The sequence below is a fragment of the Castor canadensis genome, chromosome 1 (genome assembly GCF_047511655.1).
Source record: "Castor canadensis chromosome 1, mCasCan1.hap1v2, whole genome shotgun sequence".
Taxonomy (NCBI): Eukaryota; Metazoa; Chordata; class Mammalia; order Rodentia; family Castoridae; genus Castor; species Castor canadensis.
The window spans coordinates 197,668,374-197,730,351 of NC_133386.1; the positions used below are offsets into that span (position 1 = coordinate 197,668,374).

General features: G+C 42.6%; 1 protein-coding gene and 1 pseudogene across 2 annotated transcripts; both read left to right on the forward strand.

Annotated features, from left to right (window-relative positions):
* Nucleotides 1-5,561: 5,561 nt before the first annotated feature.
* On the forward strand, nucleotides 5,562-7,400 carry LOC109694327 (pre-mRNA-splicing regulator WTAP-like; annotated as a pseudogene).
* Nucleotides 7,401-36,756: 29,356 nt separating this feature from the next.
* Ms4a18 (membrane spanning 4-domains A18) lies at nucleotides 36,757-56,160 on the forward strand. 2 transcript variants are annotated; one of them, XM_074069568.1, is made up of 7 exons: nucleotides 36,757-36,913; nucleotides 40,090-40,560; nucleotides 43,330-43,443; nucleotides 47,096-47,152; nucleotides 49,132-49,245; nucleotides 51,225-51,338; nucleotides 55,763-56,160. In XM_074069568.1, the coding sequence occupies exons 2-7, from the start codon at nucleotides 40,102-40,104 to the stop codon at nucleotides 55,955-55,957; spliced, it is 1,053 nt and encodes a 350-aa protein (XP_073925669.1). In that variant the 5' UTR covers nucleotides 36,757-36,913; nucleotides 40,090-40,101; the 3' UTR covers nucleotides 55,958-56,160. The 2 variants fall into 2 exon arrangements, with proteins under 2 accessions (XP_073925669.1, XP_073925673.1); XM_074069572.1 differs by having other exon boundaries at nucleotides 40,093-40,560.
* The last annotated feature ends 5,818 nt before the right edge of the window (nucleotides 56,161-61,978 follow it).

A 61,978-nucleotide genomic window follows, 5' to 3' on the forward strand; every position in this document is an offset into this window, starting at 1 on the left:
AGATATGTTCTTACTGAATCTATTGTGCATTCAAGAGAAGTGCAGGATCAGTGGTAGCAGCATGTAAAGGACTGACCATGTTCATGGATGTCTCAGTCTCTCCAGAGATCTTGCAAATGAATGGTTCCTCATTACAGTGAAACATCCCCTTCAAAAACCTTAAAGACTCTCTCAAATGTTGCTTCCTCAACTCTCCTTGTTCGCTGTTTTCTTCATACCTTGCTACATCACCACCAAAATAACTCATACCCATCACTGTTTCTCCTGCCCCTTCCCAAGACTGTCCTATGTTAAGTAAATTGTTCACTTGTCATTTCTCTTCTGAGCCCACAACTGCCTGTACACCAAGAAGTATGTCATGTCCCCTAATATTTTCACTTCCTTCACAAAGAGCCTTAAACATAGCAAATGTTCAATCCACATGTATTAAGTGAGTGAATGATTCAAAGAGTAAAAATGGGGTGAGTACACATTTGCTTCTCCAGCCCACGAGTTCGCTGGCATTAAAGTACATGGATGTGTGTGTGTGTCCTGGTTCATGCATGGATGCCCATACTACACCATGTACATCTTGGAGAACTTTTTTGTTAAAATACGCTTATATTCCTATCTATGAGGTGGAATAACAGCATTGTTTATTAGGGTAAACTGATGCAGGGTATAAGAAATGGTAGAGACATTTCCCTCAGTAGTCAGGTCATGTAAGACCAGAAAGAGGTCAACTCTAGGTCTCTGTGAAAGATGATTCTACACCTTGAGATCTGCTCATCTGCATAGTGGATTTCACTTTGCATCTAATTTGCTGTTTTTTGAATGATGTCTGTTCTCATGTTGAGTCTTCTGGGAGGAACTATTTGCAATGGAAAGCAGAGGTACACATGAGGAGCACAAACAAGGGTGAGAGAAGGGTGGGCACACATGGAGGCCTTACGCACTGGGAAAGGACAAGAAAGAGGAAGACCTCTTAAGACTCAGCCCTCTTGGGGAATATATCCACCCACTGGCAGCCCCAGGACTCGCTTCAATCTTGAAATAGTTTTATTTGTTGTGGTTGTTGTTTTTGTTCTTGTAGTGTTTATTGGATGACAATTATGAGGAGTTTGGGTCACATACATGTATAATACAAGCAGACATAGGGACCAGCCCCCCAAAAAACAATCATGAGAGTGATCTGAAAGAAAAAATTGAGAGGACATGAGCACAGACCTGGTGGTCAGTTTGCCTGAGCTTGAATTGTGGTTCCGGGGTCGTCCATCTCCATGATTTCATGAAAGTCCCCATCCTCTCTCATTCACATGGGAAAAATGTGTCCCTGGGTCTTTGAGAGATTCAAGCATGCAGGGAAAAGTTTTGTTATTTTGACTACTCACTGCCAGTGTGCCTCAAAGAAGAACATAGTCATTGTTTAGGCAAGCACCTTGGGAGGGTGGTTCATGCAGAGAGGGGGAGCCCACCATGCGTGGTTGGATAAGACAGTGAAACAGTGAACCAGGGATTTGAAGGCGTGGAAAGCCACGGAATGAACTGTACAGAGAAGAAAGACGGCACTGAGCTCTATTGAGTGAGGTGAGGCCTGCAGAAAGAGGCATGAGAGAGAAATGAAGACGACGGTAATGAGTGGTTATCTGACACTGATGAAAGCCTCCACCATCATTGTGAACATTTAGTGAAAAATCAGTTCCTGGAGAAACTTCTGAGCTTGGGACGGGGGCTTTTTGTGGAGGTAAAGAATTGGAGTTATTTCTTTGGTTTGAGAAAAGGCATCAAGACATGATCCCCAATGGAACTATGTCAGCAGCAGGTGGAAGCCAGGGTCACTTGTTCATGCTCAGCTTGTTTCTTCCCAGGAAACCCAGGACTGTGGGGGCTCCCACAGCATCTGGGATGCCTCCCAAAGGAATTCTATGAATTGCCATGTGGGTATAGCACTTATGTGAAGTAATAAATATGAGAGCAAAATTACATATCATCTAGTAGGTACCAAAGAAATGTATCACAATATCAAGTTTATAAAATAACATTGATGAAAAATAGCTGCTCAGAGAATTCTCCCTTTTGGAGAGACTTCTCTTTAACAACTTTCCTTCTCTGTTGCACTTTCACAAGCATTTATAAACATTTGTGTGTTGCAATCTAATGAGTGATGCAGACAGAAATTTAGATTTTGGTAATTCACATACAAAGGGTAAGAGGAGAGAGAGAGGGAGAGAGAGAGAGAGAAGTGCTCTGGAAAAGGCAGGATGAAGATGTATAAGTCAAGAAAACACTGAACTACTTGGGTGATTAAGATGGGAGGATTGAAACTTGAGGACACCCTGGGCAGAAGGTAGTGAGACAATCTCAAAAAAAAAGTTGGAAGTGGTGGTTCACACCTCTAGTTCCTGCTACAGGTGTCAGGAGCCAGAGGTATGAGGATCATGGTGCCAGTATAGTATGGGAAAAAAAGTATCTATCTGAAAAATAGACAGGTACTATCTGAAAAATAATTAAAGCAAAACGGGATGAAGACTTGACTGAAATCATAGTGCACTTGATGAAACACCCTGAGTAAGATGTCAGAGAAGAACAGAATTTTTTTTTTCATTTTTCTTTTATTATTCATATGTACATACAAGGCTTGGTTCATTTCTCCCCCCTGACCCCACCCCCTCCCTTACCACCCACTCCGCACCCTCCCTCTCCACCCCCTCAATACCCAGCAGAAACTATTTTGCCCTTATTTCTAATTTTGTTGTAGAGAGAGTATAAGCAATAATAGGAAGGAACAAGGGTTTTTGCTGGTTGAGATAAGGATAGCTACACAGGGCATTGACTCACATTGATTTCCTGTGCGTGGGTGTCACCTTCTAGGTTAATTCTTTTTGATCTAACCTTTTCTCTAGTACCTGTTCCCCTTTTCCTAATGGCCTCAGTTGCTTTAAGGTATCTGCTTTAGTTTCTCTGCGTTAAGGGCAACAAATGCTAGCTAGTTTTTTAGGTGTCTTACCTATCCTCACCCCTCCCTTGTGTGCTCTCGCTTTTATCATGTGCCCAAAGTCCAATCCCATTGTTGTGTTTGCCCTTGATCTAATGTCCACATATGAGGGAGAACATACGATTTTTGGTTTTTTGAGCCAGGCTAACCTCACTCAGAATGATAAGAACAGAAATTTAGAGTGGAAGAGTCTTTGCTTACTGGTCCTTCTCAAATATTTCAACAAAATTCTTTTACATGTAAAATGGAATAGGGGTCCGTAAGCCACAAGGATGTCTATGATTTGATGGTAAATACTTCAAGTTTGTCATATCCTTGGAGCCCCTCATGACTCGATTCACTGTTCGCAGAACTCACTCAGCCCAGTCCTCCACATGGGAACACTGAGGGCTGGGGGAAGAGCCTGGAACAGTTTTCTTTCCAAAATAAGACATTGGCAAAACTGATATTAGAAACCAACTTTCATAACTCAAATATTACCATCCTCTCTCTTCTGGAGCAAGGAGTGTAGTGCTGGGATTTTTGTCTTTTTCTAAACTCTCCTCCATCTTCCTCTTCCCCAGCTCATCTCCCAGTATTTGTTTCTGTATTTTTTACACTGAACTGTGTTTGCTGGCTTAGTATGTTCTTCCATAGCGTGGAAGTCCTTAGTTCTTGACTCTTTCAATGGATGACAGTGGTTGAAGGTCATGGTGAGTGAGAGTTGAAGGGAGGAGAGCTGTGGAGCATAGTAGAAAGAGTGCCAGACTCCTGGGGAGCTGAAATGCCTAGCAGAGGAAATCAAACTTTAATCTTAGAGCAAGTGGGAGCCATCAAATATTTCTGGAATGTGGGGAACTCAAGGAACTTGATGAACAAAACAGACTTAGTTGATAGGTTTGCTGAGTGGGGCTTTTCTTAGAAATTTTGCCATGAGAAATCTCTCCAGGTGACCATCAGATTAAATAGGAATAGCAGCTACTAGACACACCATATCTGGCATATTCTGTGCAATACATGTGTGGCTTGATTCCAGGTTTGGAGGCCAGAATGGTGAATGAAACAGAAAACATGCCTGCCCTTTGGGAATTCAAGCATGAAATGTAGCAAGTAAGTCAACTGTAGAGGTTATGAGAAGTTGTTTCACTGTAGAAAGTAGAATAAAGGTGAAGAAAGCAGGATGCTATATGGTCAACTGGGACATTAGTACAATTTTTGGAGTCAGTGACCTTGATGAGAAGATGTATACCGACCAACAACGTGAAGGAGGTGAAGAAGGAAGGAAGGGATCCAAGGGGTACCTGAAGAAACACACGGAAAACCCACTAGTGTGTTTAAGAAAACTTTAGGAGGCAGCAGAAGAGCAAAGAGTGGGCTGTGGAGCCCAGGGTCAGATGGTACCAAATGTCAGTGTGTAGAGGCCACTATAAGACAGATGGCTTTTCCTTGGAGTCAAAAACACAGAATGGAGGTGTTGATCAGAGAAGTGCTGTGATTCTGCAGGTCATATGGACTAGTCTGGATGCTGGGATAAGGACAACTGCAAGGAAGCCTGTGTGTGAACAGGGAGACCAGTGAGAGATGACAGACTCAGTGGCTCAGAAAGTACAGAGAAATGGTTGGATTCTGGATGCATTTTGAGAGAAGAACCAACAGAATTCCCTGAAGAACTTGTTGTGGGTGTGAGTGAAGGAAAGGGGTTGTGATTGATTTCTACATCTTTTTTTCTCCAGCAACTGAAGTATGCAACTGTGGTCAATTGGAAAAACGAAATATATTAGTAGAGAAGGCTGAGGTAATGAGTTCTGAGGGGAGCTCAAGTAGATGGGAAAAGATGTGGTCACCTGTGCAGGTAGATGATGGCAATACAGGGGACATAAGGGGACCCTGTACGTTTACAACTTCTAGAATAATGACCCAACTCCCTTCATGTGTCATCACAGTGCCTTCCCATCCCTGCTCCAACACCTATAAACAAGGCCTGTGGATTCTCCAGAAGATCTCAATTTCTCTCTTGGAAAACTCACTTCTCCATAATAGCATAGTTTACTGTTCTTCTTGAGATCAGTAAATTGGACTGAGTCCTCCAAGAGACAGTCATCCATGAAGATTTTCCCTATAAATCAAATCTCTTGCAATTGTTTTAAGTGGGGCAGGGGGCAGGTTTGAGGGAGAGAGATGATGAGGGTGACATAACTAATGTACAATATAAGTCCAATTGGAAATATCACCATGAATTCCCCCCTGTATAATGAATAGATCTTAATAAAATAAAATAAATAAATACTTGATGTATCAAAAGGCAACTCTAATAAAGTATAATTCACACCACTCAAAAGAAAATTTCCCCTTATAAATCAAAAGGCACTTACCAGAACCATCCTGAAGCCAATGTTGTGTGCAGATTTCCTGTTTTCCCTTTAGTATTCTGAAAAAACACATCAGTATTAAAATCATATATTTCTCAAGTGAAAATAAGATTCAAAAGGTTCACCTGAAGAAGAACACCCTCAGGAACTGGGGAACATCAAACTACAAGAAGTAGAATGCTCCTGTAACAAATGACCCTGGGCAAGTACTTATAGAGGATAAGTCAAAGCAAAATAAAGAAGCAAGTTGATTGGTTGCTATTTTCATCTACCAAACCAGGCCTTGGAATGTTCCTAGTAAATATTTTGCTTGCCAGCTGTGATTTGTTACAGTTGTTTTTTTTTTTTTTTTAACAACAGAAGTTTTACAGGAAATGGCCAAGATCTGCTTTTCCTGCATTTCAAATATATGCAATCAAGGACTCCTGTCTAAATGTTCCATTTTCTCCAATCTTTTCAGGCCCAATCTACTTAATTTTGTCTTACTACTATGGTGTTTTAAGAAAACCATTGCCAGTTTCCTTCAGCATTGTAGTCAGGGTCAGAAATCAGTAAGTGGCCACTGAGCAGTCAAAGACTCAGAACTGGATCACAGTGGGCTTGGGTAAGAAGCACCAAGTAAGCAATTTTTCTAACCTAGGACAGCATGGGGGAGAGGCAGAAAAACAGTGATGGGTGTGGGTTATTCTGGTGGTGATATAGCAAGGGATGAAGAAAGCAGAAAACAAGGAGACTTGAGGAAGTAACATTTGAATGGGTCATTAAAGGTTGGGGAGGTGGCAGCGAGACACGCAAATAAAGGGGAGGGCTGGGGTTGCAGCTGGAGAAGAATGGCGGGACCAGCCGGAGCCTATGTGACTGGAGGCATCTGCGAGACCTCGGTCAGCAGAGGGCTCAAGATAACCAATGAAGAACCTCTTCCCAAAAAGGTCTGTGTGAGTGAAACACACTTCAAAGTGATGGCAGGAGATGAGCTAATTCTAAGATGGGAACAATATGGAGCATATGTCCAGGCTTCGGAGGGAAAGTACACAGATCTTAACTCAAATGATGTAACTGGCTTAAGGGAGTCTGAAGAAAAACTAAAGCAACAACAGCAGGAGTCTGCACACAGGGAAAACATCCTTGCAATGAGACTAGCAACCAAGTAACAAGAGATGCAGAGTGTACTACTCAAATCCAGTACCTCAAGCAAGACCAGCAGCAGAGTGTTGCCCAACTGAGATGAGCAATGGTAGATCCAGCGATCAACTTGTTTTTCCTAAAAATGGAAGGTAAACTGGAACAGACTAAAGACAAACTGGAAGAAGCCCAGAATTAACTGAGGGCCTGGAAGTTTACGCCTAATGGGTAAACAAATCATACTCCCCAGTCAAGACTTCCCTGACAGTCCCACTACGAGAAAGCTGTGGTGGAACAGCCAAGTACTCGTTTCCACACCAAGACTCAGACTTTTTGAGCCAAAAAAGCAATATTCTTACACTGTACATCTTGTAATGGCTAATGTAAAACTTACCAAATGAGCCTTGTGTTTCAGCTTTTTCTTCTCTTCCCCTTCCCCTTGCTTCAGAGACCTGATGCTGTCAGACTGTTCTGAAGAAGAGGCCACTTCTGAAAAATTCCCCTTCTAGAACACGTAGACACTTGAAAAAAATGTTTGAAGAAAATAGAGGGACAAACAGAAGACTTAAGTCTGTGGCATACTGTGTCTCCAGACAGCTTGGAGGACTGAAAACCCAGAGATTTTTAATCATGAATAGAACGTGTAAAATTCCAGTGAAAGGTAAACCCAGAATTGCATCGCACTTAACCTTGAGCATAGTGATTTAGAGACACTGTCTATCGGTTTTGCCAATAAGACCGTGGACCTCACAGTTTTGACTGGGTCAAAACTCAAATGAGGTGAATTTGCCTTTAAAGAATTTCCTTGCCAAGAACCAACACATCAGAGAATCAAATAGTAAATGTCAGTACAAGTACTGCATATATTTAACCAATTAGCTTAGGGCTCTCTATTATTTGATGGAGCTTTAAATTAATGTGGTTTAGATCAATGGTTTGGTCTTTGAATGGTTTTGAAACATGTAGATAATCTTAACTTTTAAGAGGAATGTGCAAACGTAAAGGTGTGGGATCAAGTTTTGGGTTTAAACTGTTGGAAGCATTATAAACACTCATTTCACAACTAGAATGTGTAAGGACATTGGCTGTGACGAGATTCACTGCATTATTTTTTCAGTAGTGAACTTTTATGGAACCCTCATCCCACACAACAGGCACATGTTAAAGCAGCATTGTTGGTGTCAGTGGGGAAGTGTGTTCTTTCACTGTATTTGAGTCTTTTGTATTACACTCTTGATATTAAATTATATGTGTCTTAAAAAAAAAGGTTGGGGAGGGGATATTTCACTGTGTTGAGGAACCACTCATTTGGAAGACCTCTGGAGAGACTGAGGCATCCTTGAACATGGTCAGTGCTTCACATACTATTGCCACTGATGCTGCAGTCTTCGTGAATGCACAACGGCTTCAGTAAGAGAATATCCAGAATCCTGAGACTACTACATTGTTACTCATAAAAAGATAAGACTAATTCCAAACAAAAATGGCGATGTCTGTCACTAGAGAATGGTGGGTAGCAGAAGAGTGGGATTATCAGCTGACCCCCTCAGTGACTTCTTTGGACCTGAGCTTATTTCATTTTGGGTTTGTTTGTTTGTTTGCTTGCTTGCTTGCTTTGATAGCCCTGTAGATTGATCTCAGGGCTTCACCCTTGCGAAGGAGGTACCATACCACTTGAACCACACCCGCACTCCACATCAATGTTTTTGATAATCACACTCTTAGTAAGTTTACTACTAGAACAGAATTTCACACTGGTAACTTATAAACAGCAGAAATTTATTTCTCATAGTTCAGTAGGCATAACCAAAAATCAAAATGTCAGTAGATTTGGGATCTGGTGAGGACAGGCTTCCTAGTTCATAGATGACCATCTTTTTGGTATCTTCACTTGATAGAAGGACCTGGAAAGCTACCTTGATGCTCATTGATGAAAACATGAATCCTGGTTGGAGGGTTCCACCCTCATCACTTAATAACCTCCCAAAAGATCTACCTCCAACCATCATCACATTGGGATTTAGAAATCAACATATGAATTTTAAGGTAACACAAACATTCGGTCTATAATACAGAGTTGTGTGAACTTCATTGATGTGGTATTTGATTCCACAATGCAAATAACCTGTAAGAAAACCACATTTGAGCTGTGGTCATTCAACAGTTCTCAAGAAATGGAAAAGCTGTTTCCACAGCTGAGCTATTGTGAATAGTGCTGCAGTAATTATGTGTGTGCAGGTGCTTTTATTGTAAAATGACTCACATCCCTTCGGGTAGATCCTTAGGAGTGGTATTGCTGGATTATATGGCAGTTCGATTTTTATTTTTTTAAGGAGCCTCCAAACTGTTTTCCATAGTGATTATGCTAATTTACATTCCCACCAACATAAGCATTCCTTTTTCCCCACATCCTTATGAACATTTGTTGTTCTTCGTGTTCTTAACAATCGCCAGTGGAACTGGAGGACATCATCTTAAGTGAAGTTAGCCAGGTTCGGAAAGCCAAAGTCTGCATGTTTTCTCTCAGATATGGAATACAGACATAATACAAATACAAGCAGTGTTATGAAAAACAGGTCACATTAATGGAAGGTCACGTACGACAAGGAAGGGTAAAAGAATAAAGTAAAGAATGTGAATATGATGGGTATACTCCCTATACAAGAATGGATATAGATGTAAGAAATTTTGTAAATGCAACAATCTACCCCTCCAGCACAACAATTAAAAAAAGCATGAAAATAGAGGTCTTAAATCTGTCGAAATCAACATAATAGGGGACAAATGTAGAAAGGAGAAAATGCAGGATATGAACCAATTCAGGTTATAATACATATGTCCATGGAAATGTCACAAGGAAACTTCATATACAGCTATCTTAAATAAAGAAAAATGTCATTTCTTTCTTTTACAAAATTGGAGAACAGAAGGGCAGAACAAGTCTTGTCTGGAAGGTAGATCCCAGTGGAAAGGGGGAGGATGCAGAGAAAGGGCATAGGAAGGTGAATATGGTGCAAATACTCTGAGCACATACATGCAAATGGGAAAATGAAACCTGTTGAAATTATTTCAGGACTGGGAGGAGGGGGTATAAAGATCAAGGATGCAGGGGCTGAATTCAACTACGATATGCTTGATATATTGTATGAACTTTTGTAAATGCCTGGATATACCACCAGCATAGCAGTAAAAGGCAGAAAGCTTTAAAAAATATATCAAAGAGTTTCATGCAAAGTGCAGGCAGGTCAATGATTTTTGATGCAACAGAGGGTCTTAGTCTATTTATCTACTATGACAGAATTTCACACTGGTAGCTTGTAAACAATAAAAATTTATTTCTTACAGTTCAGGAGGCTGGGAAGTTCAAGATCAAAATGCCAACAGATTTTGTGTCGTGCAAGGGCAGGCATAACTAGTTCATAGAGGCCATGTTTTCTTTCATTCTCACATCAAATACAGCCAAGGGAGCTGCCTGAATGCTCTTTTATGATGACACTTTCATTCAGGAGGATTCCAGTCTCATGATAAAATCACCTCCCCAAAACCTACCTCCAGCCATCATCACGTAGGGATTTAGGATTCAACATGTGAATTTTGAGGTTATATAATATTCAGTCTATAACAAGAGTTATATGAAGTTCGTTGATACAGTTTTGGATTCCACAATGCAAGTAAGCTATAAGAAACCTACACTTGAGCTGTGGCCATTCAGTAGTTCTCAAGAAAGGTAAAGAGAGACTGACGGTGTGGCTCAAGTGGCAAAGTACTTGCCTAGCAAGAGTGAGGGCCCTTAGTTCAAGCCCCAGAAAAATCAAAAAAAAAAAAAAGATCAAAGGTAATGGGGTGGATCTTTTTACCAGGGGACTTTAGGTAATGTTGAAACACATTTCATCAGATCCAGAAAACTACCCATACTGTAGTCTTCATTTCTGCTGGATGCCTCTGTCTGCAGGCTCCACCTTCCCCCAAGTAGCTCAGCACCATCTTTCTTCTCTAATCAGCTCATTTTGTGGCTTGTCCACATCCTCAAATCCTGCACACTTTCTACTCAGAACAGTCTCCGTTTCACTGTTTAATCCAGACCACACCCTCTCTACCTGAAGCTACCTCCCAGGTATTTGCCTAAAGAATAACTCTGATCTTCTGAGAGGGGCACCCGGCAGTGAGTGATAAAAGTGACAACTCTTTTCAATGCACAATTGAGCCTCTTGAAGACATTTTCCCCATGAGACTGAGAGAGGAAGTAGGCTTCCATAAAGCCTTAGGGATGGTCCATTGCAGAGCCACAATTCAAGCTCAAACAACCCGAGCCCCAAACCAGTGCTCTTGTCCTGTCACATCTTTCTTCTTTCAATTTGCTCAAATGATTTTATGGGGGAACCTGCTCATCATCAGTATATGTATTATGAAAAAAATCCTCATGGCCATCACCCAGTAATTACTACCAGAACAACAGATACTACAGCAACTGCTATGCAAGCCCTAGGTCTCTTCAATGGGTAGAAAAGTGCCCCAAGTGGATGGAGTCTAGAGACTTCTTCCTGTTTCTTGATCACTACCAAGTGTCTAAGACCTCCATGTATACCTGTTCTTCTCTCTTACTAGTGCTCCTAATATGTACTTCTATTTTCCAGTGCAAGTATTCCTTCCCAGAAGAATCTAATGGAGACCAGAATCATCAAAAAAGCAGCAAATTAGATGCAAAGTGAAATCCACTACACAGATGAGAAAATCTGAAATTGTGGAATCATTGTTCACTAAAACCTAGAGAAGTCTTCTTTCTTCTGATCTTCCACATCCTGACTACAGAAGGAAATGTCCCTACCATTGTGGCACCCTGCTTCACTTCACCCTAATAAACGATGCTGTTATTCTACTAAATAGATAGGAATTTAAAATGCATTTTAGCCAAAAGGTCCTCTCAGGACAGGACACATGCATCTGTAGTGTGGGTATCCACTGATGGGCCTGGGTACCACACATCTATTTGCTTCCCTGCCTGTGAGCTTGTGGACGGGAGGAGTAAATATCTACTCACTTCATTTGCACTGTTTCCATCATTCACTCACATAACAAACATGAATTGAGCATTTGCCGTTTAAGGCTCTGTTTAAAGAAGGAGGATGAATATTGGGGAACATGACATAGTTTGTGGTGTCCACGAATTGTGCGCTCATAAAAGAGATGCCATGTGAGCAATTTTCCTTAAGCAGGATGGCAAGGGGAAGGGGCAGGGAGAAAAAGTGACATGTGTGAGTTATTCTGGTGGTGATGCAGCAAGGGATGAGGAAAGCAGAGAACGAGGAGAATTGAAGAAGTAACGGTTGAGTGGGCCATTAAAGGTCTGAGAGGGGATATTTCACTGCAATGAAGAACCACTCATTTGTTAGATCTCTGGAGAGACTGAGGCATCCATGAACATGGTCAGTCCTTTACACTGTTATCACTGATGCTGCAGTCCTTGTGAATACACAGTGATTTCAGGTAAGAAAATAACCAGATCCTGAGATTGTTACATTGTTTACTCATAAACAATTGGGGACTAATTCCAATGAGAAATGGCTGTGTCTGTCACCAGAGAAGGGTGGGGCAACAGCAGACCAGGTAGGAAAGGGGATAATCATCTCCTAATGATCCCTTTGGACCTGTGCTTGTTTCTTTTTCTTCCTGGTTTTTTTCTTTTTTTTTTTTTTTGGTGGCCCTGGAGTTTGAACTCGGGGCTTCATGATTGCAAAGCAGGTGCTTTACCACTTGAGCCACACCTCCAGTCCAAATCAATGTTTTTTGCCATAAATCATATTGGTATGTTTGGACTACTATAACAGAATTTCACACCAGCAGCTATAAACAACAGAAATTTATTTCCCACTCAGTGGGCTGAGAAGCTCAAGATCAAAGTCCAGCAGATTTGGTGTCTGGTGAGGGCAGGCTTCCTGGTTTCTAAATGGCTACCTTTACTCTGTATCCTCACATGGAAAAAGGACCAAGGGAGCTGCTTGGATGCTCTTTATGAAGACACTGATCCCATTCAGCTGGGCTCCACCTTCATCGCCTAATCACTTCCCAAAAGGAAGTTGGAAAAGGGAGTATTTAAACAGCCTTTGTTTCTCAAACTCAGCCCCATTGTTATTTTGGGCTAGATAATTCTTTGTGGTGGGGGATGACTTTTTCCAACTATGTATCTGTGTGAAGCCAGACCTTCATCATATACTTGTACTGTGATAATATATAAAACAAATGTAATACAGAAATACACATGAGAATCTAGCAGTCATCTATCAAGACAGACATAAAAGATGTGCATTAATCTATAAAATAATGCCATTCACCTATTTTTTTTCACAGAAAGACGTGGTTAATTTCTACTAAAATATTTATATTAACATTTATTGGGTGTTTTTAATCTCAAAACAGATTAATAAACATTTTTAAACATCTCCATTTTAGTTTCTAATATGGTAAATATTAACAAATGGAATCCAAGTAAACCAATGTTCTTTGGAGCCCTCAATCATTTTTACAATGTATAAAGGAGTCCTTAAAAGACACTCACAGATTCATCACCCCAACTCGGCCCTCATGCACACACAGTGTTCCCTCCCTGGGTTCATGTCCGTTTCTGTGTCCAAACACCCCCTTTTATAGGATATCAGTCCTATTGGAGTAGGGTTTGCCCTAATAACTTCATTTAAACTTGAGTCCCTTTGTATTGACCACGTCTCCAAGTTCAGTCACATCCTGCAGTCTCATCTCCTCTTAGTTTTGTGTCACTGGAACACCCTGACTAATACAATAGAGTTACAGCACCCAAGGTGTTCCATGCATAAAGCCTGTACATTGACACCAATTTATCCCCACCTGGACCCCACGTCTGTGCTGACTCCAGTGGTTGCAATGCGTGTGGTCGCTCTTCAATATCCCCACCAACATTTTCTGCGTTCAATATGTGGATGACTGTGGAAAGAGTACAGATGACTATGGATTATTTCCCACTTCCCTCCACAAAGCACACCCCCCCCATCCCCTGCAGTAAAGGATTGTATCTTACATCATTCTAGTGTGACTCATCCATACTCCTCATTGACTTTGGGCTCCATCATGGGATCTGCTTTGGAGAACGGAAGAAAATGAGCACACATGTCATTTACTAAACCTAAGCAGGAATTTCAGATGGAACTTTAAGATCAGATTCAGCTTCTTTAGCTCCTATGCCCTTTATCATATGAAGGCCAGGTCCCATGTCTGGGTTACTCTTTTAACTTGGGGCCCAGAGTGCAAACAAGGATGGGTTCCATCCTGAACTTGATGCTCAAAATCCAAACTCTACTGAGCCCAGAAGATCATCCACTAACCCCAACCCTCATGCTATGTGAACAAGAAATAAATGCTTCTTGTAAGTTGTTGAGATCAGGTTTGCTTGTTACCAAAGCAAAGCTGACTCAATAGCCAGAGAAACAACCAGAAACACTGCACTGACCTCACAGCAGCCCTTCCCCATGAGAGGAAGCACAATTCCTCAATTGCTTTTTCCTCAGGTAAACTTTTTAAATCTTATTTTAACCTCATAAATATATCAGTTTAATACTAACATATTTTTACAATATAAAAGATCAGACAGGAAATCAGCATACAACCCTGACATCAGACTGTGCCATTTATATGGGTAAATCTTCCATGGGCTGACTGCCACTTGGAGGACTCAGGCCAATGTGATGGTCTCAAAAGGTCCAATTCCCAGCTTCCATTTTGAAAGCTTGTATAAAATTCTGCCATTATGGAAAAGTGAGTATTCCAAGAGACACATAGCTTTTTGCAGCGGGTCTGCAGGTGGTGATTACAGGTGTGCAGTGTAGGGAGGGGAAGGCATGTGATGACACCTGAAGGGAGCTGGGTCCTTATTGTAGGAGCTGTGCCTGTACATGATCTCTCTGCCCCCTGTATCGCCTTAATCCACCTGCACAGAGGACCACATCCTGTCCTACCTGCTCCAGCTCCCCTCCCTCTCCCTCCCTCATCTCTCTTCTGCGGGATCAATTTCTTTCACTGGAGCTTTTCCATCAGCAAGGAAACATGCAACTGTTCTTCCACCTCAAAAAGCAAACAAACAAATCCTTCCTTTATGCTGTGTCCCTGTCACTTACCATTCTATTTTTAGTCCTCTTTGCAGAAAAAAATCCTCAAAAGAATTGTCTGCACTCATCATCTCCAATTCTCTCCTCTCCTGTTTTCTCTTGAACATTCTCTACTCAGATGCTCAGCCTCACATCATAGCTCTGTTCTGCTCAGTGTCCCCAGTCAGCCCTGAATGAAGACGTCCCTTGGCTTCCAAGTCTCTGGCCAAATGCTCTCTTCTCTGACTCCTTTGCTGGCTCTTCTCTTTTCCCAGTCTCTCGGTCTGTATTGCTGCTTTCTCTCTCTTCTCATTTCCTTGTCAATCTTTCCCAGTCCAGGGTCCCTAAACACATTCCCTGTGACAAAGACTCTCAAATGCTCAGCTCCAACCAGATCCCCTCTCACCACTGCAACGTTGATCATCCACATACACTCAGAAAGTCTAAATTTCAACCTCCAAATATTTTCTCCAAACTTCACTTCCTCAGCCAGATCTCTATTCGGTTTTCCTTGTTCCAGCTGATGGTAACTCCATCCTTCAGTTGCTGGGGATGGAACCTTGGAGTAAACATAACCCCTCTTCTTCCCTCACATACAGCAGCCACTTCCTCAAAGAATCCTATTGGTTCTTCTTTCAAAAATGCATCCACAATCCAACAATGTGTCCCTGCTTTCTTATTGTTACTGTGCCTGGCCACTGGGCCTCTCATCTCTGTCACTGAGGCAGCCTCTCACCGTTCTCCCTGCTCACACCCTGGCCTCCTCCCTGCTATCCTGGGCCCTGAAGCCAGACTGGTACATTTTATCTCCAAGATCACAGCACTTCTTGGCTCAAAACCTTCCATTGAGAATATTTTTTACTCAAAAGAAAAGTCAGCTATCTTACAGTGGTCTAAATGTGCAGGCCCTCTGGTTCCATCTAATTCTGTGCTCCACCACCCACCCTTAAGCCTTCTGCTGCACTGACCTCCTTGATATTTTCTCAAACACAGATGGGTTTTTTCCATTGCTTCCCTCTAGTATCACATGGCTCCCTTCTTTTTTCCTCACCTCCTTCAGGTTGTGCTCAGTAATCACCTTCTTAGCAAGATCACTGAACAACCCAGTAACTGTACTAAAGTCCCTATTTTGTCTACCCTGCATCCTGTTTCCTTCTCCTCTATTCTGTTTTCCCCAGAGCTGTAAGCATCTTCTTGTACCTTCATATTTGACTTACTTGCTGCATTTCTACTTGTTGCCTATTTCCTTTTGGTAGGATTGAAACTCTCAAAGATCAGGCAGGATTTCTGTTTCATTTGCCGTCCTGGCCCCCATATTCAAAACCAAGCCTGGGAAGTATTGGACATTTCATAAATTTTCTTTTTCAAATGCAAACATGAATGCCCCTACTCTGGTGTGCCCATAATTCTTATTCCTGTTTAATCAAAAGGTTACCTGAAGAGATACTCCTACAAAAATTCCTAAAAATAACCCATACCCAGTGGACCTATCAACCATTCTGGTTATTTAACAAGTACTTGAGTTCCTCCCATTCCAGAAATATTTGGTGGCTCCAACTTGCTTTAGGATTAAAGTCTAACTTCCTTCACCAGGCTTTTCTTGCTCTCCAGAAGTCTGGCTGTCTACACTGCACCCTCAACTCATCTTCCTTTAAATCTCTCACTCATTCTGTGATTGCTAAAAATTTTGTTAAAACAACATTTGAGGAGGACAAGCAAAACTTAACAAAGGCTCATCCACTCTAAACATCTGTACTGCTGTGTTTTCTTATTCAGGACCTCATACTCATGCACTCTACCACTTAAGCCATGTCTCCAGCCAATTTTGCTTAGGTTATTTTTTAAATAGGGTCTCACAGTTTTTCCCAGGCTGAGCTCATATCATGATCCTCCTACCTCTGTCTCCTGAGGAACTTGAATTACAGGGGCACACAACCACTCCAAGCTTGTTTTCTGAGACAGAATCTCAGTAACTTTTTGCCCAGACTGACCTCACGATCACCCATCTCTGCCAACCATGTAGTTCTGTGATTTATTTAAGTCATCTTCACCCTGCCTTTCCCAGTGCACTGAGGTCTCCTCCTCTCTCTTCTTTCTCTCTCTCTCTCTCTCTCTCTCTCTCTCTCTCTCTCTCTCTCTCTGTCCACTTGAAGCTCTTACCCTTCAAGTGGAAATTACAACAATCTACATCTCTGTCTGTTTCCCTCACTATATTGTACCAAACACTTATTTATAAGTGTTTGCTAAAAGGAGAGAGAAGAAGGAAAGGTGCTAGAGAGAGGCCTCTCCAAAAGGGAGACTTCACTGAGCAGCTCATTTTCAGCAATGCCATTTTATAAAAGTATAATTGAGAAACATTTGGTACCTACCATGTGCCATGTAATTTTTCTGTCATATTTATTACTTCACATAAGTGCACCCCAAATGGAAATTGATGGAATTCCTTCAGGGAGGCAAAACCAGATGCTGTGAGAGCCCCCATACTCCTGGTTTTCCTAGGGAAAAACAAGCACAGGACAAATATTTCCCCCTGACTTTCACCTGTTGCTGCCCCTGAATTAATTTAATTTGGGGATCACTTCACTGATTCTTTTTCTCAGTCCAAAGGGACAGCCCCAATTCCTTTTCCTCACAAAATGCCACAGTCTCAAGCCCAGAAGTTTCTTTCAGCAGCTGACTTCCTCTAAAGGTTCACAGCGATGGTGGAGATTTACATCAGATCCAGAAGACTAACCATTACTGTAATCTTCTTTTCTCTTTGGATGCCTCTTTCTTTAGGCTCCACCTTCCCCGTGTAGCTTAGCACCATCTTTCTTCTCTAACCAAATCACACTGTGGTTTGTCTACATTCTAAAATCCCTTTCTACTTCCTACACAAAACAGTCCCCGTTTTACTGCCTGACTTCACACTACACCCTCAGGGCTCCCCTTCTCTACCAGTAGCAACCTTCCAAGAATTCCCCTAAATAAGGACTCTGATGTTGTGCGTGTGGCACTGGCTGTGAGTGATGAAATAACTTTCTCCATGTGCATTTGAACCTCACAAAGACCCAGGGAGACTCTTTACCCATGAGGCTTGACAGAGGATGGGGACATCCGTGAAGCCAAAGGCATGGTCCATCATAGAGCAACAATTCAAGCTCAGATAATATGACCCCGGACTAGTACTCACATCCTCTCAATTCATTCTTCTTTCAGATCACAGAAATGATTGCTTGGGATAAAGGGGTGCTACTTGCCTGTGTTTATATTATCCACATGTCTTCTGGAACTAACTGATCCTCCAATGAGTATAGCATAGTGAGTCCTTGGGATCCTCACTGGGTGGAAAGATGCCCTAAGAAGGTGGAGTCTAGAGGAGTCTTCCTGTTTCTTGCTCCCTGCCCAGTGTCTAAGGCCTCCACATGTGCCTGTCCTATTCTCATTCGTAGTGCTTCTCATATGTGACTTTGTTTTCCAATAGAAATAATTCTTCTCATAAAATTCTACAAGAGACTAGAAGTCAACCAAAATGTAGCAAATTAGATGCAAAGTGAAATCAACCACACAGATAAGCAAATCTGAAATTGTAGAATCATCTTTCATTGAGACCTAGAGAAGTCCTCTTCCTTCTGGACTTCCATAACCTGACAAACTGAGAGAAATGTCTCTACCATTGCTTGTACCCTACTTCACTCCACCCTAATAAAGAATGCTACTACCTAATAGATAGGAATTTAAAGTGCATTTTAACAAACAAGCTCTCCTCAGGACACATCATCTGTGTGGTGTGGACATCCATGTGTGGGCCTGGGTGCACACACATCCATGTACTTACATGCCTGTGGGCTTGTAGCTGGAGAAGATATCTATTCACACCATTTTCACTCTTTCACGTTCACTCACATAATAAATATGGATTGAGCATTTGCTATGCTTAAGGCTGTGTTTATAGTGGAAGAGGTTGAATATAAGGAGAACATGACATAGTTCTTCACCCCCAGGAACTTGTGGGCTCACAAGAGAGATACCAAGTGAGGGATTTTCTTTAATACAGGATATAATGGGAGAGGGCCAAAAAGCACAGTGATGGGTGTGAGTTATTCTGGTAGTGATTCACCAAGAAATAAGAAAAGCAAAGAACAAGGACAATTGAGGAAGTAACTTTGAGTGAATCATTAAAGGTTGGGGAGAAGATGTTTCACTGTAATAAGGAGCCACTCATTAGAAAGACCTCTGGAGAGACTGAGGCATCCATGAACATGGTCGGTCCTTCACATCTGTCACCTCTGATGCTGCAGTTCTCATGAATGTGCAATGGGTTCAGTAAGAAAATACCCAGAATCTGAGGCTGTCACATTGTTGCTCATAAAAAGATAGGGACTAATTCTAAAGAGAAATGGCTGTGTCTGTCACCAGTGAAGAGTAGAAGGAACGGTATGCCAAGCAGAAGAGAAGGAATCTAGACTCAATACCACAGTGACTCCTTTGGATCTGAGGTCTCTGTGGTGGTGGTGGTGGTGGTGGTGGTGGTGGTGGTGTTAAGTTTGTTGGTGGTTCTGGGGTTTAAACTAAGGGCCTTACACTTGCTCTGCAAGTGCTATACCACTTGATCCAAGCCTCCTGTGCTTGTTTCTTCAGTTATTTTTCAGGTAGAGTCTTTCAGCCTTGCCTAGACCAGCCTCAGACCACAATCCTACCTTTGTCTTCTGTATAGGTAGGATAATAGAAATGCCTTACCACACCTGGCTTATTTTTTGAAATAGGATCTCTCTAACTTTTTTTTGCCCAGGCTAGACTCAAACCATGATCCTCCTGTCTCCACCTCCCAGGTGATTGGGTTTCAGGCATGTACCACCACACCCAGACTGAGATCCATGGTTCTTGAGTACAACGACAAAAAGAATTTCAAACAATTCAACAATGATACTTACAAGGTAAGAGGCCAGCACGGATTTATTACAAAGCAGAATCAAGCAGGGAGAAGAAAGAGGGGTAGAATAAAACACCCTATGGTATGCGGAGAGTGGGAGTTACACAGCTAAACAGTCCCCTTCCCAGGAATGTTTACACCATCTAAATTCAGCTTGAGGGTTCAGTTTAAACTTTCCCAGGCTTGGTCACCTGACCACCTTCAAGCATTTTGCTAAGTTCCTGTTTCAATGTTATTACCAAAGCACGGAAACAGTGGGTCTAGAGTAGCTTTACAGTCGAAGGGTCTTGTGACATAGATGTGTGCTTCTTGAAACCTTCAGCATTCCTTTCTGGTCAAAGAATTACTGAGCCAGGACCTTCTTTCCTCAGACCATCTAGAGAAATAATAACTTGTTTAAAATCCAAAAGAAAGGAGTAGGATGGTAGAAATCCATACCTTTATTTTCCTTAAAAAGATTATTTAACTTTTACTCCTCTAGAGATTTATTTTATTCTTAAATCCTGACTCCAGCTTATTTTCAGATGTTTTCTGATTTCTCTGTCACCTAGTCCTATCTATCCTGCATCATGCTTGTAAATTCTATACCTCCAGAAAATATTTAATGCTTTGTTATCCCTGAAGATTAATTGGCATCCAAATGGTCACATTCTGAAGGGTCAGGGAACCTGAGAATGTCCTGGGAGCTCTTATGAGAGTCAAATGTGCTGATCAGTACATGAAGCTGTGGCACATTGATCATATGAAGCAGACCCTGGGTCCCAGACCTGTCCAACCCCAATTGGAATCCTGTATAAAGAAGCTGGGCTATCCTGTATTATATGCCTATTATCAATAATCTGTCAATCAAGAATCTATGAAGTAAAGCTGAAAGTATGTTTCAAAGAGCTAAGAAAGGTCTTGAGTAAGAAGGAAAAAAACTACAATTTTTGCTGCAGGAAAATGTCAAAGTCCATGGGTCCATAACTGATTGGTCAACTTGAGTTCTGGCATAGGATGAGTGTAGCCCATTGCTTTAAGATGTTCATGGAGTAAGCAGACCTTGCCTAGCTCAAAAGTTCATACACCATCCCAAGTAAACACACACAAAAAGCCTCTCTCACACTGACTCCCTGGCCTCTCGCATACTATCAGTGAGCATGCAGATTGGTACAACCACTGTGGAAAACAGTGTAGAGGTTCTGCAAAAAAACTAGATATGAAATTACAATGTGATTCAGCAATCCCACTATTGGGTATTTAACCAAAAGAATTGGAATCAATATGGCAAAGAGGCATCTGAACCCACATATATATTATAGAACAAGTCACATTAACAGGATACAGAACCAACCAATGTGTCCATCAGCAGATGAATGGATTTTTTAAATGTGATATATACAACGTAATGTTATTCAACCATAAAAAAAGAATGAAATTCTGTGATTTGCAGGAACATGGATGGAACTTGAAGTTATTGTGGTAAGTGAAGTACATCAGGCACAGAAAGACAAATCTCACTTCTATGTAGATAACAAAAAGTTGATCTCAAAGAAATGGTGATTCGAATAGTGATTACCAGAGCCTGGGAAGGGTAGGAGAGAGAGAATGAAGGGAGGATGGTTATTGGGTACAGGGTGCCATTTGATAGGATAAATAACTGCTAATGTTCTATAACAGAGTAGGATAACTATGGTTGACAACAATTAATTGAATATTTCAAAATAGTTTTTTAAAAGCACTTCGAATATTCCCAACAAAAAGTGTATGCCAAAGGTAGTAGATATACAAATTATTCTCATCAGATCATTGCATATTAATACATGAATTGAAATGTCCCACTTTACCCAAAAAATGCACAATAGCTAAATACCAATTAAAGTATGAATGTGTTACCATTATCTGTATCTGCCCTACTGTACAATAGCACAACTGAACCTCTTACTTCCATTTAATAACTTAGTTCCCATTGATCAGTTTTTCCATACCCATCTCTTCCTCTTAATACAAAGAAAAGACAAATGCTTGAAAAGGTAAATATTGCTGGGTGCCAGTGGTTCACGCCTATAATCCTAGCTACTCAGGGGGCAGAGAGCATTAGGATCGCAGTTCAAAGCCAGCCCAGGCAAATAGTTCACGAGACCCGATCTCAAAAAAGCCCATCACAAAAAAGGACTGGTGGAGTGGCCCTGAGTTCAAACCCCCATACTGCAAAAAAAGAAAAGGTAATGTGTTTAATCTAATTTAAATATTATATAAACAATGCATGCATATTTTAAAATACCACAGTGTACCCCACACATATATATAATTTTTATGTTGTTATGTTATCAGTTAAGATCATTAATTTTAAAATTACAAACCAATAGAATAAGGGAGGGGGAGGGGGGAGGGGGAGAATGACCCAAATATTGTATGCGCATATGAATAAAAGAAAAACAAACAAATCAATAGAAATATATTTTTAAAATATAGAAAAAAAGAATGGCTCCCTGGCTCCATTTTAGATATTCTTGACTCATTGACTCCATTTTTTGAAGCTGGTTTCACATTCTCTAGTAAGGTGGGGGAAAATAGAATTTCTTTTCTTCATTGTCATAAGAGATTGTCCTTTCTAGACCCTGATAAAATTAGTACCAGGATGCTATTCAGAATTCATGCCTGTTTATCTGAATGTCACCAGAACCCAGCTCAGTTCAAACCTAGAGAGGACCCCAGAGAGAAAGAACCTCAGCCTGGGGGGCAAAGTTTGTGACATGGAGTGCCATATTCATGACACCAATGCCAACCAAGCTCATGACACTGGTACAGAGAAGAGTTTAAGGACAAACCTGGTCAGGTGAGAAGTTTGTAGAAGTTGTCCTTATGAAAACAGAAAAACCAAGCATGACCCTGCAGCTGAGCATGTGGGCACATGAGAAGCATGCCAACTACTTTGCGTAAGGCGTATCTGTAAGGCTCAGGTTGGCGTGAGCGTCCAGGGTCGTATCTCTGAGCACATTTCTTCATTTCAAGTGGCATGTTGACCACTTGCTGTGACAACCCTTCTTCAATTGCATCTTTTATCTTGGGACTGACAAATTAGGGATTCACAGAGGCCAAGTCCCCTTAATTGATATAGGTGATATCTGTTGCAGATTCTGCCAAGTGCTTTCTTTTGGAAGATACTTATTTAGGGCATTAAATTCCATCATTAGGAAATAGTCATTTTCCTAAATTCATATGTTAGTCCAGGGATGAGTTTTTCCAGATGTTCTGCTTAGTACATTGACTCAAAATATTCTTATCCCTGGGTCTGGGTAAATCATTAGTGCAAAGTTAAAAGCATGGCCAACTGCTGCACCCTAATATGGAGTGAGACACTTCAATTTACTGATTAATACAGTGTTTTCCATAGGGCCTTGGTCTTAGCTCACTTTGAAATTTCTATGCCCTTGATTTTATGTTCATGAAACCTGCCACTAAGCTAGCCTGCCTTGTGAACTAGTACTTTCTCAGACTCTCTAAAAGGCCACAAGACAGTCATTCACTTTTACAATCACCCAATGATTTGCATAACTTACAAGATAGCATGCATTTGTGCAATAAACTTTATCTTTAACATTCTTTAAGACTGCAACAATTCAGACAAGATGTTCTCTCCAGAAGACTGGCCCAGCACCAGCACCTCCACCAAACTGCCGAGGCAACTCCTGCCTTTTCTTAAGGAAAGCCTGTCCCCAGTGACCTAACCACCTGATATGTTTCACTTATCAAGTGCCCTGAGTTCCTCCCATCACAGAAATATTTTCTGGCTTTCCCCTGTCTTAGGATTAGGGTCTGACTTCTTCCACCAGGCATTTCTTGCTCCCCAAGAATCTGTCTGTGTGTGTGTGTGTGTGTGTGTACCCTGCAGCTCACATCCCTTTGAATCTCTCACACCCTACCCACTGGGAGAGAGAAGCACTAGAGACTTCCCTGCTGGAAAATAACTGACCTGGGCAGCAAACACAATGCACCATAAGAAGTAGGAAGCAAATGCTGGGTGTGGAGCTAGGCAAAAGGAGGATGGAGCAGGATTTAGAAAAGCCAAAACCTCAGCAGCATGGTCAGTGCCCCAGAAGGGAAAGTGAAGTCACATTCAAGTCAAAAAAGTTGGCTTCTAATTTCAGTTCATCCAATGTTCCAATCTTGGAAAGAAAACTGTCCCAAACTTCACTCTCAGACCTCAGTTTCCCCATCTGAACGTGGAGGACTGGGCTGCATGAGAGCTTTGCAAATTGTGACCAAAGGAATAAGGGCTCCAGGGATATGACAGCATGAATTATTTCCCACCAAATCACAGACATCCTGGTGGCTTGGGGGACCCCATTTCCATGGAAGATTTTATATGCAAAAGAATTTTGTTTAAACATTTGAGAAGGACCAGCAAACATACAAGGGCCCATCCACTCTAAACTACTTTACTTCTCTGAGTTCTTTCTTAGGGCCTTGCATCAAGAGCTCTACCACTTCAGCCACATTGCCAGCTTGTTCTTCTGTAGTTATTTCCAGATATGGTCTCACTCTTTTTTCCCAGGCTAGTCTTTGACCACAATTCCACTCCAAGCATCAAACCTCACATAATGGGAGCCTGGGAAAACAGCAATGAAACCTTAAATTTGCAGCACCTCAGACAACAGATACTGACAATGCAGAGAGCATATAACCAGGTCATTTCTCCTGCTGACTTGGCAAAAACTCTGTTAGATGAGCTGCAAGGTTTTAATCCATTCAGTGTCCTTAAATATTTCTTCTGGTACCTTACAGGAACAGGAGTCTTGTTACTAATCTGGTTTTGTACCTTTTCAGTCAGATGCCATGCAATCCAGAAACAGCTCTTTGGACTAAACACCAGTCCGCACTGAGAACATTTAAGAAATAAAAAGGGAGGAGATGTGGGAGACCAGAAACTAAATAGACTTGAGAAAAAATTTTGACATGAGCAAGGCCATGTCAAGGTCCTTTGTGTTGAGAAGGCAAGGCCCCAGCACGAAGGAAGTGAGCAAGGTTCAGCAAGGCTGCCTTGCAAGAGGGGAGACTGAGGCAGTGGAGATAGACCTTGGCATGAGCACAGCTATGTCAAGAGCCTCTTGGATGATAGGCCCAGAGCCAGCCAAAGGGAGGCAAGGTTCAGCAAGGCTGCCTTGCAAGGAAAACAGGACACACTGACCTAGTCAGGATAGTCTGTACTAAATAACAACATACCACAGCTGCTCTGTTCCTGCCGCCTATGCGACTGGATCCATGAGAACTCAACCTGCTTTTCACCCCACTTTCCATACTTGCTGTATAAATAAGTGCGCTTGAAGGTGGAGAGGGTTGCCAGCATCTCTCATCAGGAGTGCTGGACCCACCTCGCCCCAGCTTTTCTCTGTGTCTGTCTTTGTGTCTTTTTTCTCAATCCCCAGTTGCTCTCAGTCAGGTCAAGGGACCTGTTCATGCTGGTCATGAGAACAGTGCACTGAGATTTCTGATATATGTTCTCTCTCTCTCTCTCTCTCTCTCTCTCTCTCTCTCTCTCTCTCTCTTTCTCTCCCCCCCCATACCTTTTCTCTTTAGATGTGAATTACAATGATCTACATCTTGGTCTCTCTCGCTAGATTGTGCATCTCAGGATACTTGTCTTGGTGTAGTGGAGTGGCTCAAGTGGTAGAATACCTGTCTAGCAAGCAAGACACCCTGAGTTCAAACACCAGTACTATCAAAAAAAATGGATACTTGTATTAATCATAGATGTTTATAAATGCTTGCTAAATGGAGAAAGAGGAGAAGGAAAAGTGCTAAAGACAGGCCTCTTCAAATGGGAGATGTCTCTGAGCAGCTCATTTTCATCAATGACATTTTATAAAAGTATGATTGAGAAAGATTTCTTTGGTACCTATCATGTGCCATGTAATTTTTCTGTCATATTTATTACTTCATATAAGTGCAACCCAAATGGCAATTGGTAGAAATCCTTCAGGGGGCAGGGGGGATCTCAGATGCTGTGGGATCCCCTACACTCCTGGTTTTCCTGGGGAGAAACAAGCAGAGGACAAACATGTCAGCCCTGGCTTCCTCCTCCTGCTACTGAATCAGTCTAGTTTGCGGGTCACATAGCTGATTCTTTTTCTCAAGCCAAAGGACAGCCCCAATTCCTTTCCCCTACAAGATGCCACGAACCCAAGGTCAGAAGTTTCTCTCAGCAGCTGACTTTCTCTAAAGGTTCACAGCAATGGTAGAGGTTTACATCAGATCCAGAAGACCAACAATTACTGTAATCTTCTTTTCTCCCAAGATGCCTTTTTCTTCAGGCTCCACCCTCCCCATGTAGCTTAGCACCATCTTTCTTCTCTAACCAAACCACCCTGTGGCTTCCACACCCTCAAATCCTGTTCACTTCCTTGTTTCACTGACTGCAGACCACAACCTCCCAAGATGTTTTCCCAGTAATTCTGCTCTCCTGTGAGGGCCACTGGCAGTGAGTAGTAAAATAATAACTCTTTTCCTTTCACACTTGAGTCTGACAAACACATAGAGACAATTTCCCCATGAGGCTGAGAGGATGGGGGACTTCCATGAAGCCATAGAGATGGTCCATTGCAGAGCCACAATTCAAGTTCAGGCAACCCAACCTCCAGACCTGTGCCCACGTCCTCTCAATTTACTCATCTTTCAGATCACTGAAATAATTGGTTTTGGCGGACTGCTCCTCGCCTGTGTTTATGGCTTACGCATGTCTTCCTGAACCACCTCGTCCTCCAATAACAGTAACAACTACTACTACCAGCATCATGTGAGTCCTGGGGCTCCCGCATGAGTGGAAACATGTCCCAAGAGGGTAGAATCTAAAGGGATCCTCCTGTTTCTCACTTCCTGACTAGAGGCAGATGGAGTTGTGCGGTATCTAAGGCTTCCATGTGTGCCCATCCTTCTCTGACCCTTGTTAGCGTTCCTAATATGTGCTTCTGTTTTGCAGTTCTGTGAGTCTTTCTGAGATAACTCTACAGCCAAAAGATGCAAAATGATAACTACTGCACAGATGAGCAAATCTGAAATTGCAAAATCATCTTTTGCTGAGACCTAGAGAAGTCCTTCTTCTTCTGGGATTTTAGAGCCTGTAAAAATGAGGGAAATGTCTCTACCATTGCCTGCACCCTGCTTCAGTTCACCCTAAGAAATGATGCTAGTATCCTACCTAATAGATAGGATGGATGCACACACATCCATGTACTTGCCTTCCCATGAGCTTGTGGGCTCATTTTACTTTTTCAATCATTCATTCATATAAAAAGCCCTTATTGAACATTTGGTATGTTTAAAGCTGTGTTCATGGCGAAGGAGGCTGAACATAACATAGTACTTGGCCTCAAGGAGCTTCTGGCCTCACAACATACACTATGTGCACTGGCCATCTGTTCATCACTATAACAAAATACCTGGTGCAGGCTTATGAAGAGAAGAGATTATTTAGATCACAATTTGGAGGTTTGAGGGTATGACACCTCCATTGGCTCAGTTTTAGAGAGGATGTCATAGCAAATGGAAGATGGCAATGGTCGGAGAACACATTGGTACATGTGAGCACTTCTTAAAAGAGAAGCAGAGAGGCCTGTGTGGGGCCAGTCTTGCTCCCTTTATAGCCACCTTCTTGTAAGAGCTGCTGAAGGAGATTCACAAAAGTACCTCTTGCTCCAAATGATTTATTTCACTCACAGCTTTGAAGGTTGGAAGTCCAAACAGCATCATGCAGGCCCTGGTGAGGGCCTTTACTGTAGCACATAACAGCAGGAGCTCGTGTGTATCTCTATGTGGTCTCTCTCTCCATCTCCTTATAAAGCAGCCAGGGTTCAATCATTAGTTACCTAATGATATAATAACTTTCTAAAGGCTCCACCTCTGAACCCTCTAAACACTCCAGATACTCTAAACACCTCTGAACTCCTGCATGAGCTTGAGTGAACAGATCATTTCAAACCATAGCCGGGAGGTTTTTTTTTTTTTAAATGACCCTTTATTGGCAGTGGCAGTGGCGTCTGTGATCAGAAGACTTCCAAATGCTTTATGTCCTACCAGGAAGAATCCATGGCAGGACATGTGGGCGTAAATGGAGTTTATTAAAAGTTAGGGGAGGGAACTACAAAAGGGAGCATGATGGAGCCCAGTTGGAATCTGGAGGCAGAGAGGATGTGTGCTTCTCTTCTCCAGATATTTTCAAAGCCTATGCTAATGTCTGGGAAGGGAGGAACCAGGTGATTCCCATCTAATAATCAGTGAGTGGGGAGGGGCACTGGTGGTGCCTGGCTCAGGTAAGGGTGGTCTGGGCCGTCCCTGAGCTAGGTGTAGGCGACCTAAATACACATACAATATTAAGTCATATATTTTTTATGAGTCTCAAACTTTTCCTAACTCTAGCCTCCCTTTACACTTGAGGAATAGAGTATTGAATAAGATTCAATTCTGACCCATCCATTTCCTGCCAATTTGGGTTAGGCCCAACCCCCTCAATTTCCTTTTGGCTTCCTCTCTTTCCCTTTCCATCCAGTAATGCTATTGTCAAGTACAACTGTTAGGTCTCATAAAGTTAAATCAACAACCAGGGGTCAATGTCAGCTACACAGATGCAGAGGGCAATAAAGGCTGGAGCAATAAGATTACATTCCATCCAGGTAAGAGATAAATAAAATGACACACAGGACAACCCACTATGCCAGTCAAAAGACTGCAAGGAGTCATCACAAATGATCCTGGAATATCCCCCATCTTCTATTACCAAAAATCTCCAGTGTGCTTGGTACAAAGATGTACATGCTTGTTTTAGTCTGCTTTATATTACTATAACAAAATACCTGAGACCTGGCACTGTAATAAGAAAATAATTTTATGTGGATTATTTTCTGGTGGCTGGAAAGTCAAAACAATATGGTGTCAGTATCTGCTGAGGGTTCCCTATCTTCATCACGGTAGGGAATCACATGGAAAGAGAGGAAACAAGAGGCCAGGGAAGGGCCAGGCTGACTCTTTTATGACAACCCACTCTCTGAAGAACTAATCCACTCCTGTGAGACCTAACCCACTCATAGAAACCAGCACTAATCCCTCCACAAGGGAAGTCACAACCTAATCACTAGGCCATACCTCTTAAAGGCCCCACCACTTTTCAAGACCATTACACTGGGCAACAAGCTTCCAGCACAGGAAACTTAAAGGAATAGTCCATATCCAAACAACATTATTCACTAAATACATGCTAATTGCACCTAACATTTTGAAAAGAGAACTAATTAGCATATGTTGAGTCAGTATCTACCATGTTATTTCTGCTCAATACCCTTTCACCTGCATTTATCTCTTTTCATACTCAAACAATACAGCATGGCATTATGTATTCTTTAGGAACAAGAAATATGAGGAATCTGGGGCTCCACAAGGTTTAGTAATTTGCTGTAATACATATGGCTGGATTTGAATCCAGGTCCCCTTTCTCCAGCGCCCATGCTCTGTATCCTGTCATGTCTACAGTCCTTTGGGATGAAAAGAAAGTACATGATGGTGGCAGTGATGATGTTAAGGTCATTGTTTGTGTCCCATCATCCAATGGTGATCCACCTGCCCTCTCTTGCCCTTGGTGATCAGATATTCCCTGGTGAAACCTATTAAGGTTCTAATCTTAATTCATGGTCATATACACACTCAACCATGGTTAGGAAAGGGCTCTATCCAAAGCAAATAGGGGTTGTCCAGCAATAAAAAGGAATAGAGTAAATGTCAACAGTTCTGTAGCCACCAAGCTCTAATGGGACTGGATAACTGGTTTCAGTATAATTCCTTCAATAGAACACAAACACAGGAAATACACCAGATGGCAAGTAATCAGTCAGGTAATAAAGAACATTTCTTCCACCAGCCATCAGCACCACACATAAGAGCAAAGCCAATGAAGCAGAGGAAGGGGGAGAGGAAGTAAACAAAGATAAGGTCATGAAAGTCATGCTCGAAGACCTCCTTAGTCACTGAAAATAAAGAAACTAGTCCTCCTTTTCCCTCGATAATCTCTTCTTCCACTTTCACTCTTCTTTCTCTTCCTCATCCACTCCCACGTTCATACCTTAACCTGGTCATTCTCACAACTGTGCTCCATCCATTATCTCAATTTTCAAGTCCATCTGGGTCCCTTCCATTTCCTCTCTTCCCAGCTCAAACCAAGTGCCACAGTTCTGAGCTCCAATGGGACCTGCAGCCCATCCATCTCCTGGCATTTCATAGTCTCCTACTTGCCTCCTCTTTACTCAATTTAAACTCCATAACTCATCATTATAATCACTCTTCAACTTCCTCTCTCTTTTTTGTGTTTGTTAAGACAAAATCCCAGCCCCAGTCAGATGTAACCATCTGCTTACTTTGTGCCTGAAATAACTGTCTAGCAATTAAGTTTAATTTCCCTGGTGTCTACTCTCCCCCCAACCTCTGGGCTCTGTTACATAGCTATCCTTCTCTTCAAACTCCAACACCTTCTCCCCAATTCACATTCTACATAATGATCTTGTTTGTTGTTTTCCCCAAGAAACTGAATGCAAGCCCTGATTGCCATTAGATCTTTCTGTGCCCTATCCATTCTTCAAGTTACTAAGAGAAAATCACCAATCTCCTCACACCTGGCACAGACCCCACTCCTCACCTACTCACTTATCCCAGTTTTCCATGATCTACTAAATTATTCCCAACAGCACCCAAACATACGTAATTTCTCCCCACAGGAAAAGGAAACCCTCTTCTGACCCCACAGCCCCCTAGAGATACTATGTTGTTTCTGTATTCTTTACAGAAAAACAATTCCAAAACAATTGTAGGCTACTATGGACAATTCCTCTTCTCCCGTTTCTTCCTTGACTCACTCCAGTCAGGATTATACCACAATTTGACTTCTAAAACTCCTCTATTAACATCCCAGTGACTACCACATTGCTAAATCCAGCAGTGGGTTCTCAGTCTCCACTGTTTCACTTAGCAGACTTTAATTTAATTGGCCATGCCCTTACCCTTGAAACCTTTCTTCACTCTGTATGCAGGACCCCCACAGTAACAAAACCTTCTGGCTCTTTCCCAACATGTCCAGCTACTCCTTCTCAGAATCCAAGTGACCTTCCCTGGTCACCTATTTAAGAGTGAAAACTGCTCCCCATCTAAGAAAAGGTCTCTTCTCATCCTTGACCTCTAAACATCAGAATATTGGAGGACTAGACCTTGGGTCTCTTCTCTTTAGCTGTACTTGTCCCTTGATGATGTTGACCTGGCCCCTGGCTTAAACACTATGATTATGCTGATAAGTCTGAAACTCCTGTCTCTTGTCTGGGTACTTCATTGATCTTACTTACCTACTTGCCACATCCACGTGGGTATGTAATAGGCTTCTCACATTTAACATAAACAAAATCAAACTCCAGATGGTGGAGTGGTAGAACTCCAGTATTCAAGTGGTAGAATGCCTGCCTAACAAGCATGAGGCCCTGAGTTTAAACCCCAGTACCACAAAAAGAAAAAAAAAAAGGACAAAACCAAATACCAATTCCTCCCTCAATATTTCATGATCTTCCCATCCTTCCCAGAAATTCATTCATCAAGTCAAAAGCATTAGTATCATTGTTGATTCTTCTTTTTCTCACCCTATATACCAGGATATTTTGTTGGCTCTACCATAAAAATATTTTCAGAATCATCAATTCACATCTATCACGTTGGTCCAGGCCACAAATTTTCCCAACTTAAATTACTGCAATAGCCTCCTAATAGTCACCAGTTTTTACCCTTCCCTCCCCCAACCCAGAAGCCAAATTTACTCTTTGCCTAGCCTAAGATTTAATCTTCAGATAACTTAAGTCTAATTATGTCACTCCTCAACTCAGTAGTCTCCAAAAGAGCTTCAATTCATTCAAATAAAGACCTTCAAATGATGCACAAGTCCCTGCAGGAATCTCCTGCTAAACAGGCCAGCTCACAGGCCGTTTCCACCTCAGGGAGGCCTTACCATTCCTGGCTCCTCCTGCCAGAATGTTCTTCCCCAACTGATCAATGACCTCCCTCAGCACCATCTCCATTCTCTGCTCCAATGTGACATTGCTGTGAAACCTTCCTCAGTCACCTATTTAAAACTTCAAACCTTCCCTAGACAAACATGCATTACTGCCTCCCTTCTAAGCTTTGTTTTTCATAAGAGTATTTTTGTCCATCCGAAATACTATGTATTTTTAGTTACTGTCTCTCCCAGCTAAAATATAAATTCCACAAAGGCAAGGTTATCTTTCTCAATTTTGATCACCCACGTATGCTCAGTGTCTGTATGTGCTCAGTAATTTATTATATGTCAGGGGTTTTTTTGTGAGACTGAGGTCAAACTTGGAAGCTCAACTTTACTTGTTGAATCAATCCTGAAAAGATGTATGAAAAAACGTTTTTTATTTACTGGGAAAGTATTTTAATGAACCAAAAATTTGCTGGAACAGCTCAGGCCACCTGAGCTCTGTATTAGAGGAAAAGCACTGTGTTGCCCCTGTGTACAGAGCAGAGGTGTTGGACCTCCAGCAGGAATCACTAATTCAGGAAATACTGCATCTGTACCAGCTTTTCTCAGGGTGCAGTCCACACGGCCCCTTGACCTGTTAGGAGATCCAGGGGTAGAACTATTTTCATAATAATACTGAGATGTTAGGTGTTTTACCATGGTATTGATATTTTCACTGGTAGTGGCGGGTAAAATGACTGGCACTTTAGAGAGAATCAAGGCCTTGCCACTAAACTCTGCCAGCGGTCATCATCATCTTCACCACCATGCAGGAACGGGGAAAATGCCATTCCACTTGTGAATATCCTTGATGAAGCACTAGAAACTTCATTGTACTAAATTTTGACTCTTTTTATTTTTTTGCAGTACTGAGAATTGAACTTAGTCCTCCTTGAACCAGATGCCCCTGTCCTTTCACTTTTAGTTTGTTTTTCAGATAGGGTCTTATGCTAATTTTGCCTGCACAGGCCTCTAACAGAAATCATCTTACCTCCACCTTCTGAGTAGCTGAAACTGCAAGGATACACCACCACACTTGGCTGGTTTTTGTTTTCGTTTTTGAGATAGGATCTTGCTAACTTTGCCAAGGCTGACCTCAAACTCTATAAATCTTGATTCCTGACCACATACCTTTCTACTATTCCATGTGATGAAATGAGACATATCACAAAGCCCTTCTGCTGGATGTTGGAATTCAATGGTGGTCCTGAAAGAAAGCACTTATGCAATTGTATGATTGGCCATTTGAACTCAACCATTTTTTTAATTCGATCCCACTTTTAGTGGAAAGAATGGCTAGCAGATAAAATATGGTTATTCAGACTTAGATATTTGGTAAATATTTTCTTGAAAATAAAATAAGCCCATCACTTTAAGGAAGGCAATCGGCAGCTTTTGCTACCAATGATACAATTAGCTTTCAAGTAAATACTAAAATCTTCGCAAATGGTTCATTTCTCCAAGCCTTGTATGCACATATGAATAATAAAAGAAAAATGAAAAAAAAAAATAAAATAAAATAAAATCTTCGCAAATGCATAAAAGCCTCCACAAGCCTGACAACTCCTCAATACTTAAGATTTTCCTGGGCCAGGCATAGTGGTACATGCATATAATTTCATCTACTAAGGAGGCAGAAAGGAGGATCACTGTTCCAGACCAGTCTAGACAAAAAGTTAGCAAGGCCCTATCTCAAACAACAAGCCAACCATGGAAGTATGCTACTAAGGCCTCTGATATTTGGAAGACAGAGGTACAAGAATTGGTCTGAGACTAGCTTGGGCAAAAGAGTAAGGCCCTATCTGAAAAAAAAAACTAAAATCAAAAGGACTGGGAACATGGCTCAGGTAGTAGAGTACTTGCCTAGTAAGTACAAGCTCTTGAGTTCAAACACTGGCACTGCCAAAAAGTGAAAAAGAGTTCCCTAATGAGATGAATGGTGGTATTAACAAATGTAGCTTTTATCAAGTTGGGCTATAACACATGTGTACATGGAAGTGCCACAGGAAAACTCCCTATGCAGCTATCTTAAACAAGCAAAAACGTCATTTGGAGAACAGGAGGGCAGAACAGGTTCTGTCTGGGGAAGTTGATATCAGTGGGAGGAGGAAGGAGGGTGTAGGAGGGTGAATATGGAGCAAATACTGTGTACACAAGTATGTAAGTGGAAAAATAATATCTGTTGAAACTACTCCAGGAATGGGAGTAGGGGGGATAAAGGAGAATGATGGAGGGGGTGAATTCAAGCATGATATATTTGATATATTGTAAGAACCTTTGTAAATGCCACAATGTACCCCTACCCAGCACAACAATTAAAAAATGGGTTTATGTTGTATAAATGAAATGTGTCATTATTTGGAAGATTTGCATAACTCAACTTGGGGAAATAATATTTCTCAAATGGCCAGTAAGCAATTTCCAAAATCATGCTTGAACTAAAGATTAAAGACAGACCAGTAGATTTTGATATTATAGTATTTGTTAGTCCATTCAGGCTGCTGTACAAAATACTCCAGACTGGTTGACTTATAGCCATCAAAAACTTGTTTCTCATGGTTCAGGATGAGCAAGTAGGCTAGGCAGTTAGCTGAAATTAGACAGTATAGCTAGGACAGAAGATCCCCTGGAAACTTCCATTATGACTTCCCTGTGTCCTTAAAGGGTAGAGAAAAGGAAAGCAGGACAGACCAGAAATGAGTTCACAATGAAGACGAGGACACAACCAATCAGAATGCTGCAGATACAGCCAACCAAAATGCTGCTTTCTGCACACCTAATTAGCATACAGATTAAGCAACACCCTGGAAAAAATGGATTGAAACCTTAGACCACGTCATTTCTCTGGTACCTCCAAGCTCTGGGAGCTCCACTCTTTGCCACTTTTCTATCTCAATAAACTCACACTTTACTCACTCCCACCATCTGTGAAGTTCATTCTTCCGCTTCGTGAGACAAGGACTGTCTAAACACCTAAATCAGCAAGTTTAAGTGGTCCTACACAAATCTCCCATTTACAAAGGAGGCTGGGAAGTCCAAAATCAAGACGTAAGCTCTATCAATCTTTGGTCAGAAGATTCCCAAATTCTTCCCAGTGTGGAAGAATCCAGGCAGAACACACAGATATAGTAAGGGAGGTAATGGAGTTTACTAACAGTTAGGAAAAGGCATTACAAAAGCAATGGTGGTCCTGTCTAGTCAGATGGGCCAGGTGGGATGGAAACAGGTATGCTGGGAAAAGGAAGTGCCAGCTCTCTGTTTCAAGGCATTTGAAACCAACAATAGTCTGTGAGAGGAGGGGTTTGGGTAGCCCTGGGCTAGGGTGATAGATCACTCTGCATACACTTAATGCTAATCCTCATGTACGCTAACTTCACTCAGATGGAAGTTTCCATAGTTTTTTGTCTAGTGCAGCAAGCAGACAATTTGCAATTGAAAAGGAGGATCAGATGAGGAGAGGGAGGGTGTCTAATCTGAAATGCCCTACATTAAGTTATATAAATTTAAGTCTCAATTTTTCCCTATTTCTAACCTGCCTCAAAGATGCCAACAGATTCAGAGCCTGGTGAGAGTAGGCTTTCTAATTCATAGATGGCCATCATTTCTCTGTGTCCTCACACCATTGAGGGCCAAATGAGCTCTTGGCCCCTTGATTCTGTTTTATGAGGGTACTAATTCCATTAATGATGGCTCCACCCTGATGACTTAATGACCTGGTACAGGCCCTACCTCCAAACATCATTACATTGGAGATTAGGTTTCAGGAGGACACATCCAGTCTATAGCACAGAGTGTAAAAAGCTCATTGATATAGTTTCACATTAGAGGGAAAAAGAATCTTGTCTCTTCTATTAAACAAGATGAGAAAGATGTGCACAAACGTAATGGGGCTCAGGGTGCCCTGTCCCGAATAAGGCACCAGGTACTTGGGAAGACAGCAGAAGCAGGAAGATCGCTCTCACCCTCCCTGCCTTTCTCCCTGAAGCAGGTACTAAGACTGTCATTCGAATGACCCCTCCCTACCACCCAGAGAAAAGGAGCATCCTTATCTCTGAGGACCAGGGACAAAGATAGTGAACAAACAGGTCCTGCTAGGTTCACTTATTCATTACCATTACATCGTCCTTTTCATCCCAGCAGCCTTGGGCATCTGTTCATGCATTCACCCAACACCAAACACCTGCCCTGCAAGTAGAAACCAGATCCCAGCCCCCATAAGGAAAACTACACATAAACAAGATGGCAGTGATCCAAGGACACAGGACAGGTCAGATAAAATGTCGTGGGGGTTCAGAACAGAATGTGCAGCATATATTTTTTTCAAGTACCAGAAGACATCCTTAAAGGACAAGTTCTTTAGATCTTTGGGGCTTGACAAGAGAGCTCTTCTCCCACTCCCACAGAATGGCAGGATGGGGAGGGTGAAACACAAAGCAACTTTTCCCCAATAATGTGGGGAGACTCTGAGAGCAGCTTAGCAAGGGTTCGAGCTGGCCCTGGAATGGGAAGAACAGTGAAGTGAGGTAAGCAGGGAAAGGGCCTAGAAACATGAAGGAGACCATGGTCCTGGAAAAGAAAGGGCTGCTTCCAGTTCTCTGGGGCAAGAACTGGCAAGGATCTGGATAAGAAACACCAGCACTCCATGTTGAGTGAATTACTGATCTGGGCTGCAATACCACCTGCCAAGCCCCGTGACCCTCCACTGTAGAGGGTCAGCAATCTGCCACACAGATTGCTTTGTTGAATGAAGCTTTAGGAAAATCCAGGAAGGGAGTTCCATTAGTTTCCTGGGGTGGTCACCACACAAACCAAGTGGCTTATTCATTACATTTATCTTCTCACAGAGGCTGGAAATCTAAGGGAAAGGTGTCAGCAGGGTGGGGAGCTCCTGAGGGAAGTGAGGCAGAATCTCCTCCATGTCTCTCTTCTCACTTCTGCTGGTTTATGGCAATATTTGGTGTTCCTTGGCTTCCAGATCTATCACCCTCTCCCCTCATGTTCACATGGTGTTCACTCCCTGTGTTCATGTCTGCCTCTATGTCCAGATGTCCCTTTTCAATAAGGCGCTGCTCATATTGGTTTAGGATACATAGTAATTATTTCACTTTAATTACTTTTGTAATTAATCATGTTCCAAGTTACTGCATAAGACACTCTCTCAAAGACAGACTTTGGAAGGAGTGTCCATGGAATGCTATTCCAACCAAGGCCATAAAAACCCAGAGGGGCAAATAAATGCAATGTGAAAGCCAGACAATAGACCCTTTGACTCTCAGTGAAACTTCAAACAGGACTTTGGAGTTTGAAAGGGAAACCTCCTATTTCTTCCTTTATCAGGAATTTCTAGACCAGCTACAGACATCAACAGAGCGTGAAGAGGGACGGCCACCGGCTTGCCAGGACTGCAAGGTAAGACTTCTGTGCTTTCCTCTGTGCAGAATCTTACAGAGACTGGATCACATCAGGAGAGACACAGGACCTGGACAGGACCTGGGAGGGTATCCTGGAGCAGAAGGAATCAGGAGCCACATGCAGACTAGGGGCCAAGATCAGAGACTGTAACAGGGTTCACAGTGACCTGTCCTTGGAGATTCAGTGTTTGGCCACCTGGGAGGCACCTGAAGCATCAGAACAGGGTCTTGAAATGAGTGCCCATCTCTGCATGGACATAGCAATGTCAAGACAAAAGGCAGGACACACGGCAGGGCCCCTTCTGGCTTACCTCTCTCTGACTCCAGCTATAGAAATATGTGATCACGTTGACTTAGGACCTCAATCTAGAGCTGGTGGAAAGGTCTCTGGCAGAACCACTCTTTTGTTCCTGATAGGAAATAAAGCCAAAGGGGTCTTCAGAGCCCATTGCAGGAGCCCAGGTATCTGTGCTAATTTGCAAGTTTTTCACCTGTGGAAAAGGAAGTCTGCTCTGAAAAAAAGAAGATAGCACTAATTCATTTTCTCATATCATGAATACGGTATAGCATTCAGCACAGTATTTGTTACAGGAATGGAAGGCAGGCAGACCTTCAGTTGTCATAATTCAAATGTCAGCTTCAGCATTTCCTAGCTGTGTGATTGTGGTCAAGTTACTTAACCTCTCTTACCCTTAGTCACTTCATCTGCAAAATGATCAGTAATAATGTCACTGGAGGAATTGCCTTTTATCTGCAGGTCTGGGAAGCATAAATAAACATCCTTGGTTGATGCATTTACTATAAAGTCTCCCCTAGAAAACCTGATGCCCCTTGGAGAAGGCAAAGAATGCTCAAGGTCTAAGGAGAAATGGCACCTGCTGCCTACCACAAGTCTGTTTCCACTACTGGAGGTTCTGCCATGTGTGTGTCACCTGGTAGGCATAACATTCCTTTAAAGGAATGAAAACGTAATGAAATGAAAATAAATTTGAGTCACAGGTCCACCAGTGTGAATTGCATGATCACAGGCCAGTTATCCACCTTCAGATTCTCAGCCTCCCTTCTTTACAAAGATGCAGGCGTATGGACCTGAGTGAGAAGTCATGGTGAAAGCCTCTTCTGTCAGGTGACAGATGCCTTTCTTATGAAAGAGGAGAGTTGCCAGGGACTTAGAAAATAGCTGGTTGTTAAAATAAGGAAAAAGCTAGGAAATTTCTGAAGTTCTGTAGAGCCAGTAGTTTTAACTGTTAGGATTCAAGGAAAGGGATGCAAAGCCAACAAAAAGTGTGGGGCAGCTTTGGACTGCTGTGGATCTCAAACATCAGCACCATCAGAATCCCCTGGGGAACCAGGCATGATGGTGCACACCTATAATCCCAGCACTTCGGAGGCTGAGGCAGTTGGGTTGTGAGTTCAAGGATAGCCTGGACTACATAGCAAGACTCTGCCTCAACATAAACAAATAAATAAGCATCACATAGGCAGCATGTTAAAGCACAGATTCGGTAGGTCTGGGGAGCAGACCAAGAATTCACCAAGTGATACTAATACTGCTGACTTGGAGACCATACTTTGAGGTCACTCTGGAAAAATGGTCAAATAATGGCCCTTCCATTATGGATGGACTCCACCCTTCCAGAGATCACTTCTCTGAGCCAAGCTCTGTTGGAAGTTTTCTCACTGAATCTTCAGAACGCTCTTTGGGGAAGGAGCTATCACCATCCACCTGCGCAGGTGAGAGCTTGTGCAACTTGCTCAACGTCAGGCAAGCAGTAAATGAAGGGACTAAGACATAGACCCAGAGCTGTCTGATCTCTCAGCCCTGAGCTGTCTTGCCTTTGAGTTTGTTTTCTAGATGATTAATATCAAATAGTGCCAGTCCAGTAGGGTGCACCAAACCCAAGCTGCTCATGGGCAGTTTGGAGTGTTTTTTTCTCATGCTGGCAACAGCTGAACAGTGGAGCACTGGAATGCATCCAGTTAATACTGGGGACCTACAGAGTTCAGAAAACCTCCTGGTGGCTTATTGCTGGAATATATTCCACATCACCTTGTGCCATAAAAATTGGTTTTCTGCCTGCCAGGTGTGTTCAACTTAGATGAAATTAGACCAACTGTCACAGCAATTAACAACAAGAAGCTTTTTCCTTAGTCTAAGCGGCATGCATTTCTACCTGATAATGCCTCCAGTGTGCTGAAGAGGCTATACACCCAACCTCCTGCCTTTGTGTCCTTGCTCATCAGCATAGAAAAATTAAGAAATTCCCCAAATCACATTATCAGAGGTCAAATCAGGGCCACATTCATGTTATTCCTTTCTCATCTATGTCTAATGCTGAGGATTTAGTAGAAAGTATGTGTGGCTAAGGGTTTCGCCACTGTCAGACTCTCCAGTACCCTATACCATAGCGATTTAAACCTAAACAAACAGAACATTTAAAAAATGTCCACATAGTCCTAATCCCAATACCAACGTGGATGATACTCATGAAGAAATGAAAAAGGATGAACATTCCCAAAGCTACTTGGTCCACAGCCCCTCCACATGACAAAGGCATTCAAGGAATCAGGGGAAAGTCTGCTTTTTCTCTCTGAAATAAGTTGATGTTGAAAAGTCATCCATAAACTACCTTATTTAAACCTACAAACTAGTTACATTCTTCAAGGGCAGGAAGTAGCTGGGACTAACACATCAGGTATTAACAGGGCATCAAAAAGCTTCTCTCTCTCTCTCTCTCTCACTTTGTCTCTCTCTCTCTCTCTCTCTCTCACTTTGTCTCTCTCTCTCTCTCTCTCTCATTCATCCCCTCTCATCTTCTCTTCTCTCCTCATTTCTCCTGCTCTTTGTTCCTTGTTCTCATTCTTCCTCCTTCCCCTACTCAAGGTCCTTGATTCTTTTCACTCTAACCGGCTGTGGCACCACCACCCAAACTGTACCCAAAGGGTCTGCAATGAGCAAAATAGCCTCAGGAAACCTGATCACACAAATCCAAACTCATATAAAGAAAATAGTATGATCCAAGAACTTGGACCCCCATGAAGGAAAGAACCTTTTCTTGCATAGTACCTTGGTAGGTGGTTTCTATTTTAATGAAGATGAAACAAAATTGAGGATGAGGAAGGATGGATTGTTCATTGTATCAAAGGAGAAAAATGCATCTGTGTGTCTTACAGCAGCTGTGTACCATGACCCAGGAGGAGAGCGGAGCCAACCATGTGTATGCTTCTGTCACCCCAGATATCCATGTTGCACAGCCCAGGTACTCTGTGGTCTCTGAAAGTCAGGGGAAGCCTTCAGGAATGACTGCTTACCCAGCCTCATCAACAGGAATCCAGTGTGGTACAGGAAGAACAAACTTACAAAGCCCACTCATAGTGAGCCAGAACCCAGCAGGAGTGACAGGTGCACAAAGTCAGCCCACTGGGCTCCAGGCTCCAACAGGAATGGCCAGTTCACAGACTGCACTCGGAGTGATCCAGTACTCAGTGGGAATGACAAACTCCCAGACCCTGCCTGGAAACCCTCAGAATCCTCTGAACACTATCCCTGGGCCAACGCAGACATCAAACCAGTTCCAAAGGAATATATCATTTACTACATTTGATCCCAAGAAATTCATAAATGAGGAGGTCAGGACATTAGGGGTGAGTGTGGTTTCTTCTCTCCAGTTTTGGTCACTTCATAAGCCCACCCCTAAAGCACTTAGATGGGGAAGGGGATGAATGTAGAGGGCAAAGGACAGAGGACAGTGGCAATCTCTGGAGGCTAAATCTAGGACAACTCTCAAGGTGCCAGCCCCACCCTGTCTTCCCCTCAATCCTCAATCAGTTCCATGGTGTTTGGAGGAGACTGTAAAATTGCTCAACTTTCCCCTTCAGGGGCAAGGGTCAGCTACAGTTTCACTAGAAAGACCATTGACCTGGAAAAGATTAACTTAATTTATGGGACTCCTGGTTAGTTTTCGTGAGAGGGTTATTAGAAAAAGAGCAAGGCTGAGGGTGTAGCTTAAGTGGTAGAGTGCTTGCCTCACGTACTTGAGGCCCTGGATTCAATCCCTAGTACAGCAAAAATATGAACGAGTGAATGAATGAATAAAATTTAAAAAGCAAGCCTAACCCCTCCCCAGTCTCTCTGGCTTTCTGTCTGGCCTTATGTTCTCTCTCTCTCTATCAATGAGATAGATATCTCTCTATCATCTAACATGAGGCAACTCAGCCAGGAGGCCCTCACCAGAGCCAGCATCATGCAGCTTGAACTTTTAGCCTCCAAAACTGTGAGCTAAATAAACCTCTTTTCTTTACAAATTATTCATTATACTCAAATTGAATTTCATTATACCAACAGAAAATGGGCCAATATATACCCCAACCCATCCCTTCTTGTCAATCCTTTAGGAATGGACGAGAGGGTTAAATCAAAAGCAAGGCATTGTTTGCTTCTCAAACTTACCAAAATAAAATCTTAGATTAAATTCTGTAAAATAATATCAGGAATACAAATGCTGGTCTCAAGCATCAAGTGAGATTATAAATGTGAGTGTGTATTCTTCAAAGGATAAAGATAGTATACGTATTGCATAGTAACTATAGTTTTATGATATGGTTACTAACTACTAATTGTGTTATAATTACTAACTAATGTCCTTATTATTAATACTGGGCAAATGCTTGTTAACTTTGACTCCCAACTATTTGAAGAGAGTTTGGAGGGTTTTGAAAATTTCTCAAAAAAAAAGAAGTCAGAGACTGGACAAACCAATGAAAAGTCAAAAATGTGAATCGTTCATGAATTACAATTTCATTTTGTGGGGAAATTATACTTGCCTCCTAAAACACAGATGCAATGGGTATTCAGACAAAATGAATCACATTGTCTTTTTTCAATATCAATAACTGATATTTATTAAGCAATTATATTCACATATTGATGTGATAAACAGAAGGCCAAATAAATTAAGTAAATAGTTCTCAATTCTCTGAGAGCAGCTTACAACCTTACCATTTTGTGAGGGCCAGAAATGGATTGACTAGAAATACGTGTGAAGTGCTATAAAGTCAAGAAAACAATTTAAAAGAGAAGCAGAAGATATGACATTGTCCAACAATTAGAGAAAGATCAGAAGATAGAGAGTAATAAAATAATGGGTAGTACCGTGAGTATAGTTACACTCTGGGATTCATTTAGAGTAGAAGAAGAACAACCAACACCTGTGAGTATATCTCCAGAATATGAGTCTACCACCAAATTGCCTTTAAAACTCAGAAATACACTGAGGTCAATGATTAGAGAAATTGAAGTAACACCCCAGCTTATTCTGAAAGATCTTTATATTAGACAATGATACAATTTGTACACAGGGTCTCCTAGTAAGCATACTGTCTTATGAAGGGACATTCACGTGAAATCTAGACCTGTCACCAACTCTTCCACTCATGGGCCATGAGAGCTAAGAGCATCTGCTTGACACTGGTCATTTGACCCCTGAGAAAAATGAGGCCCAGAGAAGTCAACTGCCATTCCCAGAACTTCAGGAAAGCAAATGCTGTAGGATCCCAAAATAGGAGGGGATTCATCCTAAGTGGGGGGTGTCAGAAAAAGGACTTAGATGATCCTAAAAGGAAGGAAAGGGTTTCAGTAGGGTGGGAAGGACAGAGGATCTTCCAGAGTGTCCATTGTCAAGGCCAGTTTGGGGCACATCATAGGAAAATATCTGCTAGCAAGAGAACATAGAGTGTGAGAAGAGGAACAGTGTTGGTAAAGGGTTTTGCACACCTCCTATGAGCAGAACTGGTCGACAAGTTTAGTGTGTACTTCTTTGTTTTGTTTGGTTTTGAGGGGGTAGGTCTCTCCCTAGAATCCAGGCTAGACTCTAACTCATGATCCTCCTGCCTCAGCCTCTCAAGTGCTGGGATTATAGATGGGTGCCATCATGCCTGACTTAATGTGCTCTTCTAATCTGTAAAAAACTCCTGTAAGCCAGGTACTATCATCCCCATTTTAAAAAGAAGAAATCCTGACACACAGCAGGTGTCTGTCTGTGGCCACACAGACCAGTGCCAGAGCTACCGTACAAGTTTGCTGCCAAAGCCCTGTTCAGGCTTTCTCTGCACACCTGCAGGATCCACGTTTGAAGGGAAGATGTTTCTTCCTGCGGTCTAAAGAGTCTCACCTTTTCTTTCTGCCCAGGGTGCTCAATCCTGGGTGCACTTTAGCATCACCTGTGGAGCTTTAAAATACACCTAGGCATGGGCCCTGCACCCAGAGATGTTGGTCCAGTTGGCCTGAGTGAGCCCCAACACCAACCACACCTTGAGTGAGTCTGAGTGCAGCCAACACTACAAAGTGCAGCTCAACAGCCTGGAGGCCCCAACTCTGCTGCCTCACCATGATTTGTTCTCTGTTCTCCCCGGCAGGCCATCCAGATCCTCATTGGCCTGGTGCATATTTTCTCTGCAATCAATCCTATTCTGTATGAGGGTATTTCTGTGACCGGGATATCAGGGTACCCGATCTGGGGAGGCATATCTGTAAGTACAGGGCCATGTGGCCTCCTTTCTGGGTCAACCAGCGGGGACAAGGAGAAAGTAGAGAAAGAAGGACCATGGAGTCCCACTCCCAGTAGGACCCTCATATCCTAGAGTCAGCCACCTAAGTCCACAGGTGCAAGTAAGGGTTAAGATCTACCCCCAACCCTGCCCCCAGAAAATCCCCGTCCTGCCTATAAGGAACTGGTACAGACATTTATTACCACATGCTTTAGTTATTCCACACTCGGCTCTTTCTACAAAATATCTCTTATGCACATCTGAGTCTTTGGGTTGGATGCTCAAGATAGCATCTAAAGATAGCATCTACTACTAGTCATGAGAGTGGATTGTAAAGTTTTCAGGAGTTATGTAAACTGGCTGTCAAACCATTTGGTAGCAGGATGTCAGCTGTTGTGGATATATATGCACCTCAGAAATCAGCAAATCCTCCCAGTCAGGGCCTTGTCCTTCTCCATTCTCACTCACCAAGTTGATGTGAAACATTTGCCAGCACAGCACTGAGTCCATATAATGTCACAGAGCTTCATTGATAATTATAAATGAACACCTTTGTCATATGATTCCACTTATCCAAGGGACCTAGAGTAGTTAAACTCATAGGTAGAGAAGGCAGCATGGTGGCTGCCAGGGGCTCTCCTGACGGAGTGTGTGTTTTCAGAGAGAAAAATAGTTCTGAGGTAGATGGTGGTGCAGCTGTGTAACAATGTGAGTTTGCTTGGTGCTGGTGAACGGTACACCTGAAGGTGGTTGGAATGGTAAATATTATGTTGTGTGTACTTTATCACAATTAAAAGTAATAAAAATTACATATTTTTAGATGAACACCCAGGTGTCTACAACCTAACTCAAAACACAAAGCATCACCAAGTTTTAATACCCCAAGAGTACCTCTCCCTACTCCTAGAGGTGCCAGTTACTCGCAATTTTATCAACCCTTTGTCTTTCTTTGTAATCCAACAAATTATACTTGGATGTCTAAGCAATGGGTGGCTAGGTTTTGCATATTTATAAGCTCGTATAAATGGAATCCAAATTGTGCACGCAGATAGCTTTATTCACCAGTGGACTTTTCATTTTTAAGTGCAGTATGGGAGGTGCTTTTCTTTCCTTTTTTCTTTCCTTTTTTTCTTTTTCTTTTTTTTTTTGCAGTTTAAACTTAAGCTCCCTTTTTGGGGTTTGAACTCAAGCTCTACCACTTGAGCCACCACCCTATTCCTAAAGTGCAATATGTTTTGATAAGTCTTTTTATTTAAATTACTCAAATTTATGGGATACAATGTGACAATTCTGTACATGAATAAATTGTGTAATGATCAAATCAGGCCAATGGAACTTATTCTGAATCCACAGATCAATTTAGAAAAAATTGACATCCCTATGATATTGATTCTTGTAATCTAAGAATATTGATTAGAATTTAACATCTCTCAACAAATTTTAATCAGCTTCTCCATTAAAAACATATGCATCTTTTTTAGATTATTCCTATTTTTCCTTGCTTATATAAATGTATTTTAAAATTACATTTTAAAATGAACATGCAGTTGGCTTTTACATAGTGACCTTCTATCTAGTGAAATTACTATGTTTCCTTATTAATTCTAACAATTTGATTCTAGAATCTTTTGGAATTTCTGTGTAGATTATCATATCATCTACCAACAATAACACCCATTAATTCCTCATGCTTAATTCTTCCATGGTTTTATTTCATGTCCTTGTCCTGTCATATCCCCTTCCTTTGTTTTTAGAATCCTGCTAAGACTTAGGTTTCAGTACCCTGGATTCAACCATTTGGGACAAAGATCATTTTTAGCATTTCAGATCATTCAGTTCAAAACTCCCTTTTGATTATACAAGAATCCGACAAAAATATACATTTTAGAGTACTTTGCCATTTACAACTGCTTCTCCTACAGCATCGCAAATGATCCTACAAAAAGTAATACAGAGCTGGGGGTGTAGCTCAGTGGTAGAGCACTTGTCTAGCACACAGAGGCTGTGGGTTCAATCTCCAGTACCCCACGCAAAGAGTAACATTAAGCAGGAACTATTACTGTAGTCACTTCACAAATGGAAGAGCAAAAGTGGCTTCAACAGTAATTCAGAGAGATGCCTGTCCACAAAGCAGGGGCACTGTGCCTGGGCAGAGTGACTTTCCAGATCTGCCCCAGATTGTCCTTTCTGAGCTGAAGAGGACTTTGACCAGCTCTGTCACGAGCCAGTGGGTTACTTTAAGACTTTGAAAATTCGAGAAGGTTGAGGAAAGGGGAAGTTTGTATTAGCAGAAAGGGAGAAAGTCACATAGGCTGTTTGAACCCTAAGTTCCTTGGTCTTGCAGACCCAAGGCAGGAGTGGCAAGCTCATTGGTGGAGGTGCTCTGGTGGACAAGTGTTCACCAAGAGCATCTTGTCTGCATTGTTTCAACCTTAAAGAATGTGAAGGATGAATTTTGTTCCAGAAATCCATGCATATGTACAAGGCCTGCAAAGCATGAGGTGTGTGTAGAACCAGAAGGGATTTCCTGTGGGATTTTGATTTCGCTTGTCTCAGACAGATGGGCATAAATTGTTTCCTTTATCACTTTCTGGCTCTAACTCTGTCTAACAACAATGATTTTATGATGGTATCAGCAACGCTCACATGCTTATGACCTTGTTCCCAGGCTTAGTCCCAAGTCTATTGTTTTTCACACGCAATAGTGACAGGCACAACTGTCCCTTGGGGAGAGTACCACATTGTCCTTCTGAGGAGAGTACCACATTGGCACATGGCATTATTTTCAAGAAGGCCTCAGGTGCCACCTTCTGCCAGATGCCCATGGCAGCCTCCCAGTGAGCCCCAGCTCTGCCCTTTCCACTCCAACCTTTCTGTCCTCTAGCCTTCCACAATGGCAGACAAAGTGAGTAGCTTTTAAGAGAGATAATAAAGCCCTGAGGTCCACTCTCCTTCTCACTTCAGCCTCATGACCCACTTGTAGGAAAAGAGGGCAGGGACCCTTGTCCATGCCCATTTGCCAGGTGGAGAGACTGAAGTTCAGAGAGGTTAAATGATACTACCATGTCCCCACAGCCAGCAAGTCCTGGAAGGAAGTGTCGGACCCAGGCCACCTCCATTCAGGCTCTTATACCTGAAGCTAGTCCTTACTGCCTCTTGGGTTCATAGGTCCATCACCTACCTAGGGACATCAAATCTAACTAGGACTCATAGGCTGGGTCCAGGATCACAGCAGAAGTGAAGCCAGAGCCCAGGTGTCCTATCTCCCAGCTCCAAGCTCTGCCCATCATGCTACTCTGCTTTGGTTTCCCAAGGTCATAGTCAAGGATAGAGCAATACGAACAAAAGATGAGTTTGGGCTGATACACCTGCAATGGACTCAAGGAGGCCCAGTCAAAAGGTGACACTTATGGCATCCTAGACTTTACCCTCCAGGAGTGCGAGTATCACAGCAGCAAGCACATTTGGCCCCTACTATTGGACAGTGAAGGGTTGAGAGGGAGTAAACAGACCTGCACATTTTGGGAAACAGGTGTATGGAACCTAAAGACTGAGGGATGCATTTCTGAATGAATAGATCTCTTTTTTAACATGCTGCACAATGACTCATTCTTTTTTCTTTTTGTCTGTGTAGTTTATTGTATCTGGATCCCTCTCCATATGGGCTGAAAAGGATCCCAGCACTTGTATGGTGAGCTCTAATGGCACTTTTGACAACCAAATTGTTAAAACTGTATTCATTCCCACAAGTGAGAAAAGAGGTGTCACAGCAGCAATGTGATCTGCCTTGGGTTCAGTACTTTCACAGTCCTTATCCCTCAATGTGCACAACTCTGTGAAGTTTCATTATCCCATGTTGCAGATGAGAAAATTGAGGCACAGAGAGGTGCCTTGCCTAAGAATACAGTGAGTATGTGGCAGAGCTGGGATTTGAACCCAAAGCTGTGCTTTTACCCATTGCATTTTACTACTCAAAAATTTAGCACTTATCAAAAAACTTAGCCATTTGAGAAACTCATGAACATTTGCAGTACAATGCTCTAGGGGTGCTCTGTGTTAAGCAAAACTCTAGGTCCAGGCCAAAAGGCAATGTGTGTTCATTTCAGCCACCTTTTGAAGTATTACTCACCTTTCTTTTTGGCTGGACCTAGAAAAGTTTGCCTTGAACAACTTGGAGTTCCAACCATAGGACCCAGGGCCCAGTATTTCCTTTCACCTTTGCAGTGTCATTTTTTGTCTGACATCTAGAAAAGTATTTGGTCATGTTTTAATTTTTATTGCAGCCTTCAGAAGTTTCAGGATAAATGAACCTGGTGGTAGCTCTCCTTCCACCCGGGTTCCAAGCCCTCCCTCCTCCTCCCGCTTTCTCTATATGGATTCTGATCTCTTTTCTGCCACTTCAAGGAAAGCGGTGGGTTGAGGAAATGGGTTGCCTGATGAAAAGTTTCCCAATTCCCAACCCCCAGTCTGCCTGGCTTCATCTCTTTCAAAAGGACCAGAAACACCTCCCCCACACACCCCTTCCCTGCCCAACACATTAGCTGAGTTCACGCTGCTATTTAATGTTCCACCTAGACTGGGCAAACCCTCCCACATCCTCTGGGAAGTTCAATGCCCTTGCCAAGGCGTCTGACAATTTCTGGATGTCTCCTGACCCCCTCTTGCTCTGATGTCTGACTTTGCTGATTGCAATCTCTATTTCAGTCTCTGTCTCTATTCAGCTGTCTGACAGCTGCCCAGACCTCAGCCCAAATGTGACAGGCTGCCCCTTTATCTTTATTCTCTTCTTATCGCCATCACCAGAGGCCTCCCAAAAGGTAGTATCTTGAGTAGGAGACAGTGAACAATGGAGGATGTCAGCATCTCAGCATGGAGAAGGAGATTTCTCAAAATTGAATATGAGACACTCTGTCCTGAAACCTTCCCCTGCCAGTTCTGGCAACCCAGGTTCCAGCCTGCCACCTCAGGGACCACGTCTTTCCCACTCCCTCCTCTCTTGAGGCAAATGTGGGGTTCCCACTCCTTTCTTTTGCAGAGCAGTTTGGCAACCTTGTGTTATCTCTTTTGAACCTAGGTTCTGAATTCCACTTCCTACCCTCAGCTACTTAGCAGTATTTTCTGAAACAAAGGCAGCCCCTGATCTAAAAGGACTTAACACATTGATTAAAGAACAATTTCCTGCTGGGCATGATGGTACATGCCTGTAATCCTAGCTACTCAGGAGGTGAAGACCAGAAGGCTCACGGTTCAGGGCCACCGCAGCAAAAAGTTTGCAAGACCCTCCATCTTAGCCAATCATAACATGCTCCTGTCATTCCAGCTACGGAGTAAATGTAAATAGGAGGACTGAAGTCCAGGTGGGCCCAGGCACAAACACAAGACCCAATTCAAAGGATAACTAAAGTAAAAAGGGCTGGAGGTATGATTCAAGTGGAAGAGCACCTGTCTAGCAAGGACTGAGTTCAGACCAATACTGAAAAAACCAAAGAACTATTTGCTCACCTCTCATTACACTTGGAATAAACTAGCTTCTTCTCTGTGCTGCCTACCCATCTCTTCTCTGCCCTCACTCCTATTTACTCCTACTTCCCATGCATTCCCAAGTGCTGGACTTTGGAAGGCTCTGCTCACCATTGCCTCCACATACACACGCACACCCATGTCCTCTAGGTGAATGGCAGCATCGGTATGAACATCGTCAGTGCCATCTTCGCCCTGGTTGGGATCATCATTATCCTTGCAGATGTGAGCAGCTACATCTCTCAAATTTCTAATGTGCCAGAGGTGAGCATTCCAACTGCCAGGGCCCCATGCTTACAAAGAACATAAAGGGCTTACAAGGTGGTTTCCAGAGCAGGAAGGAATTGCAGTGGAATTCCATTCTGGTATGATAAGCACTACATCCATAAATTATGTAGCCATCACCAAAGATCTGTGAGTGTTGAGAGAACCATAACATGTTTCATTTCACAGTGAGGATGCTGAGGCTCTGAGAGGTAAACACAACTGGCCCTTCTTATACCCATTCTAGCCCCTGCTTAGAGACAAGTGCTCAGGTAAGCAGTGGCTGCCACACTCAAACTCACAAGATCACCTCCTCACAGGAGGCTGTTGAGGGACAGCTGTCATGCAAATCAGTGGTGCTGATGCTAGAGTCTTGTCTTATTTGGAAACCCCTCCCCCAGAGGCAGAGACAAAAATTCACTGCAAGTCATATTGGTGTCCCAGGAAACACCAATAGGGGAGGACAGAAGTAAGCCAAGCAAGAGAAAGGAGCCACACAGTAAAGGTATTATTTTGATCAATGGTACCTTTATTAAGGTACTGTTGGAGTCTCATCCTGCTGAGATTTCAGACAATGAAGAACACACATCTCAGTTATACCCTGTGCTGGGGCAAGGGAGCTAGGGTATTGATTTACCACTCCACTCAGCCTTGGATTGGACACTGCTGCTGAGGTCCATCATCTCCCCAGGACTTCCTGTCTGCCATGTGTATGGGCAGAGGAGACACCTATGGCAAAGAAAGCCCTCAGACCAAGCAGTGAGGTTGAAAGTGAGATGGCAGGCATGGAAGTAGACAGGCAACATGGTATGGGAGGAACATGAACAGCATTGATACAGTGCTTGGGAGGACCAAAGAACAAGATCAAGAGTAACTTGCTCCAGCTGGTTCTCCAGCTGGACCTAACCTGGTCCTCCCTCAGCACTAACCAAGCAAGCCAAGGAAGCCTGGCAGGGCTCAGAGTCTTAAGCCAGACCTGTCTACAGGGATGAGGGCAGTTCCTAAGGAGAGAACTCACTGCAGGTCCCCCAAAAAATCTGGTTCTGCTAATGTAACTTGGCATCTAGAGGACACAGCAACAAACCAGATAAGGTGCTGGTTTCAGGAGTCTAGCATGAGGCAACAGAACATCTAAACAAGGAAAGGTCTGTGGTCATGGCAACATCTATTAGATCAAAAGGTGGCCATTTGGCAATGGAGGCATCTATGATGGAGAAGCATGCTAGTATAAGTGCAGCACAAAGAACTGCAGCTCTGGCAGGCCTGGGGCCAAATCCTGGGATCCCACACTCTAGGACAAAGAGGAAGAGTGAGGGGGGAAGGGAAGGGAGGTGCTCCTGTCCCACTGCAGGTGGGGCCATGTCCCAGAGCACACTAGCTCTGGGGGCTTCCTTCAGTCCTACCCTTGAAGCTCTAATCCAGGCAGGATCATAAGAATCCAGCTAAGAGAGCTCGGAGTCAAGCAGAGCTGATAACCCTCACCTCACTGGTACATCACTGAACCCCAGTAAGGACCCCAGCCCATCAAACAGATTCATCTGGTTGGGGTAATTGTTGAGTTATATCTCAGTTGAGGTTCCTCTCAGAAGCAAACATTGAGATAAGTAGTATATTTGAGAGAGGAAGCAAACACAAGGCAAGGAAGCTGGGGTATTTATATACCAAACCCTGGCAGTTGTTGATAGAGGGCTTCTCTCCAGGGGCTGGCCTCAGGCCTGTGGTGCAACAGCAGAGTGGGCTCCAGAGGAAACCCCAATGCAAAGACAGCAGGTGTTGACCATTGCACATCAAGCCAGGGTGCACTAAATGGATAAGACAAGCGGTGCCTACAGCATCTGTTCCTATGTGCCACATGCAGAGAGGGACTTAGACCTTCCAGATGAGGCACATGGCACTTGCCTTACATGGGCCACATGTGGACTGTCACCCAGACAGTCAACTCTAACAACTAAAGGCCTCCCGTTCCTCTCTGCCTCTAGCGTTATGTGAAGGCCATACCTGGTGGTCTCCTCCCCTTTGCCTTCCTCGAGTTCATCCTCACCTGTGTGGCCTCACATTTTGGGTGCCAGGCTGTCTGCTGGACCCATTTTGAGGTAAGTGTGGGCTCTGCTCCAGGAATCAGTTGTGGGGGAGGGTGCTGTAGCAAGAAGTGACCAGAGAATAGGAGAAGTGAGGCCTGAGAAAGGGTGTCTCCGTTCAGTTTTACTGCATAACAAATGACTCCAAAACATAGTCTCTTACCTCTATTTATTCTGAGTGTCTTGCATCTGGGCTCTGACAGTGAGTTGCTCTTCTGTAGGACTCCCTCTTACATCTCCAGCCATCTGCCCAGTAAGCTTGGGGAAGACTGGGCATCAGGGCTCTTACTAGAATAGTTCCTCTCTGCTCCTTGTGCCCTCTCATCCTCCAGTTCACCCTCCTGAGCCTCTTCACAGGATAGCAAAACATGCAATTCCCCAGAAGCAAGCACTCTGAGTCCCTGCTTGTATCCTTCTTGCTGATGTCCCAATAACCAAAACCACCCATATGGCCAAAATCTAGATCCACTGAGCAGAGAAACAGCTCTACCTCTCAATGAGAAGAGATACAATATCATTTAACAAGGGTTATGAGGGCCAGGCATGGAAGGCTCACACCTATAATCAGGAGGCAGAAATCAGGAGGATCACTGTTCAAGACCAGCCCAGGCAAAAAATTGGCAAGACCTTATTTCAACAAATAAGCCCAAATCCTAGCTATGCAGAAGGCATAGGTAGGAGGATCACAGCCCAAGGGGAAAAAAAAAAACAAACAAACAAAAAACCCTCTCTGATAAATAATCTAAAGCAAAAAGGGCTGGGAGGTCTGACTCAAGTGGTAGTGTGCTTACCCAGCAAGTGCAAGGCCCTGAGTTCAAACCCCAGTACCTCAAAAAATAGTCATGAATATGAGGATTTAACTTCTACAACATGCAAAACATACCCATCCCCATCCCAGGATTCCCAAGCATCCCACCCAATGATGGCATCTGGCTTGAAGTCCAGGATCCAAATCAGGTATAGATATGACTGCAGATTTTGGAGTGTGGCTCTTCTTGACCCAGAAACCTGCAAACTAAAATAAAGCTCTGCTGCATTCTTTTTTTTCTGAAACAGGATCACACTATGTAGCACATACAGGCCTCAAACTCATGATCCTCCTGCCCAGCCTTCCAAGTGCTAGTGTAAGCCACCATGCCCCACTTCAACATAATTCAGTCAGACAAGCACCAGATAACTCTGATACACACTCCTGTTCAGTAAAAGATAGAGCAAGATGCACAGGACAATTGCTGCTCTACAATAACTAAAATCCTTCAGGAAGAGACAGATATTACCCTACCCTGAAGACAGAGAATGTTTCTGGATTAGGGGTCAAGTCAGCTCTCTGGAAGAGTCTGCCATTGTTCTCTACTGCTTCCTGGGAGGGGCTCCTTAATCCATTTTCTCCAGGATCTTGACTAGGTCCTCTAGACTCTTGGCCCCACCCTCAGAAGCATTTTCCCTTTTCCATAAGAAATAGCTCATCTTTTCCACCTTGACAAAAATGAGTAGTTCTCTAAACCTCCTTCCTGTATTAAGAAATTGGGACCCAAAGGTCTTTTTGCACTTTGATCAATTTCAGTTCATGTTTGGTGGACTTTTTACTGATAGCGTTCCATTACAAACTCTGAGTATTTTCTATGTTATCAACTTATGGATCTTGCCATCTGCCAAAAGCCACACCTAGGATTGTGTTCTAGACATCTAAACTTACCAACATCTATTTTGAGGTTAAGCTTCTTCGGGACAAAACCCTTAAGATTCTTTTTTTTAATTTATTAGCATATAATATTTATACAGGAGGATACATTGTGATATTTATGTATGTGCTTATAATATATCTTAGATTTACCCCCTCCATCGTTCTTCTTTTTCATCCCTCCCCGCCCCCCCCTTAGAGCAACTTGGACACGTTTCATTCTTCTATTTCCATATATGAATACAAAACACAACCACCATATTCACCCTTTTTTGTTTGTTTTGTTTTTCTTTTTTTTAATTTTTTTTTATTCATATGTGCATACAATGCTTGGGTCATTTCTCCCCCCTCCCCCCACCCCCTCCCTTACCACCCACCTCGCCCCTTCCCTCTCCCCCCCCCCATACCCGGCAGAAACTATTCTGCCCTTATCTCTAATTTTGTTGTAGAGAGAGTATAAGCCATAATAAGAAGGAACAAGGGTTTTTGCTACTTGAGATAAGGATAGCTATACAGGGAGTTGACTCACATTACTTTCCTGTGCGTGTGTGTTACCTTCTAGGTTAATTCTTCTTGATCTAATCTTTTCTCTAGTTCCTGGTCCCCTTCTCCTATTAGCCTCAGTTGCTTGTAAGGTATCTGCTTTAGTTTCTCTGCTTTGAGGGCAACAAATGCTATCTAGTTTTTTAGGTGTCTTATCCATCCTCATATCTCCCTTGTGTGCTCTCGCTTTTATCTTGTGATCAAAGTCCAATCACCTTGTTGTGTTTGCCCTTGATCTAATGTCCGCATATGCGGGAGAACATATGATTTTTGGTCTTTTGGGCCAGGCTAACCTCACTCAGAATGATGTTCTCCAATTCTATCCATTTACCAGTGAATGATAACATTTCATTCTTCTTCATGGCTGCATAAAATTCCATTGTATACAGATACCACATTTTCTTAATCCATTCGTCAGTGCTGGGGCATCTTGGCTGTTTCCATAATTTGGCTATTGTGAATAGTGCTGCAATAAACATGGGTGTGCAGGTGCCTCTGGAGTAACCTGTGTCACAGTCTTTTGGGTATATCCCCAAGAGTGGTATTGCTAGATCATATTTTCACCCTTTTCTTATTCCCACCAACTCTCACTGGTATCCAGCCCTGGAAAAGACCTATTTCATCCCCCTGGTCTTCATTTTTTTTTTTTTTTGAGTATCTATTGATAGCCCAAGGGGGTTTTGCCTTGGTACTCCAGGCCTGTATATATTGTGCTTTAATCAAATTACCCACACACACACACTGTTATTCACTCATTCTCAATCACCATGCTCCCCCAGTATTCAACAGCTTGCAATACAATGCATTATATTACATTCATATGTAATGAAATAGTGAGCTATTTCATTATTTTTCATTCTTTAACATTTTCTTTCCCTCTCCCACCACCTGTGGTCCCCTCAGACAGACTCACTAACACATTTTGTTCTCTCTCTCACTACATATATGTATATGTCTATATACGACCATATACATACCTATATTTACATTTAACTTATAGGTTTAGCTTCCACATATGAGGGAAAACATGCAACCTTTGACTTTTTGAGCCTGGCTTACTTTCCTTAACATGAAGTAAGTTTCACCATTCATTCACCTGCGAACAACATGCTTACATTCTTCTTTATGCCAAGCCCTTAAGGTTCTTAGAAACCTTTCTGTCTAGCCAAAAGAGTCTAATAGGCACAAGCGTCAGTCTTTCAAAAGTCTTAACAAAGAATTGTATAGACATAACCTTTATTGTATAGATCAAACCCTGATTTGACTTTAATTCTCAAGCCTAAATTTACTTTGAATGTCATTTATCCACTGGGGACTTCAGAAATAAGAAACTCTTGTTTTCCAACTCATCAAGTCCTGGGCCCTCTATGTCCCCTCCGAATACTACTTGTCTTCCTTCTTTATCTCCTGTCTTTCTTACAGTACTTTATTTCATGTAGTTAAAGCACCAAAGTGACATTTCCAATATTCTGCCTGATGACTTCCTTAGCCAAATCCAAAAGTTTGTAGACATATTTTGTATCTTCCAAACTGCAACAGTGCTCCCCCACTATATTATGTGAAAGCTATTTATCCAAACTGCTGTCTTCTCTCTCCTACAGCTTTCTCAGTCTGGTTCCAGCCTTTGTCAGAAGTTTACTCACTATTTCTCCATCTCCCATCTACCACTCAGTTCCAAAACCAGTATATGTATTGGATTTCTGTTTCACTACTTCTAGCCACTGAACTCTGTGTCAATTAGCTTTTTCTGCCTATCAAATAACCCCAAAACTCAATGACTTTGACCCTAGCATTGTTGCCAGGGTTGATGTACCTTTTTACACAACAGTTCATGATCCTCTGGGTCAGTGGACAGTTCTCATCTGCTGGGTTTGCTGAGTCTGCAGTTACTCATGGAGTTTCCCAGTGACTGGATGACCTCAGATGACTCACTGGCATGTCTGATGGTTGACAAGCTGGCTGTCAACAGGGAAAAGTGGGCCACTTGTGTCTCTCATTGTGCAGCAGGCCAGCCCAGGCTTCTTTATGTTTCCAGAGAGCAATGAGAGAACAAGTCCCAGTGGGCAAAACCTTCACAGGTCTCTACTTGTGTCACTTTTACTATGTCCCCTTACCCAAAGAAAGGCATGTGACCAAGCCCAGCATCAGTGAGACAGGGTCTGCCCAAAGCATGGGAACAGAGGAAAATGATGACCTCGTGTGTTTTGCCTTTCAGAACATGACAGTGATTCCATCCATATTCCATAGCAATGCAACCAATATGACCACCGGCTCTGTCAACACCACCGCTGGCCCTTTCAACACCACTGGCCCTGTCAGTGTTACCACCAACCCAACCAACCCTGTTTTCTCCAACAATGTTCCTCCTGAGTTCTTATACAAAAATATAGCTGATTGTGCCCAGAAATAGAAAACACAGGGTACCCCATCTTGCTGACAAGGAAAGCCGCTGCAGTAGCATCTTTCCTTCTCCCTGAAACTCCCATGACCTTGACCCTAGCATTGTTGCTAGGCCAAAATGAATACCCATCCACACACACACACACACCCCTAAGCTTCATTTTTGTTTGTTATTGTACCTTTTAATTCATAAATATTTAACCTTTGGCTCCAGATCTCTTTTAATCTTGACGAACTGCAAGGTGTATTTTTGCTCCATTGTTCCTGGTGTGTGCTCTCTGCTGAGAGGACAGTTCTAAATTGGTCTGCAGTCTAACCGGAGGTCCAACCCCTAACCATCTTCCCCCAGCTCTAACCCTGACAAGGTTACCCTCCAAGAAACAAAAGGAGCAGTGCAGGGCATGTACACTGGGGCCACAGGTGTGTGAGCCCAGCACTCCTGGTATGTAAGTGCAGGAGAGAATGGGTGCTTCCTGCTGGAGCTATAGAAAGCAAGCCCCACTCTGCACCAGAGAAAGCACTGTACAGGTTGGGCAATGGTAGGTAGATACACTAGTGTAGAACACAGTATTACTTAATAAGAGAATACTTTCCTCAGCTGCACAAAGATGCTCTATGGGCTAGCAGTGTCCCCATAATGTACCTTCCAGACTGCAGAGTTGGCTGCAGAGGCGCCCCCCTCATCTCTTCCCTCCTCTCTCTTCTGTTCCCCTGTCCTCTTCCTGATTCCAGCCTTCCAAAAGTCTACATGGGCAGGTGATAGGAGCAAGAAGGTAGCAGTGGCTCCTTACAGACCTCCAGGGTTATTTCCAGTTAAAGCATCTACAAGGGACTTGTCTCTTGCTAATTTGACCCCTGCTCCTAGCATTGCTTCAGTAAATGATTACATTCAAGCATCTCTTTTCTACCTGCAGTGAAGAAAGGGGTGACAAAATGAGTAAAGGACCATAAACTTCTATGCTGCTGCTCCCACCAGCCGAACACTCCCCACGATTATAACCTGTGTTATAATTGGTGACACATCGTGTCACCAATCAGCAGAGAGCCCTTGACCACCACACCCCCTGAGAACGTGGCTCCCAATTCAAATGCAGGAGCCACAGCTCTGGGGGATAAAAGGCAGTGGGTAGCTAACATACGCACAGCACACATATTTCACTAAGCACAGGTATTGAATCTCCAACTATATAGATTGATAAATACAATATAGATAGATATTCTTGGCCCATTTTACAGATGAGGAAACTGAGGCTCAGGAAAGCTCTGCTTTGAGCCACAGTCACTAAGTAGTAGATATGAAGGATTCCCATGGTCCTTCTAACCATAGCCCAGCTCTTTCTACCACCCACCACAGCTCATGCCCTTTCCCTTTGTCCCTAAAGCCTCCTTGTGCAGATAAGGCACTGCTGTCTGGGGAGCAGTGCCTGTGCTCAGGGGGCTGGTTCCTGGGAGAGTAGTCGGCAGGAACCCTTGGGGAAAATCTATTCTCATTACACCAGTGAGGAAAACCGGGAGGCTAGGACCCAAATATTGCCCTCAAGGCTGCATTCCCTCATCTTTATGGTCTCTACTCAAGACCTGTGCTGCCCAAAAGACAGCTGGGGTGGTCCAGCCATCCCATAATCTACACCAGCACCTTTAAAGTCTCTCCAAATAAAAATGAAATCTGAGTTTAAAAACTCTGCATGCTATGTAAAAAATAATTTCAAGGCATTTCTCTTAGCCCTTTACTTCAATCAGACTATCTTCTCAAAAACCTCTTTTACAGAATTTAAGAGCCAACACTGAACACGTCCATTTTTTGTTTGTTTAATTAATGTAAAGGTTTTTAATATTTATATAGTGCTTTGAAATTCTTAGAGTGCCTTTAAAGATGAAAAACAGATATCCTTGTGCAAGTTGGTCATTTACTCTCCACTCAGTTCTTAAGACTAGATACTTTATACTTCCTACCCACAAATCTCCTGTCTGTCCTGCAAGTTTAACATAAATATGTATCTCTTCTCCTTCAGTGAAGTTCAAATATCAGCAGTCAGGCCCTGTGTGACCTCTCACGGCTAAGACTCTCCGATTAAACTATACAAATGTGTAAAGAAAGACATACACACTTTAAATTAAAATGTATTGGTCCTCCTTTCAAAAAGACCTGTTCTGCAGTCCCAGGTCAGAGCACGTAAGAAGGGGAGTAGCATAGGTCCACATAGCGCCTACACTGTGTTAGACAGGATATCCAACAACTGTATACCTACTCTGTGTCAGGCACTGTACTTGATGTGAAGGCTCAACCAGGGGTAAAAAATCAAAATATTTCACAGCTGACACATAGGTCAATCACAATGGACAAAGGCCACAGTGCTGGTGCGGGACTTAGAGATGTCCTGGTGGGCCAGGCTTCAGCCCTCTGGTTGTTGGATTATGAAGTGGGGAGAGGATGTCAGAGGAGGGGTGTAAGCATTGGGAAGATGGGCTCAGGACCATTGTGGGGTCAGGATATACAGAATGAAAGCACTTCAATATTATGGTAGCCAGTCTGTTGCAGCAGTGTTTCTCTGCAAAATGCTCATCCAGGATAAAAACTGAACAGAACCAACCTGGTTCCTGCTCCTTGGAGCCCATGAGCCAGCCAGGAACTAACTACACAGGAACATTCTACATCCTCTCTCTTACTGAATTCTAAAACATCATTCATCATTCCACAATGACAAAGTCATCAGAACAGGGTGTAAACTAAGGCTCAGACTCTAAAGCCAGAGCTCCCAATGCTGAGTAGTTATAAATGGTAAAGGCACAGAAAGCCAGAGAGGGATGAAAACCTACACACACACACACACACACACGCATGCATGCATGCACACACATCTGAGGGGTGTCACTTACCAGGCACTCACAGCTCAGCATGCACTCACCTCCTTTCACTGATACAGCCAGGGAAGTAATCTTCATCCCCAACTCCATTAAGAACCACTGAGCTCATTGGTTGACCATTACTTGTAATGGCATAAAGCTAGAAGTGTCAAAAATGTCCCTTAATAGGAAACTAGAGGAATAACTACAGAAGCTATGGTCCATTCACACGACAAAGTAGTAAGCAACTATAAAGAGGAAAAACCATGATCTCCACATCTGCTGGGGTTGGGAGGAATCTCCTGGATATATTTTTAAATGGAAAAGAGCAATATATGGAATAACATATATAATATGTTACTCTTATATGAGAAAGGGATGGACATAAATTATATATATTCTTATAGACATAACTTACATTTTCAAAGAGAAACAAGGGAAGGACAAGTCAAAAGGAGACCTTAATAAGAGGAGACTGCTAGCAGGTAACTGGAAGACTCAGCATAGGGAAAATGTTAATTCTTCCCAAATTGGCATATGTTTAATTTGATCTCTGTCAAAACACCAGCAACATTCTTTATGTAGGCAAAGTGGTTGTAAATTTTATGGGAAAAGGCAAAACAATTTTTGGAAACAAAAGTAAGTTGGAAGAATTGCATGGTCTGATTTTAAGACATATTATGTAGCTACAGTAATCAAGATAGTGTGATATTGGTACAGATCAATGGAACAAAACAGAGTCCAGAAATAGATCCATGCAAGTATGTGAACCAGTTCTGATAAAGATGCAAAAGCAATCAAGAGAGGAAGAATGGTCTTTCTACCAATGGTACAGGAACAGTTTGACACTCGTTGGGATGGTGGTGACAATGATGATGATGAAGAAGAAGGAGGAGGAGGAGGTTGTGGAGGAAGAGGAAGAGGAGACCTTGATCTAAGTCTTATACATAACACAAGTATTAACTCAAAATTAATCATTGATCTAAATTTAAAACATAGAACTATAAAATCCTTACAAAAAATAATACAGAAGAAAATCTTTTAGACCTAGGATTAGACAGTTTTTAGACATGACACCAAAAAATACAATTCAGAGGGGGAAAATCATTGATGCACAGGATTGATCAAAATTTAAAACTTTTGCTCAATGAAAGATCCTATTAAGAGAACAGAGTGAGAGAAAATATTTGTAAAGTGCTTGTTGGCAGAATGAATAAAGAACTCTCCAAACTTAACACCAAGAAAACAAACAAACCTAATTGCCAAGTGGACTGAAGACTTGACCAAACACTTTAACAAAGAAAATGCAGAGTTTGAAATAAGCACGTGAAAAGAACTTCAACATCACCAGCCACTAAATTTGATTAAATACAGTACACACCTGTTAGAGAGGCTAACATAAAAAATACCAGTGCCGGTGAGGATGGACAGTAACCAGAGGGCTCACACACTGCTGTTGATGATGCAAATAGCACAGCCACTCTGGAAAACCCTTTGGCAAATAATTAAAAAGTAAAATATACCCTTACCATATGATTCAGCAATCTCACTCCTAGGTATTTATCCTACAAAAAAATAAAACCCCTTTTGACACAAAACCTGTCACAAATATTCATAGCAGCTTTATTTACAATAACCAAAACCTGAACACCAGGTTTAATGTCCCTCAGACACCAGAATAAATGTCCTTCATTGAATAAAAATGGGAAAACAAACCATGGTACATCTGTAGGATGGAATACTTCTCAGGACAAGAAGGAAGCAGGCTGGAGGGGTGGCTTAAATGACAGATCACCTGCCTAGCAAATGTGAAACCCCAAGTTCAAACCCCAGTTCCATCAAAAAGAAAAAGAAAAAGAAAAACCATTGATGCTGCAGGGGAGGCAAAACTTTGCTTCTGCCCAGCTTCAGTTCTCCTCTGGGGCTCTTTAACAAAAAGATAGACTTACAAAAGAAAAACAGTTATTAACCCACACAAAAGTAATTCTGGCTTAGAACCCTGGCTTATACAGCATCTTCAACAAAGAACAATGAAAGCCCCAATACCATCAAAACAAAGAGGAAAAAAAAAAGTAGAGAAATGAAAGAACAAAGGAAAGCAGTTTTAGGCTCCCAAAAACAGAGGATTGAGGAAGGGAAGGTAAAAATACAAGAGGAAGCTCTTGAGCACACTTGAGTGCATACCTCCTCCATGAGGCCTATGGGCTAAGAAGAGTCTAGCCTCATCTATAGGAAAGGAGAATTTCTGTCCTGCCTTCAGGCTGAATGGGCAAGGGAGGAGAAAAAATGATCTTCCTATGATTGCTGCTTCCTAATTGCCATCAGCTTAAAATAATTATGTCAGGAACATGTTTGCAGGGTGACATATTCTGTTTTTTTTCAACACACAAAACTATTTGGACCTCAAGGGAATTATTAAGCGTGAAAAAAACAACCTTAGAAGGCTACATATTGTGTGATTCCATACATGTGGTATTTTGGCTATAAACTTATAGCCAGAAAAGGAACAAATTTGAGCATCAAGAATAGTAACAAACACAATAATAATAATAACATCAGTGATATTTGTAATAGATTGGAACCCTGGACCTCATAACCACCCCAAAAAAAACACTTTGCTCATCTTTGGCAATTGCTTGGGCACTCTTACTGTTCTGAAAACTGGTGAGTAACTGGAAAGAATCAAACACACCCAAAAGGAAAAACATAGAGAGGGGTCACTCAGCCCCAGATCAACACCTAGGGAACCAGGTCATGGGCTGCATGAGGCAGCAGGGTTGGGGGTGAGTGGGGCTGAGCACTGGCCTTAGAAATGGAAACTTCCATTCCTCCTGCATGCTGTAGGGGAGAAGAAGATACTCCCTCCACCCTTCCCCCTGATATTTCAATAATCCAGTCTGTAAAATAAATAAGCTGTGAACACATTAACCGGAGAAAAGATAGTGAAATTCATTACATGCACATACAGAGTCTCACAAGATACATGTGGAGGAAGGGCTAGGTGACTGCAGCTTACACATTTCCTGCAATGAGAGAGAACTTGCCCTGGGGTGTGGGGGGGTGTTGGGGAGGGTGATGGCTCTGAAGGAGGGGAAGACAAAGGTTGTTTCCATATTTGGATGAAGTTTCAGGCAATAAAACTGTCTAGAGGAGGAACTGTCAGGAGAACAAGTGACAGACTATGGTG

Excerpts from the sequence above, each read along its gene's own strand:
- Ms4a18 (XM_074069568.1), top strand. The coding sequence starts at position 40,102 with ATGACCCAGGAGGAGAGCGGAGCCAACCATGTGTATGCTTCTGTCACC. Across the intron at positions 40,561-43,329 it reads AGGAGGTCAGGACATTAGGG|GCCATCCAGATCCTCATTGG; the intron begins GTGAGTGTGGTT and ends TCTCCCCGGCAG. Across the intron at positions 47,153-49,131 it reads AGGATCCCAGCACTTGTATG|GTGAATGGCAGCATCGGTAT; the intron begins GTGAGCTCTAAT and ends CATGTCCTCTAG.